General features: G+C 40.9%; 2 protein-coding genes across 2 annotated transcripts; one reads left to right on the forward strand and one right to left on the reverse strand.

The window, feature by feature from the left end:
* Nucleotides 1-8,184: 8,184 nt before the first annotated feature.
* On the forward strand, nt 8,185-43,739 carry DTX4 (deltex E3 ubiquitin ligase 4). Its single transcript, XM_014058463.2, has 9 exons — nt 8,185-9,281; nt 26,560-27,316; nt 30,683-30,744; nt 31,415-31,576; nt 35,841-35,902; nt 36,683-36,835; nt 39,896-40,057; nt 40,521-40,610; nt 40,974-43,739. The coding sequence occupies exons 1-9, from the start codon at nt 9,071-9,073 to the stop codon at nt 41,205-41,207; spliced, it is 1,893 nt and encodes a 630-aa protein (XP_013913938.2). The 5' UTR covers nt 8,185-9,070; the 3' UTR covers nt 41,208-43,739.
* A 3,951-nt stretch (nt 43,740-47,690) lies between these two features.
* On the reverse strand, nt 47,691-50,640 carry MPEG1 (macrophage expressed 1). The gene has a single exon (XM_014058466.2). It carries the CDS (start codon nt 50,591-50,593, stop codon nt 48,422-48,424), a length of 2,172 nt encoding a protein of 723 aa, XP_013913941.2. The 5' UTR covers nt 50,594-50,640; the 3' UTR covers nt 47,691-48,421.
* Nucleotides 50,641-60,948: the final 10,308 nt, after the last annotated feature.

A 60,948-nucleotide genomic window follows, 5' to 3' on the forward strand; every position in this document is an offset into this window, starting at 1 on the left:
AACCACAGTGAACCCTTTGGGCTCGCTGCTTCACAGCTAATATGGCAAGTAACCAATCCTGTTCCTTTTTATTATGTTTCTGAAAATGTCTGCATTAAAAAATGTTATGTAAACTGTCATACTAAAACACCCTACTACTTTCTGAAATTACTGATTATGTGCAAGTTTTTTTTTAAAAAAACCACACATTTAAGCATCAAGCCTTAGCAGCAGCTTGTGGTATTCATCTTCTTACATTAGTAGCAGTTCTTTGCTTTGCTTGTAGGCCTTAAGCATTTCAGGGGCCAGCTATTACTTGAATTAACAACAACTCTACCATGCTTCTGCCAATTTCCCCAGGAGTCTATCTTGACTCATGGGCATCTTTCTTTTTTCATGTCTCCATCTCTAAAGATGCCCTTCTTACTTCTCTTCATGAAAGCAAATTGCAAGATTTGTTTTTTATTGATGGCATGTATCATTATGGCTGTGTTTTGAAGACCCCAACATGCAATTATATCCAGCCTGTACAAATCCTCTCAGTTACCACTGTCAAGTCCAGTTTTGAAATAGGCCACTGCAGTTTCCTACTGAGATTCCATCTAACTCATACATCATGAGCAGTAAGAAATGATAATAGCATCTTTATATAGCAGAGATTTTGAAGAGCCTCTTCAAGGATGAAGTTTCTTTTGTACATGATTTTCTTATACCCATATTTTTCGGAGTATAAAATGCACCAAGATTTTGAAGAGGCAAATTAAAAAAAAGTTTTTGCACTCTGCAGACCTCACAAAAACGGACTGTTTTTGACAAAAATGGCCTGTTTTTTTGCCAAAAAAAAGAGGCATGCATAGCCTCCAGGAGGCTTATACAGTGCTCCAGGGGTGGGGGGGGGGAGCAAAACCAAGCAAAAAGCACCCCATTTTTTGCTCATTTTTACCCTCTCCAGCCCCCAGGAGCACTCTGGAAGCCTCTTAAGCCTGTGCACGGCCATTTTTGCAAAGGGGGTGGGGTTTCGGAAGGCCAAAAATGTTGTATTCAGTGTATAAGATGCACCCAGATTTTCACCCCTTTTTGAGGGAAAACGCTGCGTCTTATACTCAGAAAAATACGGTATATTAAACCTGTGATTTACAATACCAGATTTCATAACTCAAATAGTTTTCCACACTTGTAGACTGTAGGCCTACCTCACCCAAATTGGTGTTTCCGGATATGATAGGTCAGGACTATATCTCTCATAATTCCAAGTGGAGGAAGATTAGACCAGGCCAAGCAAGGAGGTACATTTCTAGGAGCTGGGAAGTTCATTCTCATTTCTTGGGAACTTGCAATCATTGCCATTGATGACAATTGCATGTGGTTATATCGTGTATGTTAGAGAAAACATCTGTTATAGATATTGCCAGGGCCAAAGTTTTTTTCCCTCTTTTTATAATCTGGGTTGGGATTCACGAAGAGATAATATAAAAAGGAATTCTGTGACTTTTAAAAATGCCTATATTAAGATTACTGTACTTTAGGGCTTCTGCCACAGTTTTAATGGGTTGATGCCGCAGAATGGTAGGAATTAATGTGGTTATCTGGTTAAGGCACCAGGCTAGAAACCAGCAGACTGTTTTAGTCTTGCCTTAGTCAGGAAAGCCAGATGGGTGACTGTGGGCCAGTCACTTTCTCTCACCCCAACTCACCTCACAGGTTGATCTTATGGGGAAAATAGGAGGAGGAAGGAGTACAGGTAGTCCCTGACATACAACCATAATAGGGGACCAGGTTTTCCGTTGCTAAGCAAGGTGGTTGTTAAATGTCACGCTGAATTTTACACCCTTTTTGCCATGATTTTTAAATTGTTAATTGAATCAGGTGGCCATTAAGCAAATCTAGTTTTCCCCCATTGACTTTGCTTATTGGAAGCTGGCTGAGAGGACTGCAAATGGCAACCACGCCAGGATGCTGCAGTTGTCATAAATACACGCAGATTGCCAAGTGCCTGGATTTTGATCATGTGATTGTGAAGATGCGGTGAAGGTCATTAATTCAAGGAATGATTGCAAGTCATTTTTTCAGTGCTACTGTAACTTTGGACGGTTGCCTAATGAATGGTTGTAAGTCGAGGATCATCTGCATTAAGTATGTTCGCCACCTTGTGTTATTTATAAAAATAATAAGGCAGGGTAAAAAGAAATCTAACGTTAAAAAACAAAACCAATGGTCCCAATTTTCAGTAAGAGTCGGGGAAAGCTCTGGTGGTGAGAGATGTTTGTGGCCCTGTCTAAAGATTCTCAACTCCTACTGTAAACCATACAATAAAGATGCAGTAGTATATTGCATCATAGGAACATCTGTATATTTAACAACAGTAAGTCATGCTTCACTGGGTACATTTTTCCACCCAGGGGCAACATATGGCTTTTGAAAAACCAATACCCCCCTTCTCTCCACTAGCTGCTGAGAGACCCTAAAGAAGGCTTCTTCTCCCTTGTATAATAAAATCCCAGGACATAAATTTCTCACCAAACCCGGTCTTTATAAAAACTGCATGTTACAGTCAAACAACAATATTCCTTCCATGCTTTAAGCAAAACAGAACAGAAAATAATGCTGACCATCCCTTTCCAATTAGGTTAAGTACTTCCAGAAAAAACCAAAGAGGCCATAGTGAGAGCAGTGAAGACACAGGCAAAACAGGTCCTCCAACAGTATCATTTCTACTGCAATATATCTAATATTAGCTGAGTGATGCAAGAGGCTCACTGAATGTGCGTCTAAGATCTATATCATCTGGATATATCATAAACATAGTTGTTTAATGAAATCAAACTCCCCAGCCTGCAGCCCTATTTTTACGTCCTAGTTTTTTTACATGTGGCTTGGGGAAATATCTGATGATGAGAATGCAATTTTGGTAGCTGTAATGAATCAAGGATAAGCATTTTAAGCCCAGACACTTCAAAATATATTGCCATAGCCTTCATATAAAATACACCACAGGAAAATCACCCCTAAGTGATGTTTTGGATTAATGATATGGCTGCAGGGTTTGAGGCTGTTGATCTGCAGTCAAAGGCTCTATTTATCAAACCATTATGGGTTGATCAACATGCAATGGTCAGAGCTGCACAATCTCTGGAACCAAGGAAATTGGAGTGTTGGAAGAAATGTCCTTCTGGATTTGGCTCCAAGTGGGGAAAAAAGACACTGGAGACATGGAGGCTGCTTGGAAAGATGGTTTAATGGTGGATAGGACCACATGGCTTGAGCGCTGAACAGAAAAGGTGATCACGTGCTTCAATGTTGGTGGAGAAGAGAAGGGAGAGAAAGAAGGGCTAAGATGCTGAAAGTCCCTGGTTTTATGCCCTCTCTGGCCTTTGATCTTGAGCTTGTATTCTGATTGGTTGTCAGACTTCCATGGGGCCATGCAGGGGCAACTCTCTAGGCTGTGTTTTGAATCCAGGTTTGGTTGAGTTCTCAGATGCCAATGTGGTGAGTTGGATAAAGGACCAATATTATCATGCCTTAATCCCATCCCGCTGGAGCTGAAAGGGAGAAGTCTTTATTATGTAAAGGGACTGGCTTGGCCTTCTTAATGGCCCATTGACAAAGTGGGTGGGGGCAGGAAGCTACAGGGAACTATTCTCTCTTTAATAAAACACATTTCTTCCTTTTCACATCCAGAGAAATGTTCTGCCTTTTCAATATTTTCTAGGATATTTCATTTTTCTGGGAGAGGGCTGGGTGATAACTTCCTACAGGAGCAATCATGAAACTAACTTCATCACTCATCCTTTGCACAGGAATGGGCAATTAATTTTTTTGGGGGATGGGTAGTCTTTTTTCTGCTTCCATGGGTTACAATAAGGATGGCCACTGAATATGGCAACATCTCATGAATGAGAACAGATGACCTTTGGGCTCCTTTATCCATTTTGGAAGAGAATTTTAAAAAAACAACAACAAAGGATTTTGGGAGATAATATTTTTTTAAGACCCAGGATGGCTTGAAAGTATGGGACTAAATAGGTATTTTTAACTCTATTTTTTAAAAAGAAGACGTAAAACAATGCTACTAAAATCGCTATTTTGCTTCTAAATCTCAGTGGCATGAGGGCTGAGGTTACTGTAGATGCAACTTGTGACCTAGGAGTTGCCAACTGGTGCTTGACTGAAGGATTCTGAGAGTCCAATTCTGATTTGAAAAAGAAAGGAACAGAAGGAGCACTGCTCAGGGGTCTTGAAGTAGCCCAATCATTCAGATCAGCCAGTTGAATAACATACAATATTGCTCACAATTCTTGTTGTAAAGAACTGTGGCAAACATATATATATCAATAATAATTTCTAAATATGCATTTATATTCATTCATTGGTGATGATTTTCTCATTTTGTCCCTATGCTCTTATAGGTTCTATTCTGAGAAGGCCCTTTGTAGCATTTGGATGATACTAATTATTGCTTCTTTGGTATGCAGAGTGAGTTTAACTTCTACTGATTGACTGATTATGTGCCATCAACTTGGCATCAACTCTCAATGACCATATAGATTTTATCCAGGATGATCAGTGTCCAACCTGGTCCTTCAGGTCTTCCAACAGTGCACCTGTTGCAACTGAAATTGAGCCCATCTACCTTGTTCCTAGTCAACTTTTCCTGCTCTTTCTTTTCACCTCCCTCCAGATAACTATCCCTTTACATAATGTAGTGTGATAGTTTCAGCCTGGTCATTTGCGCCTCAAGTAGAAACTCTCATTGCTTGGGAAGTCTGAGTCCCTGGCTGCTTGCACTTGTTACCCTTAGTTTTATCTACTACATATTTAATCTTAGTCCTATTTTTTTTTCACTGTGTTCCTTGACTTTTATTACTAAAGCTAGCAGATCATTTGCATTTTCAACTATCAAAGTAGTCTCATCAGCAGAGTTCAGGTTATTAATGTTTCTTCCTCCAATTTAAAACCACATTCATCTTGCTCTAATCCAGTTTCCATAAATGTATATTTAGCATGGGCTGAATGAATAAGGAGAAAGCATACAGCCTTGTCTAATCCCTTTGCTGATTTCATCATGTGCTGTGGCTTCCCAATCTGTAAGTTTGGCATGAGGGCAAAGAGATGCTTTTGAGTTCCCATTCTCCTAAGCACATTGTACTGCTTGATATAGTTGACAAAGTCAAAAGATCTTTCTATAATCTATGAACCATATATAGGTGTCTTTTGAGTATTTTTTGTCTTTTTATTCAGCAACAGCAATACAAGTGAATGAGCAATAAATTTTTGCAGTTTTACCTGTGGAAAAGTGGAATCTATTGTAGTAAGGTAGCAGAAATAACCCAGAAGGCATGTACAGAAAAAAATTAATAAACACACAGCCAGGAGCCATAGCCAGAGAAAGCCACACACGTAGCCAGGAAAAGGTTACACTCAGTCACAAAAGAAACATGAGATAATAAGATTAGGAAGTTGGGGGAAAACCCCAAGTCTAGCAATGACCAGTCAGAATAACACAAACACAAAATCCAATCCCAAAATAACACAAACATCATGACTATTTACATAGAGCAGACACCTTGGTATAAGCCCCCAAACAGGAAAACACCCTCCTCGTATCTTATGATAGGATTAGTCCAAGGACAAGACACCGGACGGACGAAATCCGAAGACAAGAGAATCAAGATCAGAACAATCATCTGGAATAAAAGAACTTTATAAAATCTGAATTTGCACAATATCCTGAAGCAAGAAAAACTGTATAAAAGGGGAAACCAAACTGTATATGGGGTGCTGCAGACCCGGGAATGACAGAGCTGTGTCTCATCCTTCCCGTTCTTTCTTTCTTCAATAAAAATTCATAACTTCCAGGCAGCTGTCTTCAAAAAACTTTCTTTTAGCGTCAGTGGTGACTCCCGGCTGGGAACAGACCAGAAACCTTTGCCTTCCAACACTATCACTATACAGCAAGATAGGGAAGAATGTCTTGCACAACAGAGAGACTGATCAATGCACTGATTATTGATCCACATCAAAGGTGCCCCTTTAGGTTTCAGAAAAATATCTTTGGCAGTTACTGATGTGGTCACTGATGTGGACATTGTGGAGTCAGGGATATACCGTAGTCACCCTATCTCTGAGTCACTGTAAGGTGGGCTCCATACAAAGCTGATAAGGGGTCTTATCAGAGGCTAAATTGTACAATGAATGGCTAAGGGAACTATGTATGCAAAGAGAAGGCTTAAGGGTGACATGATACCCATCTTCCAAAAATTTGAAGGGCTGTCACAGGGAAGAGGGGATGGGTCAATTTCTTATCCAAAGTACCTGATAGCAGAACAAGAAGCAACAGGTAGAAATTAGTCAGAGAGAGATCCAACCTGGAACCAAGGAGAAACTTCCTGACAATGATAACAGTTAATCGATGGAACAGTTTGCCTTCCAGAGTGGTGGGAGATCCATTGCTGGTGATTTTCAAGAAAACATCAGACAACCATTTGTCTAGGATGAAATAAGGACTTCTACCTTGGGCTAGAGGACCTCCAAGGTTGGGCTAGAGGACCTCCAAGATCCTTTCTAGTCTTATGATTTTAAGTTTAATAAATTAAACTTATGTAAGCTATCCCCTTACATAAGAACTAGTATTTCATGCATTGAAACTATTGCTATTACAGTTTCTGTAAATGCAAACTTCACTGATCTCAAGAACTATAAACCACGTGCTTTGGCTCTGAATACTTGGCATTGGAGTATTGCTTTGAAACCGGATTATTTTTCAACTTTCAAAAATGTGTTTAAAAATAGGATAGTATTTACAATGTTAATCATTTTTTAAAGACACAAGATTATGGCTATGATGAGAAAACAGTTTTCTACTCCTTTTCTATAATGTATTACTTCTCATTTCACATGGTTGCCTCATATCATAGATTCAAGACAAAAATGCCAAAATCCAGTTTCAACAAGTAGCTGACTCTGTATAATAATTAAGAACCTGAAAGTACAGTAGCTGTTTAAAATAATTCTAACTTGTTCAAATACATTAATACAATTCAACAGGGCAAGACATATTTCATGAGTACTCCACTCCTCACAACAGAATACCTTATGCCACCAGACGTGAAATTTTGGGCTTGGACAACCTTGAACTATGCCGCCTACGGTCTGACCTAAGCACACCTTAGGTGTCAACAACTGCTTCACATTCATCCACAATACATGGGCAAACAATAGATACAAACTCAAGGTAAACGGATACAAACTCGATTGCAGAAAATATGACTTCAACAATAGTGTGGTCAATGCCTGGAATGCTCTACCTGACTCTGTTGTTACATCCACAAATCCTCACAGTTTCAACCTTAAACTGTCTACTGTGGACCTCACCCCATTCCTAAGAGGTCCGTAAAGGGGGTGTGCATAAGCACACCACCGTGTCGTCCCTGTCCTACTGTCCCCATTTATTTGTACTCATTTCCTGTGTTCATGTCCATGTTTATATCTATACCTGTTATCTCATTTAGGTTTGATAAATAAATAAATAAATAATAAGTCTAATGGAACTATTAGCATCTTTGATGGATGCAGGGCCAAAGCAGTACCAGTTTACAAAAAGTTTGTATAAACTGCATTTTTCGAAGCAGCACAATGGTGAACAAAAATGCAGAACTGCACTACTGCGTTAAAAAAACCTCCAAACACTTATGCCTTTCATAAGGCCATGGCGGGCGCTAGAAATAATTGATCCCCGCCACCAAATTTGGCCCCAGTTGTGATGGGGCGACTCTCATAGCCAATGTCTTATCTCCAATGCCCCACCATCAGCGCCCAATTTGTCGCTTCTGCCAGCGCTGGTAGAAGAAGGCTGCGCTACATCAAGCAGCACGCGTGAAAAGCAATGGCCGGGCTGATCCCATACAGAAGCGGGCCTTTGGCCAGCGATCGTGCCCTGCGCTTGCCTCGCCTTCTCTACGTCTCACCCCGCAGGGTGCCAATCGATCGGGCACCCCCGCCTCGGGATGTGTTGGTCCAGTCCCGCCCTCACTTGCTGTTGGCTTTATCTGAGTCAGCAGAGGGCGCTCGTGATGCTAAGCAGAGGGGGAGGGTTTAGGGGCGGAGGGCCGAGCATGAGGTAATGGTGGGCGGAGCGAAAGGAAGGAGCGCAAAGACGTCGCGTTCATGGGGCAGCTCCTGCTGCGGCTCCTCTTCCCACAATCCTTGCAAAGGCAGGGAAGTTGTAGCGGCGGCGGGCGAGGTTACAAGAGGCAGGAGCCTGGCGCTGGGGGCTGCGTGCAATGGGTTATTGTTTGTGGGCTGAGGGCAAGGGGCAATGCGCGGGGTGGAGATTTGCATTTCCCCTGCTGTGCCGAGAAAGCCCCACTCACGCAGGGTCGGTGTATAGAAAGAAGGCGGCATAAAAGCAACAGGGAGGTGGAGCCGGCCGGAGCGATTGCTGCATCTGCTACCCAGGGAAGCGGGTGGGGTGGGGGGAGACCGAACCCAAGAAATCGGAGCATGAAATTCCTGGCAGGGTTTGTCCAAAAGACCCCCTCGCGCAAAGGCAGGGAAGGGAGAAGCAGAGTAAGGAGAAGATGCAACTGGTGTAACTGAGTCACCTTCTGTCGTACCAATAGGCACATTTCCCTTCCGAGACACTTTACGGAGCAGATGATGGAACCTGCTTTTCCAGCTTGCTGACTGGAAGGGTTTTCTTGGTAATTTTTTTTAAATGCAACGCATTTCCCAGGCGATGAAGCCAGACTACTGATTTTGCTTGGAAAGAGGAAAGCTCTGCGAAGATTTTAAGCTTTCTTTCCATGAAACAGTGCCCAAAAGACTTGAGTATCTCTTTCTTTTAACTCCGCAAGCTCCAAAATACTAGCCGCACAAAAGCGGGTGAGAGAAAGAAACAATTCAAAAGAAGAAAATTTGGAACTGGTCCAAGGAGTGAGCGAGCAGCCAGCCAGCCCGTAGGCGTGACGTTGCAGAGTTTAAAGGGGGCAGATGAGATCTATCGGACGTTGATCGGACGAAGAGGCTGCTGGAGGTGCCTGGGATTCGGAGCCTCTCCGGGAAGAGACCGCTAAAGAGCGAAGGCGAAGAAATCATGCTGCTGGCTTCCGCCGTGGTGGTTTGGGAATGGCTGAACGAGCACGGTCGATGGAGACCCTACAGTCCGGCCGTGAGCCACCACATCGAGGCGGTGATCCGATCCGGGCCGAGAGTTGGGGGCAGCGTCGTTCTGGGCCAGGTGGACAATAGGCTGTCGCCGTATATCATCGACCTCCAGTCCATGCACCAGTTCCGCCAAGACACGGGTGAGTTTGATCCCGCATCTTTCCGGCGCCACCCCCGACCCCCTTGCTGCGATGTTGTCCTTTCCGATCCGGAGCCATCTCCCTTGTCGTGTCCCTTCTGATCGGCGACCAAAGGAGGGGCGTATTTTCATTTGGAAATTTGTGTGTGTGTGTGTGTGTGTGTGCTTTAAACGAGACGTATAAGAAATCCGCTGGGATTAAGTTTTATTGCGATTGCACAGCCCCCGTTATATTAAAGGTTGGCATTTGGGATTACTCTTGTTAGGCAGCGAGGGAAACCAGATGGGACAGGACAGAGGGAGATTTATGGGCATATTGGAATTTGCCAATTCTAGAAAAGGATTTGGAGGTGGAATAAGGTGCAGCCGATATACTGTACTACAAGCTTCCAAATTCTATTGCCATTGCCAAAAACAGAGAGGGAGCTTAATTAGATGGGCTTCATTGGGAGGAAAAGACAAATAGTTTTCTGCCAATTTGCCTTTCCAGTTGGGCAAACCCTGTAGCCTGTATAAGTTAAGAAAACCTTGTTCTGCAGTGGAGATGCTGGTGTTCTCTAATACCTTGTAAAGGTGTGTGAGCAACCATATATTCATATACTTCACTTGCAAAGAGCAAAACACACAAATATGTGAAAGGTTAGTGTGGAAAGAAGAGTGGCTGGAACCAATGCGTTTTTGGAACTTACTGCTGAATAAATCTGGATAGAATTGGGCTGAGTGTGTATGTGTCTTGTGCCTTGAGACAAAATACAGCTGTGTGTATACTACATATGCCAGGAGGGGAGCTTGAAAAAAACCCAACTTGATAAATAACATGAAGCCTTATGTAATGTGGTGTGATTTTGTAAAAATTGAAGCAGCCAGACAAACTTGCAGTTTGAATAGTGACTCCTGGTCACATTTGGAGGAATGTTGCATAAATGTGAATGAAAAGGTTTGTGATTTCATTTTTAATTTATTAGCTGATCTGGAGTAAAATTTACATGCACGTACTGCTGAAACTGTAATCATTTGGCTGAAAGGCAGAAGCAACAAATAGTTTACTAGAGAGACTAACAATAAAGACTATTAAAAGCTTCTTCTAGAAGAACAACAGATCCAGATGGTACTATCCTGAAGGCGTATCATTGAATCTTACTTCTCCCTTTGTAGAAACTTTGTAGAAACTAGGGGGGGAGGGGACTTGTTTCTGTGGGTTACTTTGAGTTATAGGTAGGGTTTTCCCCCTAGAATTATTGTTGATTCATAACTAGATCCATGTCCCGATGTCGAGGATTCTGCATGGAAACCATCGAGTAGAAGAAAAACGGGCTGTCAGCTGGGAAAACCAAAACAAAATACCAGGCTAAAAAACCAGTAACAACTATTTGTGTGATATTGCGAAAACCATGTCAGGAGCTGCAAGTGAAGGTCTGGAGAGTGATGGAGGTGTGGGCGGTGCTTCCTCCCCCCCCCCTTTCCTCCCCTGTCTTTTAGTATCTGGACTAAGCGGTTTGCCAAGACCTGAATGCCTCTTGGCAATGTGATCCTGAGATCCTGTCAGTGAAGCAGTTGCAGTCTCACGGGTAGAGGAACCAGGCGTAGGTGTGCAGCTGTCTTTGCTGACAAGTAGGAAACACCCTGGGAAAACCATCAGCCTCTTTAGCCTGGGAATCCCGTTTGCTCCTGTTAGTAAGCATGTGAAGAAGGGAAGTAGCTATTGGATCAGGAGAGGAGCTGGGAGGAGATGGCAGGTGAATCACACCATCCCTGTGCATTAGAAGAAGCCTTCTGCTACAGTATGTGGTGCAGCCGGCTGCATGTAGAATAGGCTGGCCCTGGGCGAGCGGATGGAAGAGAAAGAGCTGCATGAAAGCTTAGCGTGCAAGCAGGACGGCTTCAAGGGAGGAGGCAGAAACCTGATAGAGGCAGACAAAGCCGATGAAAGGGAAAATGGGAAAGGAATTTTTCGTGGAGCCTAAGATTTTGGGGAGTCAAAGTGCACCAAAGATACTTTTCGATGCACATTTAGGTGCAAAAGCTGGGAATATTAATTAGTGCTTTCTGAGATAGTAGTAAAAGGAATAAATAAAATATAAACAATAGTTTCTCAGTCTGAACACAGCATCCCTTAATCTGGCCTGTTAAGCTGAAGTGCACCATTTGACCAGTCCCTGTTGCAGTAAATGATTCTTTTACATGTCACCAGAGCAGATTTTGTTTCCATATAACAGAGTGTGTGTGAGTGTGTGTGTGTATGGATTTATTCATATTCAGGCTGGCTGGGAACTGGAAGCCCTGGACTGCAGAAGACAGCTTTAAAGACTGTCAGATTGAATGCAACCTAAGCCCGTATTGACCAGGGCTTGCTTCATTCCATTATTTATTTGCACCTTACATTTTGGCAACAGTAAAGGGGAGACACTGATACTGGATCAAATGCTATTACAATCATCATAACCTCCATGAAACACAACAGTATGACTGTTAACTACAGCTGGTGGAAAAATAGATGGGAGAGGCATTTTTGTCTGTACTTGTGGGATGAGCAAGATTTGTGCTATGTCCACAGCTAGACACAAGTAAGCTATGAAATCAGGTTCTGTCCAGATAACTTTTTCCAACTGCTCTGAACATTTGTGATCAGTCCTGGCATCACTGATTAGTTGAATACAGAAAACTGACTGGCTGCATGATAGTCTCTCCCGCCCTTTACTTATTAGGACAAGATTCTAATTTTTTTTCCTGTCTTATACTACTTATTATACTGCCATGGAAGGGAGTTAGCTCTCCTCCATTCCATTCACTCACATTCATTTCACTGTAATTGTCTGTTGTGAGATGTATTCTGCCTAGTGGCCAGTCCTTTTGCCAAAGAAGCCAGATTTCCTTTTGTGAAGATGGTATATTTCTCCATATATATTTTCTCTACCTCATATAATTAGACTAGGAGTGGGAACAATCTCTAGCAGTTGCCCAGATATGCTGACTGAGATTTTTGGCACTGGGATATAAGAACCAGGCTACAGATTGAATCTTCAACCGTTGTAAAGAGAGGTTGGGAGGCCTTTCCTCTATGGACCAATTCCAGTTCAGTTACAGCTGTATGTGACAGCTTCACACAGTCAAAGAAAGTAGGGTGTGAGATACCTGTGGAGATTCTCAGTCATCCAGGTCATAGTTGTCTCAAAGGTGCTTTTTCAAAAGGCAGCTGTTTTTTCTTGAGGAAGGTGTTTCACTTCTCACCTAAGAAGCTTCATTGGTTCTGGCAGGATGGTGGGCTGATGGAAGGATTGGTTCTGACAGTATGGAAGGGAATGGAAGGATCATTTTTCTTTGCAGTCATCTGGTCATTAGCACTCTTTCTGACAGCCATTGAGCCTCTTGGGGGGTTGTTGGTACCATTGATGAGATTCAGCAGGTTCGCACCTATTCGGGAGAACCGGTTGTTAACTTTCTAAGCCATTTGGAGAACCGGTTGTCGAAAGAAATCTCATTTTATTTTTTTCCACTTTACAGGGCTAATCCTGTAAGGAAGGCAGGAAGGAAACATTCTGGTGTTGTTTCTAGCCTCATCTTTATTTCCCTGCTTACAGAAACTGCCTCTCGTGTTAACCCTTATTGCATTGTAATAGCTAAGGTGAAGCACCCATCAACATGAGTGACGTTGAGTTGGCCACACCCACCGAGTCATATGACTGCTGAGCCCCGCCTACCCAGCTGGTCATCAGGGCTGAGAATCGGTTGTTCAATTATTTGAATCCTACTACTGGTCTGTACCCACAGGAGCACATGTGGGTGAGTGCATACGGGGTGTGTGTGTGGAATCTTCTTGGAACTGCTGAAAGGACCGGGTTGTAGACAGGAAAAAGATGATGTCTTATCCCTCCCTCTCTGTTGAGAGAGGGCTTTTCAATGTTATAAATGGTTCCTTTTACCCCTCTTTCAGGTTTTTTCACTACACGTCCTGCTCATGTCCTGGTAGCTTGATAGACTGTTCCAAAATTGGTGCTTAGCATATATTCCTGTTAATCACATACCTCCCAGTCCAATACACTCCATGCCTGGAATGTTGCAACCAGAGGTGAATTAATATAAATTCTCAAAGTGATTCATTATCATCTCTATAAGTGCAGCTCTTGTGCACAGCCACATTGTGAGAGACTAACAACCTCCTCTCTGCCTTTCAAAAGTCTAAGCTCATGTCTTGGCAAATTTAGTTGGAGGCAGTGAAGTGGGGAATGCAAAACTAAATAGGTTCAAGGAGCAAGGAACAATTAGGGTGAGCCACAGAAGTCTTTTAAGCAACTAATGAAACAAATGGATCTCTAGATGAATTAAAGTTAATGGTGCATTAAAGAAATACAGTAAAATAACACAGCCTTGAATAAATTCCTTGCATCCATCTGTAGTGCAGAAGAGGTAGGACCAATGCCTTTAACTAAGATTATAGAATATTACCAAAGGATTAAATCAAAGAACTAAAAGCAACCTGCAGATAGCATCCATGCTGGGTAGGCAAAGATGTTCTAGGCCAGCTACCTGCAATCCTGAAGCAGGAGCACTAAATATCCTGTTTTTCTGTTCAGTTTGCATCCAAATCTGAAATATTGTTGGAGACCTATTTTACCTTTGACTGCTGTTGCATTTTGGGCTGAGGAGCTAATGCCTTGCAAAATTAAGTCCTGGTCCATTGGAGTCAAATATAAGCTGTTTTCCCTCTAACTAATAATTATCTACCACAACACCATGATTTGGTACAAAAGATGTAGAAAGAGATTCTGGTTTTAGAGTTGATTCATGGAATTGGGTGTAAGCATCTCTATAGAAGAAGACTTACAAAATCTTGATTTTGGAAAAGAAACACTCACTGATCTTTCAGGTCTTTTGTAGTGTCAAAAAAGATATTGAATAGTAAAAGCTAGGGTGCTAACAGAATAAAAAGGTTTTGTCTTCCAAAAAATAGAACAAAAGAGACCGGCAAAAAGAACATGGAAATATTAATAAAATAATATTATTTTATTATAAAAGTATTGCAGTAAGACAATTTTATTATACACTTACTACAACTGAAAAATATTTAAATACATTAGATATGAATGATCAATATTGAGGTTAAAGAAGGCGATTGTAGAAGAGCCAAATGAACTATTTATGAGTGGCTTTGCTCAAAAAAATCATAGTATTTGGATATTTTAATTAAGCAGATGGCCTAACTACAGATATATTTTTAATTTCTTATAATTCTCTACTACAGCTTCAATAAAACCAACACAAAGGGCAATATAACTCCACCCAACATTGATTAGTTGGTTTAAACAACAGATATCAGCCTTGAGGAGAAAACATACTCTAAAAGGAAATGCTTTTCACAGTCTTTTTGAACACAACTAAGGCTCTGATCTTGCAGAACCAATCTATTGAAAGGCAGGGCATGGTCCAGAAGGGTTTAATCCCCATTTATGTGCCACAAATCCTGCTGTCACTCAGGGACAGATGTCTCTTCCTGAACATAGTGGACTTGAGGAGGTGCACTGCATTCCCATGAACTGGGTCTTTGTTCCTTCAGTTCCACCCCTTCTACTATCCAGAAGGCTTTTATTTTTCCATGATTTCCTTGCTACTCCAAATTTTGGGAGCAGCTTGCACCACCACCTGTGTAATGACACATTTTAGTTGTTTTTACACAAAAGTCATGTTTGGTATGCAGTTAAAGCATAAACATGTGATCTTTTGGGCAGTCAGGAGCTGAACTTTGGAAAGTAATTGTTCAGTTTCTGAGTCATAGGCAGTTTCACAATGAAGGCACTTGAGTGGACATGGGTGAAATTTCGCACACCAGTGTCAGTCCTTGATCATGTTTTGAAAAAAGTGAAAAATCAGGCTACCACAAATAATTTTACTGTTGAATTTCAGTAGTACCACCCTGGTGGGTGGGGGTTCGAGAGGCTGTAGAAATGAACATGGAGAGAACTTACGTAGGCTCTGGTTGCCACCCTTGAGTTAAAGCATTATACATACTCAATAGACTTAGCAGCTGTTGGTGTGTTTGGTAAGTTTTGTGGCGCCATTGCTGTCTGGAATATAAATGCTTACACATTCCCCACTTAGATTCTGACTCTGGTATTTCAGTGGTATAATGTGGTTGATGAAGGGTTTGTTGTTTGGTTGATTAAGAAAATGGGTGACTATTACTGATTCAGAACTCAGCAGAAATGGAATAGTTTTAGACTCGTCCGTTTCTGCCCACCGAAGGCCATCTAAAGTGTTCAGACAAAATTCCTTCACAAAGAGAAGAGGATTGCTATCTTCTGTGCCATTTTAAGGGAAGCATTTAGCACATTTTGCTTCAACCAAGCCATTTATTTCTTTTAAAATATTGGCAGGTTTTCTGTCTTAATTTTCTTCAGTGTCTTTAGTGCTCCTTGATGGTATCAGTTGTAGAAATGTTAATGTAAATTAATTTTGAAGTTCTTATGTAGGTAGTCATCAACCTATGACCATCAGTGAACCCAAATTTTATGTGGCTAATAGACACATTTGTTCAGTGACTTTTGCTCCATTTTACAACCTTTCTTGCCACCGTTGTTGAGTGAGTCACTGCAGTTGTTAAGTTAGTAACAAGGTAGTAAGTGAATCTGGCTTCCCCATTTACTTTGCTTATCAGAAGGTCACAAAATGGGATCACATAATCCCAGGACACTGCAAGCATCATAACTGTGAACCAGTTGCCAAATGTCTGAATTTTGATCATATGACTATGGGGATGCTGCAATGGTCATGTGTGAAAAACCATCATGTCACTTTTCAGTGCCGTTGTAACTTTGAATAGTCACTAAACAAACTGTTGTAAGTTGAGGACTACCTGTAGTGTAAATTTAAGGACATTACACATCAGTCCAGTGGTGAAATTCAAAAGTTTTTACTCTCAGTTCTGTGGGTGTGGCTTGGTGGGTGTGGCAGGGGAAGGATACTGCAAAATATCCATTCCCACCCCACTCTGGGTCTGGGGCCAGCCAGAAGTGGTATTTGCAGGTTCTCCAAACACTCAAAATTTCCGCTACCAGAACCTGCGGAATTTCACCCCTGCATCAGTTTGCATTCCCCATACTAGTGGATATGATATTGGTCTACTTTTTAAAAAAACAGTTAGAAAAAAATAATAAGAAACTTTGTATGAAAAATTCTGAAGGCCTTGTGCAAGAATTAGTAATTAGTATTACTGTGTATACCTACAGAGTAAGATGTTTACAGGCAGCCATTTTTTTCCTGATACATATTATTTTGTTCTATCAATACATACGTGTGTGACTGAGGTAGAAATTCCCTGTTAGTTTTTCTGATATGTGGCGACCTTAATATGAAGTTACTGTAGGTAAGGCTTTTTTAAAAAAAAGAATTACCTAACTTCTAAAAAATATTGATGCTTGAAGCCATCCAAGTCTTGTGGTTACTCTGTGCATTTGAAAAATTTGGGGTTTTTTGGTAGTGCTTCTGCTGATTTGTTTAATTGGATCATATTAGATAGGTTTCAGGGGAGTGGCTTGGGGAGGGATTCGGTAGAAAAGGCATATAAGCCCCATTCCTGTTTTCTTAGCAGAAATAAGTTTTGTGACACTACCCTGCTCTTCTTTTGCTCCTCTGTTGAAGAGAGAATTTGATAGACAGCAATTGCTAACATATGTGGTTCATCCTTTGTCCAGACTTTGGTTGTGGATGGCTGCTTTTTTGAATAGATGTATGTTGCATACACCAGCTAGCATTCCAAATATTTCATTGCCCAATTGGGCTCACTTCATGATAGGAAGGCTGTTGCAGGATTATTCCTCCCTTGGGGGGAAACAAACTCTATAAAGATTGCACTGGGCAGAGGAGCTTTCCTCCCACTGAAAGAATAATTAGCATGCACATTGAATCCTTGTCTGTGTGGAGGTATTATAGGTCTACTTGCTGCCGACCCCTTTCTTAAACCCATTCCCCGAATAAAAGCTTTGTCTATATATATTCTGTTCTTATCCAGTGGTTGCCACAGTGATCAGCAATGGGTCCGCCTGTCCTTCTATCTTCTCGGCTGAATTTGCCGAGACCAAATCAAACTTATTTTGAAGTCTTATGTCGTCCCATCTTGGCAATAGAGCCACTGGGTCAAGAAAGAAAGTGGGACTGGCTGCAGCTCTGTCTATTAAACCCTTTGTCATCCCTGAGACAGGCAGAGATTAATGTTTGCTTTGCTCTTGCTAAATGAAAGGCTGAAAGAATACCAACACCAACATGTTGCCATCAAGCTTAGGGGTCCCCAGAGTTAGGAGGGCCATTCATTTGTCTGGAAAAATGAAAGAGGAAAGAATGTACATCTTTTGGGTCTAGAGTTTTATCTACTGCCCCAAAGCTTTCTCAAAGTGCTCTACAGTTTGTACTCACAACAGTGGTGAAATTCTTCTTCTTCTTGCAGAGACAGATCTAAGAGGCCAGTGGACTATTATATCACATGTTATTTTTTTGTGAACATTCCTGCACAAACCCACTTGATTGTGCAACTTTCTGAGCCTTGTAAGCCATGTTGATGGATGCACAGTTAACTCAAGCCAAATTTTCTCTATGGATGCTTGCATTTTAATGGCTCCAACCCTACTGGATAGACTGGATGTGTCATACATGCATACTGAATCCGAACAGTTTCTTACATACTGTATATGACAAGTATATTTCCTCACCCTTCCTCTTCAGAATTTAAGTCAGCACTAAGGAGGTTCATTTGTTTCATTCTCATATTAAGCTTATGCATTTAGTCTGAGATTGATCGGTCTAAGACATCTAGTTTCAAAACTGAATTGGACTTTCAATTAAAATGTATGTGCTTCAATATAATACACATTAATGCATTATAGTTCAGTGGTTTTGGACTGTCAAATAAGATCATGATGGATTTTTTGGGGGGATTGATATAGAATGTAAAGCTGGTTTATTTAAAATTTCAAGCTACAAGATTTGATTAATATTTAATACTCTGCAGTAAAGAATATATCTAGTTCCCTCTAATATCTTTGCTTGCCTTCGAGATCTGGAATTAAAAACAAAAAACTGAATTCCGCCCACAGATACAAAAATATGGTAATTGAATGGCCATGATAAAGGAGGCAATAAGAGACTGGACAAAATCATTAAAATAATCCATTTGCACATGTGGGTCTTGTGGTGCATATATATTCCATAAAGGCCTTTCAGTTGTTTATTATTTATTTTTTTCAATACGAATTGGCTTTTATATCAGTAGGTATCAAGTGGAGACTACTAGAAACGATCTTCTGTGCATACTTTCCGATCCAGCTGTGACATAATGCTGCTCTTTATTCCCTTCTTCTTCTTCATATACAATATCTCTACATTACTGGTGGCTTCACATAAAAGAATAAACTGCCACCCAGAAGCTGTAACCAATCCCATTAGATCTAATTCTGTTCAGAGCTGTAACTTAGCTTTATGGACCCAGTCTTATTTCCTCCATTTTTGCTCTTTTGAGAAAATACTGAAATATTCAAAGGAGAAGGGGAAAACTGATTCATGTTAAATGAGAATTTACCTATTTCATGTCATACACAGACTGAAGCACGCTTGCATACTGATTACCTCTGCTTTTCCAAATTTTTCAATGCTGCTTGCCGCTTTAAAAATCAATCCAAAACATCAGTAACAAAAAAGAGTGCACCCTAAATTGTGCATTTATACATCCCTGTAAACATGCATATTAAGAAAAAAACATGAGGCATAAAAATGGACGTACTTTTGAAAAACAGGGTGCTGGTAGAGAAATGAGACACATTAAAGAAAGGAGTCAAAAAATGAACAAAATCAGGTTTAAGAGAACCATGATCTTGTTTAGAGCTAGACAAAGCTAATGTATTACTCCAAAATAGTTGTGGTCTCTTAGTCAACTATCCAAATCAATGCTTTTAGATCTGTCTTATCAACTTCATATGCTGACAAGGTCTAGAATCATGCATGATTTCCTGTAATTTGTGCTTACAGGATAGATACTGAGTGAAAAAACAAAACTTCCACATATTACTGTCTCATATGAATACAGCATGCAGAGCCAGCATGCAGAGACAATCTTCTCCCTTCTCTTTCACCCCACTCCCTTCTATGAAGCATTGTTTCTTGCCTTGATAAACTTGATAAACAAATGTCTGATGACATTTGCCTAAACTAAATTTGGTGAGAAATGTACCCTTAATTGAAGTTTTTCCCCTTAACCCTTTCAGTCATAACAGGCATGAAACAGCATTAAACACCCATTAAAAGTGGAGTATATATGTGAATATAGCATAGGCTAGATCCTAATCAGGATGAATGCAGAAGTCCAGTTCCTAAGGATATTAGCAAACGTTAACAGAAAGGATCTCCCGGGGCCTTTTAAAGCTAGAATGCTGTGAGGCCACCTTGGGGAAGATGGGTTGAAGACTCCTTACACCCAAGTTGCCTTGTTGAATGAACTATTGTTCTGGGGGACTTCCCTCTCCTCTTTCCCCAGTTGCTATGAATGTTGTTGTTTGGGGTCATTAAGGAGTTCTGATGGTAAAGAGGCCATGACCCTGGCAGGGTCTCAATAGCTATTGTCCCTTTTCTTTTTCCTTCTTGAATGGCTGATGGCCTGTCTCAGAGTTAGGCAGGGAGGGAGGATTTTCCCACAACTGATGGATGAAGCGGGATGGGGGAGATGCAGAGATTCCTACGCCATTTTCTTCCACCCCCAAATCTGCTGGTTTCATCCTCGTGATGGATTATAATCAATTATGGGGTCTGTGTAGCGGCTTGGCTTGCAGTAGGTTTTTTCCATTATAATGCCATTTTTGACGGGATTTTATTTAGTTAAACCTAATGAAAGAAGGGATTCCCTCCCCCTCCCAGAGATTAGAATTGGGGTAGAGTTAGAAATATCCAAGTGTTAATTAGTAGAAAACTGGTTGTCTACATTGAGAGCCAATTTTCAGTAATAGTTAAGGAGCTAGACAGAAATGGTAACCCTGGAGTTCTGTTGATCTTTGGACACAGACGGTGGTTGGGTGATTTGGGGCCAGTCATTCTCCTCAACCCAATTCACCTCTCAAGTGTGGTTATGAAGATATGTTGAATTGTACAAAATTTAATCAATAAATCCATATATTACTTTGTATTTCAGCCTTCTTAGCAATATATTTTTCAAGATTTTTTTTTTCATGGAATAAGGACTAATCACAAGAGCCTTGTTCTTTTGAACTGTGTTTTGCACATGGCTATGATATAAAGCATTTCATGTAATTCAGATCTAAAAAAACAAAATTAATTTTCCAGATTTACCCTTTCCCTATTGTTTGATCACTCTAATTCATACTCTTTAGTTATCTGCAACAGGCAATTGTTCCTAGTACTATGTAGTTAGAGGGATTCCCTTAATCTGTAGCACAGATGTAATTTCTGAAACCTATCTTTCTGTTTTTAACAAAATGGGACTCCAATTAACACAGATCAACAGATCTACTTTTATTTGGAGTTACACCTCTAAAAATCATTCAGTATTTGTGTTGCTTCCGGCTAAGTTTGGGGAGGGTAAATGTTGATATTGCTTTGACATTTTAATCAAATTCTTCTCATTTTAAGAATAGGTTTTTAATGTGTTTTGCTGTGAAATTTGTTCTGTACCCTTTTTAGCCTCATATTAATATCATCGTGGAAGACAGGTAATTTAAGACTGGGGATGTCAGCCCCCCTTCTCACCAACCTTTAGACAGCTAGATACTCACTGCTTGAGAAGTCAAGAGGCATTCATGTCTCACCAAAGGTTTAGATCTGAGTAATTTAATAAGCTGAAGTCATGAACAGCTGTCTAAATCACCCTGCCTAGAGATACGCACACATATTAGCTCAGAGAAAATGTACATGAATGCACAAAGCTGCAAAATAATCAGGGTAAACTAAGATGGCTTTTGTCGCTGGTTAAATTGCATCCAATTTAGAATACAATTTGCTAGGCACAGTGTTTTCCACTCACATACTGCTTACAGTACTTACTAATATTAGAATATAGGTGGATTTGTAGCTTTAAGGCACATCTCTGTAACAATTTCCCACCTATAGCAAGAATCGCTTAAGTAAGTTTTCTAGATTGCCCAGTACATGATGATTTTTTTACAGGTTGGATCATTTTTTCTCTATTGCTAGTCCACTAGGGATATTTAGAGCATCAATTCCTTCCTTCATTGCAGAGATTACAAGTATATGACATTGCGTTTCTAAATCTAATGAAGCAGGCACATCTATTGGTTAGCATGGTCCTTCACTGCCCTACTCCACACCTTCATCAGTCATCATCTTTGGTTGTGTGTGTACTTGAAGCTATGGATGTACAAAGTCTTTTACATAAGGAGTACTGGGTGTTGGTTTTGCAGGAACAGGTTCTGCAGGAACAAGAAAGAAGAAGTCAGTGTGTTGTTGCAATAATGTCCTTGCTATCCAGCTCATCAGGGTAGTTGCTAGCCTGGAGCATGAAGCCTGTGGATCAGTCTTCATGGAATATTTGTGGGTATGTGTGTGAATCTTTTTGCAGTGAAAATCAATACTATTTTAACAAGAAGGAGAAAAATATAATTTAGGCGTAACATTTTTCGATACTAAGTAGTCATCGTTAAATGTTTTACAGCAGAGATTTTGACCTTTTTAATTGTTTTATTTCCCCCTCTTCTTGGTTCTAGTTAAGGCATTGGTAAATATAGGTCATAATGTACACAAGCCAATTATTTCCTAGTGCTCTTCTCTGAATAACTCTCTTCTGGGGAATTTGCCAACTTCCTGTTCATTCTAACCATATAAGCAAGAATTGCCTATCATATTTTCTAGTAAAAATGTGTTTCAGTAAATGGGCATTCTCTGTTTAGAATATTTCTTTTGCAGAGAATGCCCTGGTCTGAATATTTATTTTTCTGGAACTGCAGTTATAAACAAAGTTAATGGAATTGAATATACATCTAAAAGATGCCAATAGTTTGCATTCTTCAAATAATCTCAGTTATCTACAGCTGTCAGTTACATATGTCTTGTATCAAAGTTAATGAGACTTCTGCACAATCGCCTGTGTCCTTGGTCAGTACCACAGTTTTAACTACCACTTAAATTATGAAGACCAGCCAAGATTCATAAACTGCCTTCACCTTATCACACCACTGAAATTACATTTCCATTTTGTCTCTTACCGTCCTTTACCCATGCAAGTACATATTCTCTGGAAATTTTACATTTAATTTTGTTTGCCCGAATAAGGGAATTTTCTTGAGAAATTCTGAGTACACATCATTGTACTTCCACATAAATAGTCTTCAAAATATTGAAGAATAGTTTGGGATGTTGAGGGGTGGTGGTCAAATAGCCAGGATTAGCTTCTGTTGAACCTTGCAGGAAGAGAATGTGAGGTACCCATTTCTGTGTTCAGTGGGATGAGAAGTAGCGTGCAGGAGGTTATTAAATTAATGTTGAAGGAGGGGCTGGTGTCAAATACAAAACAGTTTTTGTAATTGCACAGTGGAACATCACACACACACACACACACACACACACACACACACACACACACACCACTTCTCAATTTCATTTCCATATCCAGGCCATCCTTTCCAGTTTGACTTTGGTGCTGGAAAAAGAGCTGGGTGAGAAAGACAGTATCTAGCGTGATGGGCAGTTGGTGAAGCAAGACTTATCATTTAATTAATGTCTTAACATTGCCACCAGGATGCATCACTTATGTTGGTGGAGCTCCATAGTCCCCTTGCTTTGTCATGTAGATAAGCCATCTTTTTAACTACAGGTTTAAAGACCTTCCCCTGAGACCTGATCTCTTAGAAATAAGTCGGATTATATTTTTTATAAAGTAAGTCATTATACGGTATAAACATGAGACCATTAGAATTCTCCCTTCTGCCTGTTTGCTTTTCTTCAGAGATCTTAGAACATTGAAACTGAGTGAACTGAGGCAAAAGAAGCACTGTTACAACAAAGGTTATCAGTTGCAATAATTGTATATAATTGAGGGCTTAGGGTGATCTTAAATCTTACCCTGCCCTGCTTATTGCTTATTGAAGACATTGAAGAAATGCCTTTTCTGTGGCATTTCTTAGCACCTCATGAAGGTAAAACTATCTGGAGAAGGAATTTTGTTAATCTTTCTTTCCCTCTTGTCGTTAGCAGCGAGACCCTCTCATGTTTGTTATTTTGGCAGAGTTACCCCAAATAGACTATCCTGGGTTAAAGGGTTGTCAAAATAAGCAATATCTTGGCAGCTGTTAGCTATATCACTGTTTGATTAGCTTTTATTCCTTGGATCGGGATTGAGAAGATGAGACAGCAAAACAGCTGCCAATCAAACACGGGGCTGTCAAAATATTTCCAGTCCCATGATGAGAGCAGGGAGCCAGCTTTTGTTTCTCAGGGTAAATGTGGAAAGAATGAACTGTTATTCCAGCAAATGTGTGTTCCTAACCTGTGTTTGTTTCAATTACATAGAGAAGCACAATTTGGAAGATGAATTTATGGATGAGATGAAAGACTGATTACCCAATTCATCACTTGCTGATTCTCTCATAAATCATGTCCCCTCTAGTTTCTGTTCTCCCCAAGCTGAACTCTTGGGGAATTCGTAGTCCAACTTGGGGAGGTTTTTAATGTATATGTGTATGCATATATTGTTTTATATTTTACCTCTCTTCCCTGTTGGAATTCTGTCCAGGAGACGTGCTTAATTTCAGAAGGAACTTGTGTCTTCAGATATTATAATATCATGGGATTAGATGCAGCAGAGAATAGTCCGTAATGCCAGTATTCAAGTTTGTATTGTATCGAAGTTGCCAGATAAAATCATGTCAATTTGTATAGAATAGCCATTGAAGGATATAGGAGGAAAGTCCACAGTGCAGCCATATTAGGAGAACCTAGTAGCACCTTTTTCAACTAACACATTTCATCACCTTCGGAACTCCAAATGGCCTTTAAATGAGACAGTTGCTAAATGAGGACTACCTGTATATACATATATAATATATAAAAACATATTTCATAATAATGGTTAAGATTTAGGGTTAAGTATTTTTTCCTTCTTTCTAATTCTCTCCTGCAAATGTCTGCCTATGTTGTCATTTCTCCCTTAATCTGAATCTTGTTCCAAAATATTCATGGAAAAAAACAGGGCTGTGGAGCAAGATTGTGTTTTTCTTAGCAGCTGCTTTCACTTCCTTGGGATAGTCCACCTTTCACATATAAAGGCTGTGGATTATGGTTTCGGAATGCAACAAATCAGATTATCTTTAAACCCATTAACTGACTCTACATGCGTAGATAAAATACTAGAATTCTCACTAACTAGTTTTCTGGATGAAATAGGTCAACATTTTCAGAAGGCTGCCTCTGTCTTATCTGGGGACTACAGGGTATAATTATTGAAATATAAAATGAATTTGCAACCTCCTGAGATATATCTGTTACTATAATAGCCGGGGATTTCATTGCTACTATTTATGGTAATTAATCTATTGCAGTTTTCTACTCTTCTGAAACAACTTTGAGGGGAGAGGAATGGCAAGCTGGATATTTTGAAATAAACTAGAAAAAACATTACAGTTGTCTGGAAGACATCAAGGGCACACATTTTCTGCAAGCAACCAATTTTCTGCCAGTCTTTGCTACTGGCAAAAGAGTTTTGGGAGACCAAGGGTTAATTCCAGCCCTGGAACTTCAGTGCAGAGGTTATCCCCCTATGGCTTGTATAAATATTTGCCACTGGGTGTGATTTCTATATTATCCCTGACTCTGATCATCTGATGGGGCCCTGGTTATATAAACATGACCGCCCAGAGTTGATGCTGGGATTCCGAGTATTTTGCATTAATAGTATAATGATTTTTATCCAATAATGGTTATTTACTTGACACACTAGGTGATTTTTATCCAGGAGGAATAAACTGCATTTAGCAAAAGGTTCATAGGTGGAACAGGAGATAAATTTCCTTATTTTTCTGTCAATGTTTATTTATTTTTTTCTCCTCCTCCAACGCTTTGCTGTTATTTCAGCAGCTCCTAAAGAGTGGGGTGGGGTGTCAGCTTATTCCTTTGAAGAGACTGAAACACTGAGAATTGAACATGGATCACTCTCTTTTAATTTTCAAAGGGTCCAGAGTTCTCTTTACCATGAACGGTCATTGAGAACAGATAAAGAGGACAGGAGAATTGAGAGGCAGGGGGTCACAGGGGCAAGGGCCAGCAAAATAGCAAATAATGTGACAGGAAGATGAAAACCATGTGTTCAGTTCCTCTTTAAAATGTGGTGCAGAGAGGAGAGGGAGCTATTACCACTCAGGGAGACCCGTGTATGACACATATATGGGGAAGTAAAAGTGTGGAGACAACATGCCTTAATCTGGGTTCCATGACCCCAATAGAGACATTCCCTTACATTCTGGTGAGAGAGACGTTCCCTGAGGATGGGCTCCAGCACAAGTCTGAAAACTCAGAAGACTAAACCTCTGGTCCTGGTGACTGACTCGGATTGGATCCTGCAACATTCCCTCCTTCCTCTGGGAAGGATTTTAGGGAGAGAGAGATCTTTAGCCAAATCTCCCTTTCCTTCCACACCTTGATCTTAGCATTATCGCCACATGTTCTGTGGGGAAGGTCCAAATAATAATAAGTGATAACTTATTTTTAACTAACTTGTATACAGGCAGTGTACATTTTCAGTGTTACGGTAGCAACACAATTTCAAACTTTCAATCATAGTTATGTGGTCTTATGTTCAGCCAGGTCATGGCGGTCAAAGGAAGGGAGGAGAAAAAAGGCAAGTCCCTTTGCATAGCCAAAGAGTGTATGGAAAGGAAATTGAGTCAGTAAACTAGTTCAGTTTTGTTGATATTTGTCCTCAAAACTCATTTGCCAGGAAATTCTGTTGTTCCCTTCTCTGTTTATGCATGGATCTTCGGCATAACTCCACAGCTATGATGAACTTGTAAACTTGGAAATAATAGCATTTGGGCTGTCATGTGAGAAGCAGATTAAACAGAGCTTAAACATTGGATTTGGTTTAGTTGCTTCTTTAGGGGATAAATGTCTGTGAAAGCACATGATGCTTGTTTCTGTGCTGCATTTTTTCCCTTCTTAGTTGTTTAAAACTCTGACGCGCTTCTTTCCTATGCATGATTTTCTAGTATGCTTGATGTAATGTTATTTTCTTTGTTGCCTTTTTTTTTTTTTTTGACATTACTTTCCCATTTCTCCCTTTGCAGGGACCATCCGTCCGGTGCGTCGCAGCTATTATGACCCCTCCTCAGCCCCAGGAAAGGGTGTGGTATGGGAATGGGAGAACGACAATGGCACCTGGACCCCCTATGACATGGAGGTGGGCATTACCATCCAACACGCCTATGAAAAGCAGCACCCCTGGATTGATCTCACTTCCATTGGCTTCTGCTACATCATTGACTTCAGCACGATGGGCCAGATCAACCGCCAGACCCAACGCAAGCGCCGTGTCCGTCGCCGCCTTGACATGGTTTACCCGCTGGTCACAGGCACCTTGCCCAAATCTCAGTCATGGCCAGCAAGCCCTGGTGCAGCCAATGTGCCTCCTGCTCCTGCTCCTGCTCCTGCTTGCACTTGTCCACAATGCCTTCTTGTCATGAGCATAAAGGCAACAGTGGCAGCTGGGAGCAATGGAGGAATTGGAGCTGCGGCTAGCCAGCAGCCTCAACCTCCACTGCCACGTAAAGCTGTCTCTCTTTCTGGCAGCACCAAAATCCCCACACCAGCATCAGTTCACAAGCCACAAGATGGAACAGCCACCATGCGTAGCTCTCTGAAGACCCTTGCGTCCCAAGTGAGCCGAAGGCAGGCAGTTAGCACACCTGCCCTCACCATGAGCAATTCCTCTGCCAGTCCTCCTAATGCCAACGGCAAAGTGACACGCGCCAGCCTTAATACATTGAACCGAACCAATCTGCAGCGCCTAGCCATCGCACAGTCCCGTGTTCTCATTGCCTCAGGGTAAGCACTCATTTTTGTTGTTACTTAGGCCTTCAAATTAATGTTTTCTTCTGGCTACAGCCTGGATTAGTCCCTGCAGTTTTCTTTGGCAAGAGTTTTGCAAGTGGTTTGCCATTGTCTGCTTCCTAGGGCTGAGAAAGAACGACTAGCCCAAGATCACTCAGTTACCTTAAGGCAGGATTAGAACTCACAGTCTCCTGCTCCTAGCTGGTGTCTTAACCATTGCACCAAACTGCCTTTATGTACTTGTTTACCACTCCTAATACTACATCTTGGTGTCCCTCTTCCTACTCACATGGAGGCATGCAGTGCGTGCCCAGTATTGTTTTTCCATTATCCATATTTAAACCATGGGAAGGTCACCTCTGTTCCTGGAATTTCCAGATGGGCCTTTCTCAATCCAATTCTCCCTTGATTTAATAGATTATAGTCACTATGGAAGTATGCAGGTAATATGCAGTGCAATAAATTTGGAGGGAGAAATGCAGACAAATTCTGAGTCAACTTAAATATCTGAAGATAGGAAACATACTGCATAGATTATAAAGTGTGGTTCAGTTTTGTCAAGGTTTATGAGGAGGAGCCCATGGAGATATTGCAGAATTTTGAAGAGTGATGTCAGGTGATTTGGGAATGGAAAGAAAAGTAGCTTCTGATATTTTCTTACTGAGAAACTCTATGTTGTGAGACAGAAGTTCTCAGAAAAATAGGGGATACTGGAAAGCCCTGAAGAAGCAACAAACTCTTGTCGGTTAAACAGAAGCAAGCTGTTTGTAAATATATCTTGGCCCAAATTCCAGCAGGATAGAAAATTCCTAAGGAAAAGCTGGGACTGACATTGACTGACGCTACCCCATCATTCCCCCTTCCTCTGTTCATCAAATCCCACAGACCCTTTGAACCATAAAATGGTGAAGCCTTAAAGCCCCTTTTGAATGTTAATGAGGAAATGAAACATTCTTCTTCTTTAGGGGTGGGTTCCTATCAAAAGACCCATACAATTTTTTTTTCAGGCTGCTGCCCAATCTGGAAGGTACCCCATCCTCAGCATCCCCCTCCTGCTAGGCTTCCCTTGACCAAAACACTCTTTCTTGGACATCTAATTAGTGTTCCTTCTCTTTTGTATGATTTTGCCATCGGCCGTCTGTTGCTGGTTTCTCCCCCCCACTCTGCCCATGACCCTTCTCAAAGACTTTCCCATGGAAGAGAGGAAGGGAGGAAGGGGCCAAGGCGATGCTTCCCCAGAACAAAAGGCCCTGTGAATAACTGAGAGACACAACCAAGGTTTCTAAAGAGCTGAATGAAGGGAAGGCAGGCAAATGGGGAAGGCGGGACATGCTTCTCTCTTCAGATTAGAGGATTCTCTGTCTCCAGCTAGTTCCTTAATCTGTAACTACGGCAACTATTGTCCAGTTTAAAAGGTGCCCCACTTTGTCTATATCTCAGCCCTTTCTGTCTCATACGTCTCCCATCTATGCCTCTTCCAGAGGGCCGTGATAATTGCTGCACTTCTGTCTCAGGAGTAAATTCAAGACTGTTCACTTTTGAAAGCAGGGACTTGTGTCTGGAATGTGATACTTTCTTGTGTTCCAAAGCTGATGTCAAGTTTTTTCAAGACGCTTTGGAGCAGCCCAGTGTCATGCAGGCCTCTATGGATTGGGTTGGCTTCTGCTGGCCTTGTAATGCTGGCAGACTTAGTCCAGATTATTGGTGCACAGAGGATGATCCATGAGAGTAAAGCTTGATTTTGCAGGAATGTTTACGTGGTGCAGTGAGCAAACAGGTTCCCCAAAGATGACATACGGACACATTCTAAGAATGGTTTTTCCAAAAATTGATTTATTAAATTGTAGAAATTTATCTGCATGACACAAAGACGAAGAAAGCTTTTCTAAAGGTTTTGTGGATCTATGATATTACAGGTAGTCCTTGACTTATGACCTCAATTGAGCCTAAAATTTCTGTTGTTAAGTGAGACATTTGTTAAGTGAGTTTTGCCCCATTTTATGACCTTTCTTGCCACAGTTGTTAAATGAATCACTGCAGTTGGTAAGCTAGTAACACGGATGTTAAGTGAATCTGGCTTTCCCATTGACTTTCCTTGTCAGAAGGTCACATGACCCTGGGATACAGCAACGGTCATAAATATGAACTAGTTGCCAAGCATCTGAATTTTGATCAGATGAACATGGGGCTGCTAAAAAGATTGTGTGAAAAATGGTCATATCACCTTTTTTGATGCCATTATAACTTTGAACTGTGACTAAATGAACTGTTGTAAGTCAAGGACCACCTGTATTTTCATAATGTGGTCCCATTTTATGCTGCAGAATTTTCCCCCACCTTGAATGGACAAGGTACCTTGTTCATGTCTATCTCCAAAAGAACCCCAACACTATTTGAAGGCCGTTCTATGCATAGTTCCATCTGCATCCATTTGTATATGTCGACGTGGTTATTTGCTACTCCCGGCATTCTCAAAGTATATTCAAGATTAAGTAAAAGTCTTAGTGCTGAAGCATTTTGAGTCCAACACAGTTTTGATTCAGGAAACTCATAAGAATTACTAAGAGAGCAACAGCTTTCCTTTCACTCTCTAGAAGCCGAGATTTGAAGTATGCTGTCTGGTTCAGATTGCCATCACAGTGAATTGCAGTTGAGAGCGGAGTCTTTCATGCCTTTGTTTAGTTCCCCTTTAAAACCATCAGATTTGGTGGCCATGTCCATGTCTGATGACAGCTAATTCCACTGCTCACAGATTTGATCAATGCCAATTTGATTATCAGTGCATGGACAGAATTTGGGCATTGGAGAGTTGCATTAGAGTAGTGAATGAGTCTATGAAATCTATGAAAAAGCTCTTCATGGGCAAATTGGTATAAATTTCTCTCTGTGTGTGTGCATTGCCTGTTAAGAGGCTATTGACTGTTACCCACCCTTCTTTCAAGATCCAATTGCTTGCTTGCCTTTCTGAGGCTGGGTCTCCTCGATCAACAAGGGAGGATGTTTGTGCCTTAGGTTGCTAGCAACCAAAGGCAGAGTTGTAACCTGCCAGGCTAGATTGTCTAGGGCCTAGACTCTAGGCCTGGTACCTTTAGAATATTAAAGAAAACATCCAGGGATCAATGAATAGGGGGAAACTTCTCTCCGGCCTCTATGTAGCATGTATATATAGAAGATACAATGGATTCCTCTCTGTTCTCATAAGTGTTCCAACTCCATCCTTCCGAGAATCCAAGGTTTGCTTTGACACCTCTTCACGGTCTCTTTTCATGTATGCTTACTTCTCAGAGGCTCTAGCTTTTACAGAGATGCAGATTCATTTTCCAGTCATCTCTAATAACCTGTGTTTTTATTCTCTCATAGTGTCCCTACGGTTCCTGTAAAAAACCTCAATGGCTCAAGCCCAGTTAATCCTGCCCTAGCAGGTAAGGGGACCAAAAAATCCTATGGAACCAGTTATTATTAATAGCTCTTGATTGACTTAACTAAGGGATCCTTAAGTGGGAAGATATTTTGAAACTCTGACTTCTGCAGGGTTTTTCCAAGATAACTGATGGAAGTGGGGGAGGGGAGCCAATTTTTCCTATTCTTTCAAGAAGTGGAAGAGGGATATGGAGCAGGTGCATGAATGAAGATCCAAGTTGTGAGGAAAAGAAAAAGGATGGTGATGGTGATGTTCTATAAGATGGGATGTTCAATTCCCATGTTGCTTGGGCATAGATAGAGATGGTCAGCGCAACACATACAAAAGGTAGAAGTTTTGGGAAAACTAGTATACACCTGCCATAGGGAGGGAGTGCAACTTTAAAAGAAGGAAAATGCTCATTTTAACTAACTACGTGTTCAAGCTCAAACATATTATTGCTATGAATGTTAATAAATATTGATAGTGGTTATACATGTTTTAGAAGTTTGTATTTGAAAAACCTCAAAGTGAATGCCTTCCAAATCAGTTGGCTTCCCAAACCTTGAGACCAACATGGCATTTTAGTCAAACAAAATTGAAAAACACTGTTCTAACCCATACGTGTAAGACAGAAATAAAGCTCAGAAAAGGGCTGTTTACAAATGCTTGGACCCTCTTTCTCCTGTCAGGAATCACAGGGATACTTATGAGCGCTGCAGGGCTCCCTGTCTGTCTGACTCGACCTCCAAAGCTGGTTCTGCACCCCCCTCCAGTCAGCAAGAGTGACATTAAATCCATCCCCGGCATCTCCAATACCTGCCGTAAGACTACCAAAAAGCAGACCAAGAAAGGTAAGAACGAGAGCTGCTCTGCTTCTTCCTATTGCTTCACCTCATTAGAATGGCATAACTGGAAGGTGTGGGTGTCCAAAATATACAAACCCATAAAGAGAAAGAATGTGCACTGTAACTTATTCAGACATCGTAACAAACCAGATTTTGTGCTGACTGAAGTTAGAAACTGAAAGATTCAGTAGTTTGAGGCGCCAGCTGTACCTTGGAAACAAAAAAAAAACAGGTTAAGCTTGCTGGGTAAACACCTGCATCTTCCTTTTCTACCTGACTGTGTCCCTGGCTGCTTATGCCTTTTGGCAGAGGGAGATCAGGTGTTCTGATTCTCTATTATTTTTGGCTGGCTACTTCTGGAGGATGACAGTATATTCCTGTCTTTGCAGGATTCCGTCTACGAACCTTTCGTCCTTCTCTTCTCTCCTCGTTTCTTGTAACTATCACCCAGGCATTGTTCCAACGCGTTTTGTTCTCCTGCACTTCCCCCTCCCCGCTTCCATTTTGCGATCCCATCCGCCTGCGTTTCTGTATCCGATGATGGTTGGACAGTGGCAGATATCCAACCAGTGTTCTTCCAAAAGCGCTCTTCTGCATTACCTAACACAGCAGATGATTTGCACACCTCCGCCACTGTCTCATGCTTTCCCAGCCAGCTGTAGTGAGCACGATGTATTGCATAGTCTCTCCGGTATGCGGCTTTTCCTTTTTAAATTGACCTTTCCCCACAGTGCATCACATCTGCTTGGCAAATAGTAAGCCTTGCTTCCAGGTGACAATGGAGTAAAAGAGGTGTTAGAAGCCTGTTGTCCCTTGTGTCTCTATAAAGAACACAGAATCACTGTCATTAGAGTGAGCGCATGAGTTCGTCCACCAGCCTTGTTCACAAGGGCAGATACATTCACCATGTACCTTTCGTGATGAAGAGCTAACACTTAATTTGTGCACTGTAATCTGCTGTCAGTTGATGGAACATTTTCCTTATCCGCCCTGAGCAACCACATAGCTAGGCCTTCTTCAGGATGATCTGTCTCCAGCTTGGCCCTTCAGATCTTCCAACACTGTACCCATCACTGCTGTAATTGATTCTCGCCACCTTGCTGCTGGTCATTTTGTCTTTGCTTTCCTTCCACCTTTCTCAAAGGGAGCACATAGAGAGTATAGTTGTCTCATCAAGTATCTAGAGAATTGCATACATCAGGGATAAGGGTGATTGGGGGTGGGGAATGTGTAGATATTAGGCAGCCTCAAGTTCCATCTTTGATCATATATGACATTTGTTAGCAAAACAATGAAGCCAATGATACGATGTATGACCTTTTAGAGGGATAATGTTGTACAGTAGTACTGTCCTTTAATATTGTAAAGCTATGGGGGGAGAGGCAACTTTCAGTAGCCGGTGTCCATGTAATACTTTGTAGGAGAAAAGGTTAGGATGGGGAAGGGTTAGACTGAGATAAAGCAAGTGGAGAGACGTGGCACATATAGTTGAAACCACATTTTTCTGGTTCTTTTCCCAGATTTGGGGGTTTTTCTTTGGTTTTTAACTGCTAAGACTATTTTTTGCTTCTGCTTCACTCCCTGAACATTATTTTTGCCTCAAATAGCAGACCAGTTTTCAGCTGCTGTGGTTGGAGAGTGCTTTGAAGGCCACAGAGGGAGGTTTGAGGCAACTCTTGTGACTTTTAAGTTGTTCACTCTTGCAAGAACCTTGGCTAGGTTAGAATTCCTCACAGATGCTGGAGGAGAATGTAAAAAAATGAGAAATTGTGGTCGTGACTAATGAAGTGATGCAGTTCCACCTGTGAGATGCCCCTCATATCCAGAAAAAAAGATCAAAAAGTGAGCAAAAACATAACCATGAAAGCATCACATGTCCCTGTTCTATGGGATTCCATTGTCTGCGCTCTGCCGCAAGTTATTTCCTGTTCTTATGACAGGATAAGGTTTGATTTTTTTGTCAGATTAATTTCTGGTAGTCTTTGTTTGTTTATGTATTGAAGACAAAGGCACATTTTCCTCAGGGCACTGAGCAGAGATTCTTCTATAAGCTTTGCTATCTCCTCAGTGCAGAGTTCAGTCACTCATCCGTGCAGCTGAACACAAAGGTTATGGGTATTATAAAGTCCTTCATAGAATTATACTCCTGAAAGCAATAGGGAGGCTAGAAGGACGGGGGCCGTCACGTAAAGGAGTCAGGCTTGAAACTGCTGAGCCTGACTTTGGTTTGCAGCCACCTTTCACATGGAGGCACATTCAAGAATATTGTAATATCAGGAGAGACAAATTGACTCTCCCAGACATGGGAGGGGTGCAATTTTTGACTCACTGTGGAGTCTGAGCAAGTGGGTGTGATGATTTAAAACTCCATTCTTCTTGTTGTTGTTTCTTAATTTTTTAGAGGTGCAGATATGATTATTAGCATATTTAAGATTAAAACAAGCACATTCTTTCTGAACCCTGCCACCATGGCTGTTCATAGCAAAAAGCAGAGCTGTAGATACATTACAATGATGATGGCGAACCTCTTTCTTATAACGTGCCAAAATTGTGCGTGCGTGCATTATTGTGTGCACATGTGTGCCCACACCAATTCAATCCTCCCTGTCCACCTGTGCATGCGCGCATGACCCTGCCACCCAAGGCTCCGGAGGCTTTCCTGAAGCCTGGGGAGGGCAAAAACGGTCCGTCCCCCTGTCCGCCTGGAGGCCCTCTGGAAGTCGGAAATGGATTGTTTCTGAACTTCCTGTTGGTCCGCTGGGGCTGTTTTTCCCCCTCCCCAGGCTCCTGGAAAGCCTCCAGAGAATGGGGAGGGCGAAAAATAGCCCCAACGGGCCAACCGGAAGTTCAGAAATGATCCGTTTCTGGCTTCCAGAGGTCCTCTGGAGGACCGGGGGAGGCCGTTTTGACCCTCCCCAGCCTTCAGGAAAGCCTCCAGAGGCTGGAGAAGGGGGAAAATGGCCTCCCCCAGCCCTCCAGAAGGCTGAAAATTAGTTGTCCAGTGCGCACATGCGCGCCAGAGCTGACATGCCAGTAAATATGACTCTGTGTGCCACCTGTGGCACGCGTGCCATAGGTTCGCCATCATAGGGTTAGAATATTGGGAAGCTTGGTTAAGAAAAAAAAAAACTATCACTGTTTTTAGGCTTACAGAGGGATGCAGCTTCAGTTAACTCTCATTAATGAGGGCATTGCATAGTATAGGAGGTGGAGGCTCACAAGGTTAGGATCTGGGCTGACAATCAGCAGGCTTGCATTCAAGATCCATTGTTGCTGCAGAGTGGGATGAGCTCCCATCGCATGCTCCAGCTCCTGCCAATCCAGCAGTTTGAAAGTAGGTGACTGCTAGTAGATAAAAGGGTGTACCATTTCAGTGAGCAACTACATGGGACACGAAAGGAGCTCCAACTGGGCGTAGTACACCAAAGTGCTTTTGACCTGGAAAAATAAGAAGAAGATTGCCTGGTATCATAGTTAAAGTAAAGTGGTGTGCAACATACTTCTAGCCATAGCTTCTGATTCTGGTTTATCACTCAGAAATACTAGTTGATAGTTTGAATGTCTGGGCAGATTGTGGTTATGTTTCACAAACTAACTGACTTATTAACATCTGAATTGATCCAGTATAGGTAGTCTTCAACTTACAATCATTCATTTAGTGACCGTTTGAAGTTACAATGGCACTGAAAAAAGTGACTTATGATAATTTTTCATGCTTATGACTGTTGCAGCATCCCCATGGTCATGTGATCAAAATTCAGATGCTTGGGAACTGGCTCATATTTGCGATTGCTGCAATTTCCCAGGGTCATGTTATCACCTTTTGCCACTTTCTGACAATAAAGTCAATGTGGGAGCCAGAACCGCTTAATGGCCATGTTATTAACTTAACTGCAGTGATCCAGTAAACAATTGTGGCAAGAAAGGACGTAAAATGGGTGAAAATTCACTTAAGAAGTATCACGTTTAACAGCAGAAATTTTGGATCAATTGTGATCATAAGTCAAGGCCTACCTGTATATAGAACCAAAGGCTTGGAGGGGAAACCAAGTTCCACAATGCTGCTGAATGGCATTTGCTCCCTCCCTCTCTCCCTCCTTCTCTCTCTCTCTTTCTATCTCTCTCTTTTGTAATTCTCTCAAAACTTGTAACAAAGCACTAGGAAGCTTTGCTCCCTTCCTCCCTGCTTTCCATTTCCTGCCTTATCTTCCCTTTTCTTGATGGCTATCAGGAAAGAGATACTCAGTTTGCTTCTCTCATTTTTTTCTAGGTAAAACCACAGAGGAAGTCTTGAAAAAATACCTGCAGAAGGTACGCCATCCTCCAGATGAGGTACGTCTGGTTCTCTCTATATAGGGCATCTATTTCTGCAAGTGTAGTGAAATATTGTTGATGCAGAACGATGTGCTTAGGTTGCAGATTTCAGGGCAAAAATTGAACTGTAACAATTAGTGGTACAGTATGCTGATTAACTATATATTGCTGTGTAGCTTATCTCTTTGGGGGATGTTTCCCCCGAATACCAAAGTGGCTAAATTTATATAGCACTAAACTTAAGTGCAATGAATTTGGTCTTTGTTTAGAATGTGATATGAACCCACCATCAACTGTTCACACACAACACTGCCATTAAGTTTGGTTAACAAAATACAACCCTCCACCCTCCCGTTTTGCCCTTGGTTTATAGTGAAGGCAAAAGTGTCCTGAGGAATTTTGCTGAGACTGAGAGGAGGAGAATAACTGCAGATAAGCCTGACTTAGATGGTCAATTCAACATCCTCACTTCCATATGTAGCTTCCTCTCATTTTAATGTTGGGGATGGCAGAGGCAGATGAACTTCTTTTAGATGTATCTATTACCAAGGAGATCAGTAAGATAGCAAAAACTCACCCCAGTGTAACTTAATCTTCCTATAGACCACTGTTTCTCAACCTTGGCAGCTTGAAGATGAGAGGACTTCAATTCCCAGAATTCCCCAGCCTGCACTATGACTGGAGAACTCTGGGAGTTGAAGTCCACACATCTTCAAGTTATCAAGGATGAGAAAGACTGCTGCAGAGGACCGAGGATTCTGATGCTTTCTCTCCTAACAATTTCCTGCTTCTCTTTAGGACTGTACCATCTGCATGGAACGCCTCTCTGCTCCCTCCGGCTACAAAGGGCCGCAACCGGTTGTTAAGCCAGAATTGGTGGGCAAACTGTCCAAATGTGGTCACATGTATCACCTTCACTGCCTTGTGGCCATGTACAACAATGGAAATAAGGTGTGTTCCTGGGATAGGAAGGCAGAGTTGCGGTGTATTGTTGTTCTTTGGGGAAAGAGTGGGTAATTCACAAACCTTATTCAAGGAAGAATAGCTAGCAGTCCTCATATTTAAAAATAAAGACCTCTAGAGGTTACTGTGACTTCATGCCAATCGTGGTGTTTTGTTTGCATTTGAAGTGGAGGAAGTCACAAGGGACAAGTTGGAGCTTCAACAAATCCAATTTGTTATATTCATAAGCTGTAGGGGAAATACATACCATAGTTTATTTGACTTCCTCTAGGACATGTTGCACATGCTGTAAGAAAAGTCCTTGTCCTGCTCATATTTAATTGTATTGTTGATTTTTACTGTATTTTAATACTGGAAAACAACAGAGGTATAATAAGAATTGGTTCTCTGAATTGAGAGCACATGTGGCAGTATTTCCCCGTGCTTAGAAATCCCATGGATGATTTCTAATGATCACCATTTAATAAATAGTATTTTGATTTTCCCCTCATTGAGTTATGATTCTGTGATGGCCCATCAGTCTGAAAATCTAATTATTAATGCATTGTTTGAGAGAACAAGATTCTCAGGCTCTGGTTATATGACATTATTTAGGCAGGATGTCTCTTAGCTTAACTTAACTTACAATCATTTGATGAAAAAGCCTCCATTTTAACTGTATTCACGCATGGAAAAAAGTGATCCATGGAAAGATGAACCAAAGCAGTAGAAATTGAATTTTTTTTAAAAAAAAAAAAATACTCCAAAACATTGATCACTGTGCTCCCAGCCAACCAGACTAAAACACCAAATACAAATTTGCAATGAATTGTATAGAAAATATACATTATCAGACACGAATAATTAATTATATTTTTTAGAGAGGACCCGCTTCCAACTCTATAGTAAGAATAAAATAATCACATCAATCTAGATCTTAGGGCTGGTGCCTTAGTTTTGCTTTCACCCTTGATCTACATTCCTTCTCCACAGTAAAGTACTAAAAGATTGTTCCATTTACAAGGCCTTACATTTTTATGCCCTGTTATCTGGCTTTTGCTTGTTTCCTGCGTGTCTCTGTGTGTGTGTGTGTGTGTGTGTGTGTGTGTGTGTGACATACCCATTAAACTACATTGCCAAATCTTTCTTGATTTTTTAAAAATATAATTACATTTCTAATGCTTGTACAGGAATATGATTTTAGACAGAGAAAAATCACCTCTTAACTAAGGAAATAAAACACCTTAACAGATGTGCTTTCAGTCAGACCACCATTTTCGAGCACATGTACATGGAGGTCAGATGACAGATGACACTAAACTTTATTTATTTTGGCTGTAGTTTAATGTATCCTGCAAACCATAGGGTTGGGCTTATTTTATTCTTGGTTAAAAGATCAAAATTAAAAATACATGTTATTTTTGATTTTTATATTTATATCAGTGGTGGGTTGCAAGCGATACTCCCTGGTACGGGCGTCCCGGAGCCTGCCCGGACCATTGAGTACTGTTCTGGTACGGTGCTCTGGAGGGCCCACCTGCCCAGCGGAGCGCCTTACCTATTCTTTAAAGCCTTCGGCACTTCCGCGCAGGCGTATGGCGCATACAGTACCTGCACGACGTTCCGCTGAGCAGCTGGAGTATCACGGAGGCTTGCAAAAGCGTCGGTGGCGGCTACGACGCATGCGTGTGCCATGCACATCCATGTGGGCGATGCCAGGCCCGGCCTCCATGTGTGTGTGTATTTTGAGAGCGGGCATCAGAATTTCATGTTTTAATGTGTGCCAGTGTGTTCACATAAAAAAGTGACAAAGGTGATCTTATTTTAAGAGGAACAAAGTAAAAAAAAAACACCATCCAATTATGGCTTTTGCTTGTTTGCTGCTGAGATCTATTGTAGTGAATAGATTTTTACTCAAATCAAAGGCAAATGCTGATAATTTAATTGAAGAATCTGGTTTTCCTGACTCAGAATTAAATTGAAACTGCCGAATTCACCATTTGGGGTCCATGGACAGAAAGACACCCATTTCCAAATCTCCATTTAATAGTATTTTCAAGAGCTTAGCAGCTTCGCTACTGTTCCTTGGGCTAAGAAAGAGGCTTTCTCTTGTCAGCTGAGTTCAAAACATTGCTGGACCTGTGATGATGGACTTAACTAGTGAAGGAACATCTTTTCTCTCCTTTTCAAAATTCAGTTCTCGTACTGCTTATTAAAATAATGAGTAACTATATGTTCTCAAGTTACATTTAAAAAAATAACTTCGCTCTATGCTTAAAACTGCAAACTATGGTTGGAAGAATCTAACATTTTTCGGAGTATAAAACGCACCTTTTTCCCTCAAAAAAGAGGTTGAAAATCTGGGTGCATCTTATACACTGAATACAGCATTTTTTGACTCCTGAAACCCCACCCCCTTCACCAAAACAGCTGTGCATAGTTTTTAGGAGGCTTCAGAGAGCTCCAGAGAGCTGGGAAAGGCAGAAATGAGCAAATAATGGGCCATTTTTTGCTTAATTTTGCCCCCCCAGCCCCCAGGAGCACTCTATAAGCCTAAAGGCTATCCATACTCCTTTTGTTGACAAAAACGGGCCTGTTTTTGCAAACAATTGGCCATTTTTTGCTCATTTTGACCCCCCCCCCCGAAGAGCACTCTACAAACTTCCTAAGGGCTATTCATGCCCTTTTTGGAAGAAAAAAACGAGCCCATTTTCATGAAAAACAGGTCATTTTGGGGAGGTTTGCAGAGTACAAAAACTTTTTTAAAAATTTGCCTCTTCAAAACTTTAGTGCGTCTTATACTCTGAAAAATACAGTAGTTTGAATAAAATGTGCAAATAGAGATGGAAGAGGCCTTGTCTTCAATCTTCCTTAATCTACTTCTAGTGTTTTTTTTAAGTTAAATTTGAGGATGTGTGAAGTTACGAAGCATTCTGGACAGTGAGATCTTATCTTTCTATTACTCTTTTACCACTTGTTATTTTATAGTGTTGGTATAATTACATAATATCATCTTAATGGGGTGTTTTTTTTTGTGCTGGTGTCATTATTTATGTTCTTTGCTATTAGGATGGGAGCTTGCAGTGTCCAACCTGCAAAACCATTTATGGGGTGAAGACTGGCACCCAGCCGCCTGGAAAAATGGAATATCACCTCATCCCCCATTCACTGCCAGGACACCTTGACTATAAAACTATCCGAATAATCTACAACATTCCACCAGGAATACAGGTGAGATTCCTAGGCAAGGGTCTTAAGAGGATTGCAGTTGCAACTAAGACCATAGTGGGCAATCTGGAATTTAGATTTTAACTGTTTTTTAAAAAAAATTCTGCTCCTGTAAACCTTCTGTAAAATGTGAAGCCTCTTTCAAACTACTCCTGGTGACCTCATGCTCATATCTTTTAGTTTTCTGGGAAACAATATAGAAATCTTTAGCCACCAGCTTCTTTCAAGATCATTTTGGCTTCCCAGGCTGGCCAAAGCATTGCCTAGAAGTCTCCAGTCCATGTAGGCCAAAGACAACTTAATTCTCAGCCCTTACAGTCACAATGAGATAATGTTATTTTGCTGAATCTGAATTTTCTTTAGACACATCAAAAAAGAGACTTTAGTTAATTTGTATGATGGTTGTCTCCGTTGGATGTTCACAGTCATTTACCTAGAAAAAATAATTATTTCCTGTTCTTTTTAGGGACCAGAGCATCCAAGTCCTGGGAAGAGTTTCACTGCCCGGGGTTTCCCTCGACACTGCTACCTCCCAGACAGTGAAAGAGGCAGAAAGGTAGGAGGCATCTTAATACTATAATAAATAATTTTAAAAAATGTGTCTTTGTGACAAGTCTAGTTACCAAAAACAATGGTCTAGGGCAGAAGTGTCTCATTGATTGACATTAGAGAGTTTCTTCTGAGCAACTTATACAACGGTAGCTTTGGAGCCCCTATTAATGCTTATAATGTTATTTCAGTTGTACAGATGTGCTTGTAGAATTTATCCATATCCATTGGGTAAATTTGCACCAGAATCCAAATGTTTGCAAGAACATCAGTAGAAAAAAAATTTGTGAGTGATTTTGCTTGGGTGATGTAAGCCCCTTTCTCATTTAAATACCCAACTCTTCTGATATTCATCCATTTCCTCTGGCAGGTGCTGAAATTGCTGTTGGTGGCCTGGGATCGAAGGCTGATCTTTGCCATCGGCACTTCAAGCACCACTGGAGAATCTGATACGGTCATCTGGAATGAGATTCACCACAAGACGGAATTTGGGTCCAATCTGACGGGCCACGGCTACCCTGATCCTAACTATCTAGACAATGTACTTACTGAGCTGACAGCTCAGGGAATTACAGAGGAGAGTGTGATGCAGGAGAAGGACTGAAAGTGTGAGAGGAAAGGGGAAGGACTTTGTCCAAGGGAGGAGTGACAAGTATAGCAGCGTGTGCATGGATCAAGCTCCTCCCTCTTCCATTGTGCCTGCTCTGTCCTTCATCCTCCTACCGTAGGCCTCTTAAAAGGCTCAGCTGTGGCTATGCAGCAGTGGGCTTGCTTAAATGAAGAACTCACAAGCCAGCTCTCATATGTGGCCCACAGCACCTGACGTATAAAAAGCAAACAAACCTGAGAAGGTTTGTGTGTTCCTCTTCAGCATGAGGAGGAGTTTCTTGTTGAAGCCTGAGGTTATATTAACCTCAGTACCCATAGCTACTTTAGCTTTGTATCTCAAAAACCAGGGTTTGGCCCTCTCTTGGATGCAGTCACATCTTCTGTCCATGAACCATAAACGATGACTGTGGGCAACAGGCAGCTTGGAATGGCAGAATCATGTGCAAGTCAAAAATATGGCTTTGTTTCAGAGGTGTAGAACATTGAAACCAGCCCTCTCGTTGTTGTTTTTTCCTTCTTTCTTACCCAGCTAGGTGCCTGGTTCCACGTTGTCATGTCCCTGCTGCTTTTGTGTCATGGGCTCTGTGTGAGTCATGATATTCGCTGTCTGCCGGTCTGGTACTTCACTCCCTGCCAGCTTCCTTTGTTGAGAGGCTGCATCTATAGTTCCCACCCAAGGTAGTTGAGCAGGAGGCCTGCTTATTGCTCCTTCGCAAAGTAGATTGGAAATTTGTTCTCTTGAATGCATTCCAAACTGGGTCAATGCATGCCAAATCTCTGCGGCCCACTTCAGAGTGGATGAGAGCAGAATGAATTAATTGCAGCTAGTATTTGAACTGAATGTGAAATAGGGGCAATAAATCTCCTGGGCCACGCCTGTCTCCCAAAGCCAAGCCCGGTTTTTGCTCTTGTAGCTGGGTGTGCTGGATCAAGCTGGGCTTCAGTTGAACGTGCCAACTAGCCCTCTGGGTCAGATCGCATCAACTGACTTCCCAGATCAATGCTGAGCTGTGTGTCCCAGTTTTTTTGTGAATTGCATCATTGGGGAGGTTGTTCTACGTCTGATCTGTTTCTGTTGGGGGTTAGACTCAACAGAGATCAGGGGGGCGGTGAGGAAAAGACACTTCCTGTCTTTGTCCCCACAGTTCATGGTGGGTTCTTTGAACTTTCTGTACGGGGGAGTCCCCTGATACCAATTTGAATTTATTTACCTCATGTTTGGGGGATTTGTCACATATATTGTGTGTGGGTGTATGTATGTATGTATTTGTAATGAATGAGAAAGCGACTTTGAGGGTAGAATGTGTAACACAATGGTACTTAAAAGTTAGACCTGGAGGCTAAGAACTGCCATTACCATTGCTGTTGATTGCCATGGTATTAAAATAAGACCACCACCACCCCCATTTTGAAAGGGCTAGGCCAGGATTAAAACCATGAGTCTGGTGATTGGAGCAGGCAGGATATGAATACAATTATCAATAGATCTATATTGTACCCCTACGTTTATTTGATTTGCATATCCTTCACTCCTCACTGCTTTCATTTCCATTAGTCTTGAGGCACTATAAAGATCTCAACCAGTGAAGTGGGTCCAGATGACAGCATAAAAGAAATGAGCCTCTTTGTGGAGTTGACCATAAGCGTATCCATGTGGGTAATGACTGCAGCATGTAAATATTCAGGACCTCCCAAAGTTCTCATTTTTATTGGTATTCCCTTTCCAAGAAGATGGAAATACACTCATAGGCTTGATTTCTTTGGAAAAGTCAAAGTATCACAATCTTCTCTTTTTGGACAGTCTGATATAGAAGTTAAAACAATATCCTGCTTGCTCTTTTCCTAGTTCTCTTCTAACATTAAATTCTTAAATCTTCACCATAGTAATAGTCAAAAGGGCTATCAAAAATTCTGAAGCGTCAATCATAAAATTGAAATCCCCTTTGCAGTGAATAAATGAATAGAGCATTTCTCAGCTGGATCTGCAGTTTTATATATCTTGTCTTAATAGACAAGTATAACAAATTTTCCCTTTCAAGGTTTCTTAATACCACCTTTCCCTTGTACCAAATTTTCTCTATAACCATGGCATTCCTTCATATGCAACTTAATCTCCAAGATAAGGGAGAGGGTTGGCAAGATCGTTTTCCTGCCACCAGCGTCTCCCAATGGAAGGGAGTCAATTCGCTTTTTTCTTTTGTATTGTTTTGGGCGGATTGGTTTCTTTTTTCAACTCTCCAGATATATATTTTTTAATTGCATTGTAGCGCATAAGCAACCTGATGAAAGATTCTTGTCAGGAATGATAGTTTTTGGTTTCCAAGTTTTGGGTCCCAAAGCAGATTGTGTGGGCGCGCTGGTAGTGGGATAGGGAGCGGGAGGGCGGGATATGGGAGCCATATTGTATATTGTTTGTTGTTTGTGAACGGTGCGTTTTGCCCGTCTCTTAGTTTGTTGCCTTGCTTGAGGATGGCACCCTTGGGGTGTTAACAATAAAAGGAAAATTCCACTGCCAGTTTGAATAATGTTTTGTGTTTGTCTTTTCTAAGTCTGTGCTTCTGTCTGTTGCTTATTTCTTTTTGTTTCAAAAGTGAACATGTACAGTTTACTTACGTGGAGAACTGGTAAGGGATGGGGGCTGAGGGAGGTATTTTTTCAATCACAATGTTGGAAAAGCAGTTCAACAGAAACAAACATGCGCTGTTCACTACAATGGAATAAGTCCTAAACCGTGTAGTACAATATTGTACAATAGTACAATTTCGATTTATTTGGGGATAAATCGAAATGTCCCACTTCAGTGTCAGAAAATGATGTGAATGAGAAAAAACAAAAACCAATTGAGTTATAAATAAACTTGGAACATATTTATAGAGAGGTTCATTGTCAAGGACTGTATAAGGCTTTCCTGAGGGTTTCCGTGACTGCACAATTAGCAGAAATCAAAGCACTTCTTTTTCCTCAAGCTACAGTTGTAATGCTGGAGAAATATGGGCTTGCAAAGTGATTGCAATATCAAATGTGGGTCGGATACAAACAAAATCCAATTCAGGCACCAGATCGAAAGAGAATTGAATTATTATTTTTTGGTTCTTTTTGCTTTTTGCTTAACTTTTTAAGGCATTTCATACAACTTGGAATTATATTCTGTGCTATTTGTTTCCTTGACAAGAACCCAATATGTCAGACAGCCACACAGTTGCTGTTCTTACTACATTAGTTTTAATTATTGCTGTTAGTTGGGAGTTGTTCTCTCTCTGGTTGCCAAAAATCTCGGAAATTAATGTGGAGTATCTGTGAAAATTCAGGGAAAAAACCAGGGTGGGGCTCCTTTGGGTTTTCAAATTCAAGAACAACTTTACAGCTGTTCATTCATCTCCATGATCCTCTAGATCAGTGGTTCTCAACCTGTGGGTCGGGACCCCTTTGGGGGTCGAACGGCCCTTTCACAGGGGTTGCCTAAAACCATTGGAAAATAATTTGTGAAAAAATATGGAAAACATAAAATAATTTTATGGTTCGGGGTCACCACAACATGAGGAACTTTATTAAAGGGTCGCAGCATTTGGAAGGTTGAGACCCACTGCTTTAGAGACTAAATTCCCATTTTTTTTATTCTATCATGATCCTCTCTACCAAATTATTCTACACACATTATATGAACATGAATCATGGAATGGGAGGATAAATAGGCTCTGATTACATTTCAAGCCCAAAACCCAGCCTGAAGATGGCGAGTGAGACCTCACTGAAATGTTGCCAAGACAATCTCAATCTTACACGGGAAAAGACCTGAATACAACAAGACCAGCATACCTACACCTGTGAAAATCTACAAAAATAACACACACACACACAAACACACACACACTATTTATCCTCCCATTCCATGATGTGTGTATTCATTCAAGATACGGCACTAGTTTTCTGAATGCAAAGATATTCTTATGCAGAAGCACTAGATATGATTTTAGCTGTCAAAATGTTTTCTTACTGAATTTCTACCTTTGCATGTTTTGGTTTTTTATATATAACTTGAGAGCTACATTTTTGCATCTTCTTTTTCTTTTAAGATGGATTCCTTACTCCTCAGAACATTAAGCAATAAATAGGACAATGAAATAAAGTAGAAACAAGCTTTCAGAAGGTTGATGTGGCTCTTTGACTACTCCCTAAGGCTCCTTTATAGAAAATGCTGTTTACTAAAGTGTATTTCGGTTAAATTTGCATTTTTTAAAAGAGCACAATTTATATATTTTTGCAATTTAGACTATATTTTAACACATTATTATTCATGCAGTTCTCTTTGTTGGATCAAATAAACCAAATATATGTGATTTTCTAAGTGGCCTGCTGTGATTTTCAGGCAAATAAAGGGCCAATTCGTAAAACAGGAAGACAAGCACTGTGATTTAAGGGGGAGAAGAACCAAGTATGAAAGTATCTCAAGTGTGGGTAAAAATAGGTTATTGTGTAGAAGCCCAACAACGGCATCACAAAAGCCCATGTCCGAAAGCTGGACTTTCCTCCCAGGGGTGTGTGTGGAGTGACTCATTGAGACATTGTGGAAAATTTCTTTTTTTCTAACACCCTTCCCACGAGGATATTCATTCATATAGAGAAGAACTGAGCACAGAGGTCCTATTCTCAAGGGAATAAATGGTGTTAATGTACCAGACTTGTGTTTTACTTGTTGTGGGGGGGAGGGAGGAAAAGAGAAAGAAACCTGTTTTGTTGAAAGATAAAAGCCCTCTCTACTGCTCTTCATCTGCACTTTGTATCAGTGAGTAAGATCTAACATGTGAAGTTGCTTTGAATTCTGTTCTTTGTCTTCCCCCATTTTCTTCCATCCATCCATCCTTCGAACAATATTTCAAAATGTCCCTGTTCACCAAAAAGAAGATAAATAATAACCATGCCTGACGTTCTAGGCAAACTAGATCTACCTCTTGAAAAAAGAAATTGCAACTTATCTTTATTATTGCCTAACTTGGTTCTACAGCATTGCTTATTAAAGTCTAGAATATAGTCTTGTTAAATCTTCATATTATCCATTTTGTTTACAATTAAGAGATGGGAAAAGTATATTTTAGCTAAGTTGCACTATCCAGATACTTCTAAACTACAATAGATCACAACAGTCAACTTTTCCAATGTTCACATATTGCCAGAGCTAAAATAAATACATGAGAGAAGGGGGGAAAATTACCAGTATTTTTTTCAAAATCTAGAATTGCTAATTATAAAGAAATGTGAGTTACAAGTGGATTTTAGTCAGTGGTGGGATGCAAGAAGAAAGAAGATTATTGTGTATGGTCTTTACCATCAGTGGTAATGATATCAACCCAACTAAGATCTTGTTAACCTTGTCTCAACTTAAAAAACAAAACAAGATCTGGCTTGAGAAATATTGGGATGGGAGACCGTTAAGAAATCCCAGGAGTAAATGCTAGTCTGGAGGGTGTAAAAGGCACCTTAGTAGAAGACAGTGACAAACCTTCCCAGCATTATTACCAAAAGAAGTACATTACAAAGTCATCCACAGCTGAGTTCAACCTGGATATTCATCAACCATCTGTGAGTAGCCGCTGGATTCTAGAAACAGTTACTTCCTATAAATTGCTGTAGAGCTCTTTCCCCACTTGACTAATAATCTAAAGGCAAAGTAAAAGTGTAGATTGTCACTAAATCTGAAAGTAAGGCTAAATAATAGTTTGGCTTGAGTGTTGCATCTTACTAATGCCAAATGGTGCTATGTTTTCAAAATGCCTCACTAGCATAACTAATTATTAAGACCCCGTGGCACAGTGGTTAGAATACAGAATTGCAAGATTGACTCAACAAGGACCCAGACTGTTGGGGCTATATGCTGACTCTGCTTAGATAGTGCTGAAAAGCACTATGAAATGGCATATAGTCTAAATGCTATTGCTATTAAGGACTCTAAATACAGGTTAAACAGTAGCTTCTCCATTTTCTTTTGATGAGAGAAGGGATAATCCTCTTGATTTAAACTGGAAAATTTTCCACAGTTTTTGCAATCAGCTATAGTGAGATAATAGGTCTTGTCAAACCAGAAGACTGAAACAGATTTGGATATGTTTTCCATATTTATATCCCATAGGCCATGTTCTACAGCAGTTTCCCTAAATTAATCTCCAATTAATGGACTTCAACTCCCAGAATTCTCAGCAATGACCAAGCAAGGTGAAACATTCTGGGAGTTGAACTCTGCATATCCAGAGGGCATCCAGGTTGAAGAAGGTTGTCCCACAGGAGATAGACCCAAAAGAGCAGATGCTGGGAAATACCAAATGCTTACATCTAACAGGCAGTGCTTGCCCCTCCACATTTCTGACTGCAATGACTTCCTGAAGAAGTGCAAGGTAGAAGTGTATCTACCTTAAATGACATTGCAACTTCTGTGCTTTTTAATGAGCTGTTGCAAGAAAGAAGGTCAATCTGCATACCATGCCAGCAGGATCATTTCTGATTTATTTTTACATTACTGATTTGGGCATGATGTGGCAGTACAAGACACAAAAGGCACAGAACAAAAAATATGACATATATGGTTATTAACAGGTCTTATCTATAGCATCACCATGTTGCCAACTTGGGATTTGCACATTTTATCAAAGGTTGTCCACATAGCTTTAATCAAACTTTTAACGTGAATAAGATTGCCCATAGTGATGTTACAATCTCTTTCCAGCTTTTTAAACAACATTTAATGAGAACTTTCTTCCTTGTGCTCAAATTCACCCTAATCCACCCATTTTTTAAACCAGTAACTTGCCAGCTGACTACATACAACAGTGGACACCCTTGGAATCAATTTGGGTGATGGGTGCCCTTGAGCCAATCTGCATGTGACCATCGCTCTTAAACTCCAGAGCTGCTGTCGCCACTTGATGTCAAAGGCAGCCATCCAGAGAGATCAGTGATCTGGCCCAGGATAGGGCAACTGCCAATATTCCTAATCAAATGGAAAGCAGAGAGTTTTTGACCCTGATTTTGCATCCAACTCCTGAGTAGAGAGAAAGACAGTAGAAATTTGTTTAGGATTATAAATTGCTTGTAGTAAGAGGTGAGTAAAAGCCAGAGCAAAGCTTGTTAGGATACAGTAATCTCAAACCTTGGACCCAATCAGCATGACTAATGGCCATATCAGAATTTCAGGACTTATAGGTAAAAGGCATGAAGCCACTAAACTGGTTGTTTTTCCTGTTCTGGCTGGAGTGTATCCTCCATTTCAGGCAGGAGGCCATAAACAGGATTATTAGATATCAGACATGTCTTCTCTCCCTCTATCTTGCTAAACTCCCTTTTCTTGTATCTCTTACATACACGGACAACTAGTCCGATTAAAATGGCCAAGCCAGCAGTGGCTGCAATGGTGATCCCTGCTGCTTCTCCATTTGATAGACTCCCACCAGCATCCCCACCTCTCTTCAGGTAGTGGAGCACATCCTCCGAGTTGGCCAACTTCCATCGCTGAGTCTGTGGATCCTTGATCCAGGTCTGATCTCCATTGCTGCTTGTAACGAGGATGATGTCAGTAGCAAGGAAGCTGATGGCTGGCTTGTGGGTGAAGGGGGGCAGCCGGGCTTGAGGTAGAGATTTATCTGTAAAACGGCCAGCTTGGACACAGTATTCCACTTGACACCCATCACTGATCAGAGCCAGATGCTGGCTGAATCCTGCCGGACACCCTTTGACGTATGAGTCATTTTCAGTCCCATTAGGCAATCTGGACAGGGGGTTTCCAATTTGGCAACTAAAGAACCCCCCAAAGGGCACCGAATGTCGCTTTCCCCTCTCATCACTACTCACACAAACTTTGAGCTGGTCAAAAAGCTTCACTGAGTAGTACCTGGATGGACAGGACTTAGCATTAGTGACAGGATTGGTACTCTTGGCACTGAAGAGCCCTCCAAAGAGAAATGCGGAGGTTTCAGGGACTGGGCCCCTTGCTGCACACCAGTAGGAGCTAAACTGCACTTTGGAGAGTGTGAAAATGTCATTGCAAATCCACTTGCAGAAGAGTTTCCAAAGAAAGCAATCTCGGTGGCAATCTAAGTGGCTGAATCCTTCCTCACGTTGTTGAGTTCGCAGCTTGACGGAGGTGTAACCCACAGGGCAGGAGAAGTCTCCAGTGAGGGGGTTCTTCTGCTCCAGGGCTTTGCAGAGCCCATCAGCATCAGGGCCTTCTAATCGAGCACACACTTGGTAGACTCCTCCAAAGGTAAAATTGGTTGCTGTCCCTTCACAGGTGCCATCATCCACATTGGCATGGAAGTTGAAGTTGGGTGAGGCTGGATTTATGCAGCCAGGATAAGTGTTGACTGTATAATAGCGGTCAATGGCAGATTCTATAGTCTTGGATAATTTCGTCAGGATGGGGATGGGAAGTCCTGGCAAATTATTTGGGGTGATGAAGAATGGCAAAGGCAAGCCTGAACGGTCAAGAGCCACCAGCTGGTTGGTGATGCTTTCTTGCCAGGTTTTCAGGGTAATCCCAGGATAAAAAGGCAGACCCCCAAAGCTCTCCACTCTAGAACTAGTACGATTGCCTTGGTATTGCTTGGTTAAATTGTCTTCTGTGCCCACTGAAACACCCATATTAAAGTTGATGATGTTTTGGAAAGAGATACCAGCTGCAGCAGTGATAGCACTTCTCCTGGATTGACCATCTTTCAGAAAGGTAGCTTTGATATAGTCCTCCTGAACAAGGCTGGCTCCAACATCTACTCCAGTGAGAACATGAGTGCCATAGTTCAACACTAAGATTTCTGCCAAGTAGTTAGCCATTTGAGTTTTGTTTTTCTCCAGGTGGTTAGCAATGGTGACAAGCTGTTGATGGAAGCCTTCATCTAACTTTGCGGTAGGGTCCATTTTTACAGAGTACATCACATTCCTGACCTGAACTTTTGTGGACACAGACTTATCTCTCACTTGGTGAGTTTTTGCCCTGCGGAAGTCACTGGAGAACCTGCCGTTGATATGGGAAAAAGACAGCCCTGCATTGATGGAAACAGCAGTGGTACATTGATAATCCATCCAAGACTCAATGATCTCCGAGTTCATCTCCAGCAAAGTTTGTTTAAGAGCAATGGTGAAGACGTCATTGGGGATGATGTAAGCCCCATCTTTTGTAGTTTTACAGAAAGAATAATTGAGGTTCATCACTCTACCCATATCCAAGTTCCTCAGGTTATCCCAGCCACCTCCAGGAAGAACTCCCAACATAGGACGCTTGAAGGCTTCTTGGCACTTCTGAAATCCAGTAGGAGGAGGATGCCACTCTGGTTGTTCTTGTGCACAGCATGTCCACATTATGAACATCAAGGAGAGAGAGATTGCTGTAGAAGGACTCATGGATGCAGCTGTGCAGAGGACTAACCATTTGAATGGTTTAATCTGCCTTTTCGAGTGTGGCTACCCTAGCAGGGACTTCCTTCTTATGCTAAGATTAGGAATTGAAACATGAAACAGATGATACTTCTTTGGAATTAATTCCCTCTACCCAGCTCAGAAGCAGCTGTTAATACCTTCACTTTCAAATGGAAAAAAGGCACCAAATGGAGGCTTAGAGATCCTTGTCATTTATTTATTTAAAAAGTTAGAGAAACTATTACAGGCATAGATATATAAAAAAAAAACCAAGAGAATTCTATTTGATCCCAGGTAGTTTCAATACCCCTAAAATTTAGTATGTTACATTTCCTGAAGCCTTTAACAGATTTCAAATGAAGACTGTTTTGTTCCTCTTTTCTTGGCTCCGTATCCCATATTCTAAGTAACTTATTTTCACAACCTCTAACCCAGTGTTTCTCAACCTTGGCAACTTGAAGATGTCCAGAGTTCAACTCCCAGAATTCCCCAGCCAGCATTCGCTGGCTGGGGAATTCTGAGAGTTGAAGTCCAGACATCTTCAAGTTGCCAAGGTTGAGAAACACTGCTCTAACCATATGAGAACTGACATCCGAATGCATAGATCAGTCCAGGGGTGGGTTGCTGCTGGCATTACTGCTGGTTTGCTTCATGCACCCTTTGCATGTGCACTGCTCGCTTCGTGCATGCGCCCCCCCACCGCATGTTGCTTGCTCATGCGCAGTTGTCTATAAATTATTCTGCGCATGCACAGAACATTATAAAATGACTAAAAAAACGTGCCGGCAATAGCATGGGCGACCAGGGAACCGGTTCAGGGGCATGGCCAGCCTGCCATCCCTACCGGTTCAGTGACCCAGTTGCAATTTCCACTACCAGTTCACCCGAACCGGAGCAATCCACGTCTGGCTCAGCCATTCAGTTGCCTCTATTTCCTGCACATAGCAATACTAACAATAGTATTTGAAATGCAGGACAGAGAAGTAATTGTCATGAGAGAATATGGGGAATTGAGACAAAGACCATGTTCACCCACCCCCTTTTCTCCCTCACAAAAGGATGCATGGTTGCCATTTCTTGGTGCCTAATACTTTTTTTAAAATTCACAAATTATGATAAATTAATTGACTACTGAAAAAAAATGAGAAACTAAGCTGAAATGGCTAGATTTTTCAAAGGAATTATGAAGTCAGTAAGGATAGATGGTGGACAAGACTCTATCGTATATGATTTCCACCCTGTGTCACAAAGCAATTCAGATCATTCACTATAATTATGAATAATTTAATTCTTCTGGCACAAACATATTTCCAAAAACTTGAATGGTAACCCCAGCTTCCTCTTCATAAAGAAGGATGTGTTGTTATTCTTTACAGACTGTTCAATGCCAAAAGTTAGAAAAATAAAAGAAATATCATGGACATTGGAAAAAATGTAGTAGCCAGAAACTCCCCGTTGAGATCCGGACCCTTACTACCCACCCGGCCTTCCGTAAAGCTACTAAGTCTTGACTGCTCCGGCAGGCCTGGGGCTGTTGAAGTATCCAGCCTCACTTTAATTGTGTATGTTGTTGTATTTTAAATTGTTGTTTTGTCTTATTTATCCCCCTCCCCTTTTTATTGTAAGCCGCCCGGAGTCCCCCGGGAGTGGGTGGCGTACAAACCCAATAAACTAAACTAACTAGTTTGGCATCTTAGCTTCTAATGTAGGTCACTTGCATCCTGCCAAATCTAAATATTTGAAACAAGGGCTGGAGATGTCTTAATTTAGATCAAGATGGCTGATTAGTCCCACTCTGTCTATATAATGATCAGTAAGGCTATAATAAGTCCTAGGCTAGGATATTTGTTCTGTATTGGTAAGCTGATGATGTACATCTAGAAGAAGATGGATGATACATGCAAACGGTAGCCCAAATGTTTCTTTCGTTTTGATTGCTTGCAAACTATTCACAGTCCTAGCACAAAATAACTTTCTATTCCACTCCCTGTTCAGTTGGAGAACAGAAATGCTGTTCTGTTTTGATAGATGTAAACTCAGACAGACGAGAAATTCCACCATCAGCTGGAAAAGAACACATCTCAGGTCATCAGACTTTGCGATCATAAACAACATCTGTCTGAGCATCCTCCTCCTGATATGTGCTGGCAGCAAAATGGGATGGAATGAGGGAGGAGAATCATGTGCTTTGAGTGAGATGGAGAGAATCCTGTGCACAAGGGAAACTTGAATTAAATGGCTTGGCAAACAATGAATTGTAACATAATGAGATTGCCAGATCCTGTTTTGATTTTTAAAAAAGACAAAAAAAGACATCTCCTCCCCTGAACTTTTGGTGACTTCTCCTATCTCAGCATTGCAAGAATTTTGAGAGGCTGTTCTTCTTCCTACCACATAGATTTTGATGGGCCAGGGTTGCTTTGCATAATGGCCCACTTTCTAACAGTCTTAAATCAATGGCACTTGGAGCCAATAGATTTAAGGGTATTGACATCAACGCTTTGTTACTCTATTATCCTCGTGTGATGTAATCTGTGCATGCAGCAAATAGATTCACAGGCACATGCAGTGCAGCAGAGGTTCTTAACCTCTTTGTGCCATAGACCCCTTCTCAGAAGTATGCCTTTAAATGCACCAAATAATATATATTGTATTACAAAGGAAACCAATTCTGCTCTCAATGCAGTTAGCAAACTTATTTTAAAAAGCAGCATATCTGCCCTACAGCTATTGCTCATATTTACACTTTGCTGCAAGGATAGGCAGACATTTGCCAGCTCTCCTAAAAGCAGTTCTTTGTAAAACCATTAAATCAGTTAGTGAAGTTCACAAAAAAAAAAAGTGAAAATGAAGTAATTTTATTTGAGACCAAGTTTGCAGTGGCTCTGAAGTTGTGGATCTCCAACAGTAGGTCCCAGGTTAGATTATAGCATTAGAACTATCTGTTGAGACACATGGCTATTGTGTCACTTGTGAACTGACTCTTTCCATGACCTGAAGTCTGATGCAATGTGGGGCCTAACAAAGCCCATTTTGTTTTCTCATTTAGAATAAAGTGCTACTCATAGCTTTATATGGCGTCCCTTAGTCTGCCTTTTTAATATTTTCATATTCACATTTTAATATCAAGACTTAATAAAGAGAAAAAATAAGAGCAAATACTATTCCCTTCTAGCATTGATGATGTTATGTAATTTGGTAATGAAATGTCTGCAAGAAAACTACCAAGCTCAGAGAGCACCAAGGACCCCATAGTTTTTAATAATCATGATGTAGTCACCTGCTCTCCGCCCACGAAATTTATCCGTCTCGCTCATGCGCCACTTATGAGAGAGTGAAAAATACTTTGGCTTAATGTCATAAATTATCTCGGGATTTCAGTTCTCCTTCTATGTTTGCACCTGATCCGAGTGCACAGAGGAGACTGTGTACAAAGGTGGAAGTGAAGGCAGAAATGAAATTATAAATTAATTTCAGTTCACAGCCGAAATATGTACAGTGGATGGAGTGTTCAGTGGGAGGAAATGGGTGGGGTGGGACAATAACCTGTTCCATAAATGGCCTTTGTGTTTGCCATTTAATCCCTAATTCAATTAGAATGGGCTTTTGAGGGGGAGGGCGGTTAAACATGACATCTGCTCAGATTTTTAGAGAAGAAAAAGTTGACACCGGCTTTCAGCATTACTCATTGAACTTGTCACGTTAATTTCACAAATAAGAACAATACTTTTGTTTCCTCAGGTGTCTTTCATGACTTCCTTGTTCCCAACTTCTTCTTTTTTTTTTCAGAACAAATTCAGCTGAGAAAGATTCTGAAGGGGAAATTCTGAAAGGCAGGCCAGTCCTCACAGCTGGTAACTTAAAGAGTTAGAAACATGGGTCAAACCTAATTAACAAACACAGGCACACAAGAAATTTGGATTTTGTGAAATAAAAACCAGGAACCTTGGGGAAGCATATAAATTTATCCTGCCGAGCTAAACACTTTAGTGGAGATGCAGAGGGTTTGCAAGGCACAATAAAAAGTCTTCTGATAACAGAATCAGCACCATTCTCATTTAACTTTTGTTCTGCATTCCTACGTTTTTTAGCAACTGGAAATAACATGACTCAGATTTTCCCGACATAGCAGCCTGATGTGTTGAAATACAACATCCCAATCAGCAATAAATGCAGGGTTTCTGGGAGTGCAGCCTGGTCCGTTTTTTGCCCTTTGAATTGGAGAAGGCTAATCTAGGTCACTCTGCTCTGTATGTCCTTTAAACGACAGCAGCTCTTGCTTTTTAAAAGATATCCTTCAAATGAAAGTTGAATTCTGATGTGTCCTAATATATCATTTGTATGCAACCTCCCTTTTGTTTCTTGAGTTCATTAATGAGACAAAATAACACTGTTATTTCAGTTCATTTATCAAAGAGACTTCGCAAACAAAACGAAATGTCCTGTTCCTTACTAGAAGTCTGGTGTTTTTATGGCAATGACATCTCCTGGAGAAGCAAATGTTTATTTTTGTCCTGAAGGAGGTCTAGTCTTGGGCTTATTTTCATAAATCTCCATTACAATTTTTAGTAGAAATGAATAATTAGGTGGGAAATTCCAAGCATATACTTGAAATGTCTATTGGGTTGGCAACAAGGATATATATGTAGGAATTTATTTTTTGGAAAGTAGATATTTGGGGGGGGGGTAATTTATATCCCACCTTTATTATTTTTACAAATAACTCAAAGCACATATCAACATACCTTCTTCCTCTTATTTTCCCCACAACAACCTAACCCACAACAACAACCCTGTGATGTGAGTTGAACTGAGAGAGAGTTCCTGGCCCAAAGTCACCCAGCTGGCTTTCATGTCTAAGGCAGGAGTTGAACTCATGGTTTCTTTCTTTCTAGCCTGGTGCCTTAACCACCAGTTCAAACTAGCACTATTTTATTACTGCTGTCACGAAGAGCGATGGAATGTGACCACTTATTCCAAGAAATGTATTGCCTCTGTAGCAATTCATTTGACTCTCTTCCAAAGTAATGGGTGGCAAAATGTGCAGATTTTACACAGTATGTAGCTGTCTTTGAATGATATTCAAATAAAGAAGGAAAACACCAATACAGTTCACATTTTAAGTTAAACCTACCCCATTCATGTGTTGGGAACAGATATTGTATTTTATGGAGTATAAGACGCACCTTTTTCCCCTCAAAAAGAGGCTGAAAATCTGGGTGCATCTTATACAATGAATACAGCATTTTTTGCCTCCTGAAACCCCTCCCTCTTCACCAAAATGGCCGTGCATAGCCTTTAGGAGGCTTTCAGAGTGCTCCTGGGGGCTGAAGAGGGCAGAAATGAGCAGAAAACGGGCTATTTTTTGCCCCCCCCAGCCCCCAGGAGCACTCTACAGGCCTCCTAAAGGCTATGGCCTTTTTTTGTGACAAAAAAAGGAGCCCATTTTCGTGAAAAATGGGCCATTTTTTGCTCATTTTGTGTGGGGCACCCCCCAGGAGCACTCTACAAGTCTCCTAAAGGCTATTCATGCTCCCTTTAAAAAAAAAAAAAACGGGCCCGTTTTTGCGAGGTCTGTAGAGTGCAAAAACTTTTTTTTTTTATTTGCCTCTTCAAAATCTTGGTGAGTCTTATACTCCGGTGCGTCTTATACTCTAAAAAATACAGTAAGTAACATCACAGCAGAACAATATTTTGTCAGGGCTTGTTTCTGACACAATTAGATACAAGTGGAAAAAGTCCCTAAATTTTCGTTCCTGTGATCTAAGGTAATTTAGGACATCAACTTTTATTTCTTTTCATGACATCTATATGATTGATTGTTCTCTTTTATCCTGTATATTAATAACATTTCTTAATGTGGAATCTGAAGTTTGAGTACATACTTTTGATAACTCAGAAAGTCCCCGCCTTATCCAGAAGGCTAATCTTTCATGCAATGCGCTGAAATCAAAGCAAAATCGGTGTAAGCAGTGAAATATAGGATTTAGACAGGAGCAGGTCTATCCCAAGGTGAAAATAGCAGATCCTCTCTCACTATTCAAGTTTTATTTTAAATTCCTGTAAGGGATAGTGGAAGCAAATAAGAAAAAAATGTGTCACATGCCGAAATCTTGGTTGGGTTTTTTCCCATATTCTTCCACAAAATATTAGGTATACTGAACTAAGGAAGACTGTATATATTTTTTTCCAACCGTGTATTTACATTTCACATGAGGTAACACTTTGAAAGCATAAGCATTACTTCCTGATTAAATTTTATAGATATTATAGGGAGATATAAATAGATTGTATAGATATAAATTTGTTTGTGTGCATGGGTGTGTGTATAAAATAATGTATGTATGAAAATGGAAGTGCAGAATTCTTTGAAAAATCTATTTTGATCTTTGTTTTAGTATGGTTTTAACCTATTACAGTTGGTTGTGTAATTACACAATTTAATTCTCCAACCCTGCAGAAGTTGGGGTGACACTGAAGTCCAGTGGTGTCTTTAACCAATTTTCATGGAAGGATTCTCAGGATCAAAATCTAAAACAATTCTTTGTAGTGTAGGCTTTTATAAGTTCAATGATTTGATTCACTTTTAAAGTATCATGAAATTTCTTATTTTTGCTACAGTAGATTTAACCCAAGACCCCTTCAGGAAGCGGTGTTGTGTTTGTATTCCATTTGCAGTTTTGAGATGCACCATGAGATTTTATATACATAGTTTACTAAGTTAAACAAAAACTATTTGGTCTTTGTCTGGTCAAGTTTATTTTCTGTATTTTTTTAATTTTAAAAATATTTTATTGCCTCCGGTAGAAACACATGCATAAGCCTTCATTTAAGAGTCTCAACAATGATATAATATGAAAAGGTAATAAAAGAAAAAAAATCTGCCTTAAACAAACTGACCAAATTGCTCAAAAATCCCAGTCTTGTGGAATACAGACTTAAAAATTGACAAATAGCATACTATATCAACAAGCCATTGTTAAAATGAATATCTTGCTGATTGATCAATACATTCTCTCACCCATGCACAGACACATATATTGAACCAAGCCAATCAATTACAAAGAAGAAAACGGATGAGGGCTGAAAAAAGGGAGCCACTGTTGTAATGAAGTCTGCAATTTATAGTTTGTTTCCTATAGCTCCCAAGATGAAAACAGGCACCAGGTAAATTCTAATTAGCAACTGGAAATTAAAAGAGTAACACCTTTATATTGGAAGCAAACCAGAAAATAGGAGAATATCTTTTATTAAATATGAAGCTCTTAAGAAGCTTCAAAGGGAACTTAAAAGATGCAAGACATCGCTAACTTCCATAGCAGCATGAAAGAATATGTGCGTGCCACAGATGTTATATTTACAAAAAATGGTTGGAAATCTGATAAAATATTCATAATGCCTCTCATGAGCCACATTTCTCACTTTAGAAAAGGCTTCTCATATTTTTGCACCTTCTTAGGGTAGCCTGGAAAAAATTGCTTATCTTCTTCTCCCCACAACTTTCAACTACGTAATGTCAGGCCTGCAGTCATATTCCTTTTAGGATCTTTGGCCTGCCGCACACTCTCTCTTTCTTTACTATGGTGTTTCATTAGTGGGGAATTGTGAGGGGGAATAGTAAGGAGTAGAATGTGTGTTGCCAAAATAAAACATTCCTTTCTAGAAGCCCAAGGTCATTCTTTGCCTCCGCACCTCTGCACCTAACCGGAACTAGATGGGTGAAAATGCCAGCGTGGCAGAGGAAGATTGGACCATGTGATGGACTTGTGGGTGTGGGGACAAGATCATGAACTTTCAACTGGGTGGGAACCCCAGGAAGCTTTTAGATTCAGGTTTCCCACGGATGTGTCAACATGTCTCTCTTATTAAATTGAAACTTTGATGAAAGGCTAGCTAAACCTATTTGGAACGCTGACAAGTAAGAGATTCTGTTCTCAGCTATATCCAATCTAGCACTTAAGATCAGTGTTTCTCAATCTTGGCCACTTTAAGATGGGTGAACTTCAACTCCCAGGATTCCTCAGTCAACCCTGATGGCTAGAAAATTCTGAGGGTTGAATCCCACCCATGTTATAGTGACCAAGGTTGAGAAACAATCATTTAGATTGTTTAAACAATCTCATGTCATCCAGACTTTCCTTAGAATTAGAGGTCATGCTATTGTTCTGAACATCTGACACAACAATTATTTGGAGGGGTCAGGACTGGCCAAACCTCCTTAGGCATCATCTAAAGTATCCATCACTTAGTTGCACTGTCTTGAAATTCTGGGAATTTTCATTTGAACATATCTGGAAGTTTTCAAGTTAAGGAAAACAGAATGAATCACACAAACAAACCAGTTAACTCTATCTTCTATTGCTCTCTCACTGGCCCTGTGTGGCATCCTCAAGAGTTACTGGAATATTGCACAAAACTTTTGGCTGATTCACATATTTTCTAACACCGAATTCCTAGTAGTTGAATTTGGGACATCACAGCCTGAATGAGAGTCTCTTTTCTTCAGAATCCCTTAGCCTCACCCTTTGTCAATTTTCCCATGTGGGGAAAGGCCATGTTTATAAACAAGCTTTTTAAAAATGTATAAACCTAAATAAATCTGTATCAGCTTTGCTGTTGTCCCATGGTAGTAGTGATATTGCCAGCTTCCTAAGTGGACCAGGCAGGAAACACAAAATGAGCTAATTCTACCTTATTATAAAGCTACGTTAACAGAATCTTACAAGTCTGAAAGTATAAAACTCCTGCTGTCTCTTTTTAATTCTTTTTTTTTACCTGATGTTAGGACAGGATCTTCCTAAGTTTCTTTCTCTGCCTGTTGTTCAGCTATAGACTCCTCTCTCTTTTATCTATGTTCCCTAAGTATCTCTTCCCCAGCTCCCAAGGTCATTCCCAAATACCGTTACATGTACCCACAAGCTCTTGCTAACTTCAGAATGATGAAAGCAATGCTGTGTTACTGTTTGCATCGTTCCCCACCATACCCCCTGCAGGCACCTCTGCAGTATGGAGTAATGGTTACACTGTTATACTTGGTCAGGGGAGACCAAGCTTCAAATCTGTCTTCAACCAGAGAAGCTCCCTGGATATTTTGGGGCCAGGTTACCTTTCAGTCCAGTTTACCCCACAGGATTGTAACTGTTATCTGCAAAAAAAAATGCACTGGTGAGAATGTGGCCTTGAACTACTGAAAGGAAGGTAGGGTTACATCACACCAACACCCCCCACCCCAGTGGTGGGATACGACTGGTATGCCCCAGTATGGGCGTACTGGAGCCTGTTGGGACCACCAGGTACTGTTCCGGTATGGTGCTCCGGAGGGCCCACTCACCCGCCTGCTCTCCTTACTTCTATTCTCTACCGGGGCATTTGCGCACATGCACGGGGCATACGGCACCTGTGCGATGCTGTGCCGAGCAGCTGGAGCGTCGTGGGTGGTGGGTACACATGTGTGCGCTGCACCCGTGCACATGGTGGTCCCGTTGCAGCGTACCAGTTGCAGTGGGAGCCAGAACCCACCACTGTCCCACCCATAAGAATTATTATTTGGGGAGATGCAAAACTGGGTTTCAATTCTTTATTGTACTGCAAAATAAAGTCTTACAAAAGGCCAGCAATGCTTTGGCCTCATAAATCTCATTTAAACTGAAAACCAATTCAACACTTACTAAGATAAATTTGTAGAAGGAGGATCCATTTCAAGCAGCACAATATTTTTCACCCTGTACAACTTAGAAATGAATTTGAACTTAGTCCTAAAGACCAGTTTCTAAAGAAGAGAACCCTCCCCTTCCCCAGCCTTATTCTCCAAGTTGGAAGCAGTTTGGAAATACCCTTTTAGATCATCAACTAATTTGCAGAAAGTTTGGTAATTGGTGGTGGGAACAGGCTTGGGAGAATGAGAGCCAGTCCAGACAGCAGTCTGATAAAAAGAGATCAGAGTCAGTCCACCCCCCCCCCCAAAAAAAGGTCCAGTTGTCTTTTGAAAAGCACTGTTGGGATTTTAGAAAGGTACCATCCCTAGTTTTCTGAAAAGCAAGAGGAAGGGAGAAGAGGAAGGATTTCAGACTTGCAAGATTCTGTAATCTTTTAATAACAGTAGTGTTAACGCTTATGGTTTGTACTTCTTGCTTGGACTATCTTGAAGGGCTAACAGTTTTAAAGTGCTTCCTGCATGGATCTGAAGCCACTTCTGGCGATGCTCTCTGTTGCCTTTTTCTCTCAGCAAGCTACTTCTGATGCATTTGGTGCGGGACGGTTTCTAAAACAACAGCGAGGAAAACAAGGACATCCATTTCCCCTGCAAAATGTCATCCTTTGCCCAGGAGGACCACAGCTGC

This window comes from Thamnophis sirtalis, unplaced genomic scaffold, assembly GCF_051295495.1.
Source record: "Thamnophis sirtalis isolate CommonGarterSnake01/CBP01778 unplaced genomic scaffold, rThaSir2_p1.2 scaffold_1, whole genome shotgun sequence".
NCBI lineage: Eukaryota > Metazoa > Chordata > Lepidosauria > Squamata > Natricidae > Thamnophis > Thamnophis sirtalis.

Coding starts and splice junctions, on each gene's coding strand:
- MPEG1 (XM_014058466.2), bottom strand. CDS start 50,593: ATGAGTCCTTCTACAGCAATCTCTCTCTCCTTGATGTTCATAATGTGG.
- DTX4 (XM_014058463.2), top strand. CDS start 9,071: ATGCTGCTGGCTTCCGCCGTGGTGGTTTGGGAATGGCTGAACGAGCAC. Junction 9,282..26,559: donor CCAGTTCCGCCAAGACACGG/GTGAGTTTGATC, acceptor CTCCCTTTGCAG/GGACCATCCGTCCGGTGCGT. Junction 30,745..31,414: donor AGTTAATCCTGCCCTAGCAG/GTAAGGGGACCA, acceptor TTCTCCTGTCAG/GAATCACAGGGATACTTATG.